At 39.5% G+C, this 72,089-nt stretch overlaps 1 protein-coding gene across 7 annotated transcripts; it reads left to right on the top strand.

Annotated features, from left to right (window-relative positions):
* Window positions 1-23,551: 23,551 nt before the first annotated feature.
* SLITRK4 (SLIT and NTRK like family member 4) lies at window positions 23,552-58,704 on the top strand. 7 transcript variants are annotated; one of them, XM_038123030.1, is made up of 2 exons: window positions 23,552-23,567; window positions 54,191-58,704. In XM_038123030.1, exon 2 carries the CDS (start codon window positions 54,241-54,243, stop codon window positions 56,752-56,754), a length of 2,514 nt encoding a protein of 837 aa, XP_037978958.1. In that variant the 5' UTR covers window positions 23,552-23,567; window positions 54,191-54,240; the 3' UTR covers window positions 56,755-58,704. The 7 variants fall into 7 exon arrangements, with proteins under 7 accessions (XP_037978958.1, XP_037978953.1, XP_037978955.1 ...); XM_038123025.1 differs by lacking the exon at window positions 23,552-23,567 and adding an exon at window positions 50,980-51,488; XM_038123027.1 differs by lacking the exon at window positions 23,552-23,567 and adding an exon at window positions 51,553-51,937.
* The last annotated feature ends 13,385 nt before the right edge of the window (window positions 58,705-72,089 follow it).

Raw genomic sequence — 72,089 nt, 5'->3', positions numbered from 1 at the left:
GAAATTAGAGATACAAATTGATTATTTGGTATCTTGTCACTTTTTATTGTCATGTGAGCATCTCAACATCCTGATACACAGAGATTTTCTTTGTTAGTTCTCCAGCTACAGGGCTCAATTTCATACTTGTAAGCTCAAAATTCTCATTACCTCTATGAAACCTGAAGGCAAGCATTCAGAGCTGTACAGGAAGCCTTTATTCAGGTTCTGTGACACATAAATTATACATTATTACACCAAAATTTTTGAGTTTTGGAGCAAAGCAATTTTTTAATACTCAGTGCAAAAAGGTGAAAGTTTATTCAAGTTCCCAGAATATTAATACATTGGACTCTATTCTTGAATGACCTGAGGATTATCCTGCAATTTTGTCATGACAACACTGATTTTCATGTCCACTATGAGAGCTGAATTTCAGCTGCAATGAAGGATTTTGTATTAGCAAGAAAAGATTCCTGATTCTTAGGGCTGGAATAAGCCTCTACCAATGGAGCAGAGAGGCCTGACTTGGAGGACATTTCAAGGCAAATTTCAGAGTCACTTATGTAAATATTTCTATTGCTGGCATAAACTATTGGGCACTAATAGGCCTTTGTCTGCTTAATGCCTGCCTCAAACATTAATCTTTATATTAACAATGTTAATTCCCTTGTGAGAAGCGTTGCTGAGTAAGAAATTCAAACTTCATCCTGGCATGGATATTACTTGATTATTCTGGCCACAGATTCTGACCAAGTCTCTCTCCCTGCTGTGCTGCACATCACAGTCACTCATGCCCAGAAGTCAGAAGAGTCACCTCACTCCTTGTGCAGGGCAGAACCTGACACTGCAGATTTACAGCACTGACATATTTTGTGCCAGTGGAAGGTGACTGTGTCTGTTGGTTGCTCACATTAGATGGGTTATGACCTTTAAGCTGGCAGGGAAAATATCTTTTGCTGTTGAACTCAATAAGAGGTTTAGTAAAAGCGACAGAACCCACCCCCAAAAAATCAGGATGAAAGGCAGATATTCAAAATTAGATGCCCAGATGCACAGAGTACCCCATCTTTGTGTTTAAGGAACCTAAATAAAAGGCTTAGAACCCCAAAATGCTAAGGTTTCTCAGATTTTAATCAGAGCATCTCAAAATTATAGGTTCCCAGAATTTATGGTAAGAAAAACCCTTTGTTTAGAACCCTTTATCCATGGAAATATTAGATTCCTTTATATATGAAGTGCTAGTAAAATTAGCAAAACTAATTTTAACCACCTGACTTTGAGTATTTCAACCTAAATATAATTAAAAACCATTCCACCAGCACACTTTCTGCTGAAGGGCTTTATTTTTGATAACCGGACAAAAAGAAGTTAAGAACTTTCATTTTGTGCATCTTCCCCTTTCAGTGGTTTCATCTGATTAAGAACTTTTGTCTTTATGATGAGAATAAAATTTAAGAATTTTTTTCAATATATCTATCATCACTACATAAATAAATTCTATTGAACTTCTGTTGTGTGGTTAAAAAAGAACAATTTGTCAAACCTTTTCACTTATAACTATTTAATTAAAAGGACACTTATATGCTCAACATCAAACTAGTACTTATCTCCTTTTTATTTTCCATTTTGTTCCATTCCGTATTTTAAAAAATCCAGAAAAATACTGCTGTGCTGTGCTTCTTCTCTACTCCCCAGTTGGGGGAGGAGGTCCAGCGGCGGCTAGCTCGACACGCACAGCCAGCACCAGGGGGCACTCTCCAGATGCACCGCGGGTCTCTGGAGAGCGCCTGGCTGGAGACTGCGGGAGGCAGCGGCAGGCAAGAGGAAAGAAAAGAGGGACTTTGCTCGGGGGTACGAGCCAGAGTTTATTTAGCTCTAGGGGAGCCAACCCGGCAAAGACAAGAGGGGAGGGGTTACAGGGGATTATATAGGGCAAGCAAGAAAGGGGCGTGGATAGCAAAGTAACCAATCATATAATGTGGGGGGGGGGGGGGGGGGGGGGGTGCAGCTGGAAACTTAACAGACAGCAGGAAGGGACCAATGGGAATTAGTTGTGGGTGGTGCCCCAGCTCCTGAGCCAATCACCCGGCAGTTTGCAGGGAACTTTCTAGAAAAGGGGGAAGGCTGACAGTTGATGAACAGAGGTCTGGGGTGGGGCTAAGGGAATGACAAAGCGAAAATTGGGTGAAACCAACTTGGGAAATAGGGGGGGTAACATAGCAACTGGTGGGAAAAGGGAGCCTAGACAGAACCAACTGTGGGGAGGACATACATAAGTGGGGATATACAAAGAACTAAAACAAACATACCACAACAAATACAATCTGTGAAAAGTAAGGCCAAAGTGTGAATTTACTTCTGTTTGAAAGCTGTGGTATTGATTTCATTATGTGTGTGAATCTAGATGTCTTTGTTCTTTACCTGCACAAGATTATGTTATTGGGTTGAGCTTCTTAGGTAACTGTGTCTAGTTTAAAGAAAAAGAAGCTTCTTCCTGGAAAATGTCAGTGTTAACAAAATGTTCTGCAATGATTCAACCTATATGGAAATTATTAATTATATCAAAATGGTACAGGACACTTTCTAAGTGAATCAAAACAAACGTCTGCTGCATTTTCTTAGCTTATGCATTATGATGGTTGTAGCCTGGGATGACTCTGGGATTTGAGACAGAAGAGAGAGATTATTTTAAACGTATCATAAAAGAGATGGTCTCACTAAAAAGCCTGGCTTATGGAGCACAATGGGATGTCATGCTCCTTATCTGGAAACAGATCAAAGTCTACAAAGGGTATTTTTTTTCCACAGACACCTCTAATGTCAAATTTTCTCTAATTCCAGAGTGAAACCACCTTTTATAAGGTAAGCAGTAGGGGAAAGTTCAAAACTTACTAATTTCTATCCCAGTTAAAATAGAAAAGCTTATGAAAATGAGAGAACATGGGCAGGCACTGTGGGCTGGCTCACCTTTGTGAAACTCACTTCAGAACAGGAAATCTTTCTCAGCTGCCCTCTCCCAGCTCCCATTTTTCCCCTGGTGTGGATTCTGTGTGCAGTTCCCCTTTCTTTACTGCCTTCAGCACTCCTCCCACTGAGGCCACACACTGGGGCATATCACTTCCTACACAGACAAGATGTGGTGGTAATAGATTAATTAAATATTTTTGCAAATATCCTTGACAAAAAAAAAAAAATGTGGTTTCTTCCTCATACCAAAGAAATAACAAGAGGAAAGGGGATGGAGTTCAAAAATGAATACCAATGCCTATTAATGCCTATTATTCCTGAATCCCTGAAACACAAAAAGCAGTCCACAACAAGCAGACAATGTACTAACAGCAGATTTCTGCTTTGACTGTAGACTTTAGACATGGAGTAAGTGTTTATCTGTTATTGTCATTCTTAAGGATAAAAAATTATACTCAATAATTTTGAAACCTAGCTGAAAACTCATACACAGTGTGGTTGAGGATTGTATAAACACTGAGGAAATTACAGCATGGAAGGGGAGGGACTAATCATTAAAGACAGCCCACAAGGTCACAGGAAAGATAAGTCACACTTAAGCAGCCTTTGGGGGCGATCTGAGGAGAAGGTGACCATGTACATTGGATTTTTACATGTAGATTAAGAAGAAGCAAAGCCACAAGGCTCTACACCAACCATATTCTTTGGATTAGGCCCTGGATAATGAGACTGATGTGAAGTGTTGTCAAAACCTCAAACTGTATTAGGGGTAAAATAAATGGGTTAGGAGGTGAACACATACATTTGGCTGCCTACCCTTCTTGGAGCTTTGGGGCAGAAAGTGGGCAGAGATGTTGAGTAAGAGAAATGATGGTGTGATGTTTGCCATGGCAGCACATGCCTGGCTAGAAAGAAGCATTCAGAATTTGAGAGCAGCATGAGACAGATTACCTGTCCCACAACCATCCCACCCCAGGGCATTGAACAAGGGTTTCATTAGCAGTGTTTATGTCCATTTACACCATCATGCCTGCTGATAGCTCATGTCATCATTTGCTGCTGCTCTCTGAACTAGTGGGGTTGCAGAGTTTAGTCCTGTTTCTAGGCTGGGTTTTACTCAACACAGCTGGAGTGACCATCACTTCTTGGTATTGTGGCCTGTGACTTACAAATAGATGCAAATCTTTTTGTTCTACATGTCAGTGAGTGACAAGTCTAGGCAAGATCCCAGGGTGAATCCAGTATATTTAAGAAGAGAAGGTACTTGGATTTCCTTGATTTTGTTTTTCAGGATGATAATGTCTGTTGATTTTTTTCACATCACTTGGTGTTGAGTTGTACTTTAGATATTTACAGAATTTGTGCAAACTCTTACTCAAGCACCCCCAGAAAATGTTGATGTGTTAAGGCCAGTCCAGAGTGCCAGGAAAGTGCATTAACAATGAGACTGCAGATAGGATGTAGAGGGGGAAGAGAGTTGTTGGTCACTACAAAAGCTCTGATCCAGCAGCTCCATGAGGATGCTCCATTTGTGCTGCTCTTCATTGTCTCACATTCTCCACACTGAGCAGAAGCCCACGAGGTTAAGCTGGGCTGCTTCAGCCTGCTCTGTGCAACAGAGCTCTGATTAAATGTCTGAATGAGCAATGGACCTGTGCCCATTGTCAGCCAGCAACCCCCTCTCCAGCAAACACAAACTTGCCCTCTGTAAGATAGTCCCCCTGTGGCCTATCCAACATGTACTGCAAGGGCAGTGTTTTGTAAGAGAGGAGGAGGAGAGTAAAAACAGAGGGAAACAAATGTCAACCAACAAACAGAAGTGGGAACACCTGTTTAGTACTGAGGAACAGCTGTACATATGCAGCTGCTGCTCCCTCTCTCCATAAGCACCACATGCTTGCTGCTTTGCTTAAGGTTGCCCAGGTTCTCAGTGGGTCTGCAGGATTTAGTTGATGCTATTTAGGAAAGGAGGCTTCTTTACCCTGTGGATTTACTCAGCTTTAATCAGAACTTCTATGGTAAATAGCAGACCTGCAAAAGTTGTATCTGTTTTTAAATTTTATTTCTAGAGAAGAGTTTTGAAAGGAAAGTTTTCTTACTACTTATCCCTAAAATAAACTGCAGATGACTTCTAGAGAATGATAGGAGGAGTAGATTCATTTTTTCCTTCTACCTCCAATTACCTTTTAAAAGACCCTACAAGCAATCTCATTTATGGAGGATCTACTTAAAGTGATTGCGCTTGTGGGAATCTAAATATGATCTTCATTTCTAGAATTTTTCTTTTTTCTTTTTTTTTTTTAAGGATTTTTTCTCTTAGAAAATGTAGTTCCATTGTAACCTAAATGCATTCTAGGGTATTTCCATAACCACTTTGATTAAAATAGTTTATTTGAAATTAAGCATACATCTTCCTACATGAAGGAAAGGTCCCATTCCTCAATCATATGTAGGCAATTAATTCCTGCTCGAGAGCATCCAACTTAGAGTATAATTATAAGCAATACCTAAGAACCATCAAACTCTATTGCATTGAAGCATGAAGGATAGAAAGTATGAGAAGAGAACACAGGTTTTGTAGAGATAGAAAAGCTGAAAATAGTTGGCCTGCAAGCTGAGTGCAGATGCCTAAACATGTCATAAACTGTGCAGAGTAGCCCAGTCAAAAAGGAATTAACTGCTGCACTCCAGGCACCACTGCTGATTGTAATAACCAATTCAGAGTCAGCCTGACTGTCCCTGCATTTCTTCTTGTTTCTTTCTTTCTTGTAGAGTAAATTTATTGTATGCCAGCAATAAGTAATTAACTTAAAGATAAGTAAGTTGGTAAAATTCAGACAGTTGAAAACTATCAAAATGAATTAATTTTGCCATAACATGCACAAAGTTATGTAGAAGTTGGGAACATATGGAATAGAACATTAGGGCATTTAGTTCATATGAAATTAAGCACTGATACAATCTTCTCCAGAAAAGGTAAAAAAAAATTAAATGCAGGAAGCATTTAAAAAAAAAATAAAGGTCAATCCTGTATTTACAATGATAAAGAACAGAGTGATCTTTAGTAAAATATATAAACATATTGTTGGCAGTGACTTCTTCCCTTTTTGTTTGCCAAGTCTTATGACAGTGTACATAAAACCAACTGTAAAAAAGTTCATATAATTAGAGTACCCATCGTCTTGCATTAAAAGTTGGTACAAAAAATAAATGCCTTTAGTGGATAGCACTTAACTCCAGCTGACAGTAGGCTCAAGCCCACATGTTTTACTCATAGCTTTAGTGCTGATGACATCAGTGACTTTTGTACAAGGCCAGCAGTGTTTGCCCTGAGTTGTGTTTGTTCAGAGGGAATAGACATAAAAACTCTACCTGTAAGGATTATTACAGTATAATCCAAGTAAAATCTCTGAACTTCCTTTTGAAGAAAGGCATTGTCTTTCCTTGAAGATATCATGTTCAAAGACCTTCTTATATCTCTGTGCTGAAACCGACCCAAGTGTAACCTCCTGTCTTCATTTTACATAGCCTGTGTAAAGCACTCCTGTAATGGAGTTCCTTGGGCTGGCACACCCCCAGGGACGGGCAGGGCTCTGACAGCACCCTCGGCTCAGGAGGAAGCACACTCTGCATTGCACTGCAGTGATTTGTCACAAGAAAATGCCCCTTTCTGAAATCCTGCAACTACTAACTGGGGACAGGGTGTGCTTTTCTGTACGTGGTCACTGCCAAGAAAAACCTACACTGCCCCGTGGTCCCTACTGGGAAATAACCAGAGAAAGGCAGGAAAGGAAAAAAACCCACATGATCTTGCTCTGTCTTACTGACATAACTTGGGAACAGCTCTGTTGAAAGACCCCTTTTGCTGCCCATAGTATATCAAAAAGAAAAAGACCTGCTTGTAGAAACCTCTGCCTTTGCCTGTTAACATGTTTGAATGGGCACCTCAGGGGGGCTACTGAAGTTTGTGAGCTGCAGTTTGCTCTGCCTCACCACACACCTGCAGCTCCCCAGTGCGAGCAGCTCCCGGAGTGGTGCTCAGCCACCTTCCAGCTGGCTGTGTGCCACCCAGCCTTGTGTGCAATGCTGCCTGCCTTAAAATGCTTTGCAGACAGATTTCAGACCCTCTTTCCTTTTTTTACCTTGCTATAAAAGTCAACAGAAGGATCTGCTCTCAGCGTCAAGCATCAGCATCAAGCTTTGCAACAGTTTCTGTTTTGAGAACATGTCTTTATTCACTCCTCCTCTTGATTGTCTCTAATTATTCCAGGCTTACCTTTAAAATACTTTGCATTCAGTAGCATATTTTCAGTGCCACTTATTTACTATTTTTTTTTTACCATTTAAATAAAATCAGGAGAAATAACCATGGCAATTAACAGCAAGTATTGTTTCTCTAAGACAAGCCTTGTAATTAGTATGTTAATTTCCCACAAATATGACCAAAGCTATTTAAGCAACCAGTATTACCATATGCTTCTGGAAAGAAAATAATAATCAAATTGTTTAAGAGTCTCCTGGGAAAGGAGAATAGAAGATCTGATTTAAGACAATATCATGTCTTGAGAAAATTACACTGTGTCCCTATCATATTTTTATCTATTATGGCGCTGTCTGCTGATGCATTTCCATTTGAAGAGTGTTATAATTTATCATGGAAGTAGAGGTCTATTGAATTGAAGCTAGTTAAGTGCCAGGAAACAGAACATCAGAATTTGCTGAATGTGGAACAGAAAGTTGACCCCTAGATAAAGGTGGAGTCAGCCCTATCAGAACTACTTGTGTGTTATTATCAACCCTTGACACAAGTTGTGGAGCTTTTCTCTCTTTTTGGCAAGCAAATTGGGACAGTAATTATTTGATAAGATTTTTTAAAAGCATCACTGCAGTATATTCTTTCTTTACTTTTCTATATTGCAATGCAGCCCAAATTTGCTTGTCATTGCTGCATGTTAAAAAATCCAGGCTCTGTCCAAAGAAAGTCTCATCAGAGTTGGCACAAACATCCTTCTGTAGCCTGGATAATCTTAGATATTTTCTGCTGATTAAGGTTCTCATGATGATAATTTCATCTTTTCTCATCAAGAAAACACACACATTTGTCATCTAATGTATGGAGTGTAAAGACAAGCAGTGCAGTGATGCCATATGCTGAGGAATCAATGTGAAAGGAATCTGGAAGATTGTAGATTGATTTAAAAAGAGGAGGTCCTTTCTAGGCACTTGGGCCCTTCAAAGTCTGGGTATTTCCCATCAAATGGCTGGGCTGGAAAAGGTTAGCCTGCTTGATGGGTACCGGTTTTTCAGATTTCATAGGAATTCTCTGCTGTTCCAAGTTTTTTCAGTTTCTCTGCTTTACTGTTTAGAGCAAGTTGCTCCCTTAGTGGCATTAACATTGTGGCTAAGGAAGCCTAGAGGAACAAGTTAGGCGGATAAATAATAAATCTAAATATAAAAAAATATCCTTTGGCTGTATCAACTTCAGCTCTTCATTTCTTAAAGGTATATAAGACTTTCTTCCAGAGATCAACCAAAGAAACAGCAGGAAATCTACTTTGGAAGAACATAAACTTTTGAGCAAAAGCTCATAAAACCAATCTGCAATCGTGTCCTTTGTGTGGCTACTCAAGCAGAATATTTTCTAGCCTTTTGTTGCTGTGAAACTCCACTACATATGCTGAAAACCTGGAAATTCCCTCTGGATTGGGGTGGGAAATATTCTTTCATATTATTTGATTTTTATGTAGTAAGAATTTAAAAGAAAAACAGAATGTACTGCAGGCCCCCAAGAGTCAAAAAATAAAAAATTCTGTATTAAAGGTGCATAAACATTTTTATGAAAATATCCCTTCACTATAGTAAGATAGAAAAGGTTTATTAATTCTGCTTTATTTTGTGGGATTGTGCACTTTGAACCTTAATGTTCCCCAAAGTTCTGCAAGATCAGGTTTTTCTATTTTCCTAATGAAGCAGTTTGACATTTCACATGAAGTTTAGTATTTGAATGTCTTAAGCAGTAATACTAAAATGTTAAAAATCAAATGAACAAAGTTGTCTCCCAAGCAATGGTTATATCTTAAAAATAATGTACTTGCTGTGATCTTTTTTTTTCCATGAAAATTGTATTTATACAGTTAATTAATTGAATTTATCAGATACACATCTTTCCAAAAATACAAGAGTTTAGTCCATAGACTAAAGGAAACAGATACAAAGATAATGTTATCAGTATTATTAGCAGTTACTTGATTAAAAAAAAAAAAAAAAAAAAAACAGGAAAAAAAAAAGCAGAATTTGGCAGCATTTTCTTGCATTAATATGGTCTAAATATTCAGGTTAAATATTAATTCAACACCCATGTTGATGAAGGTCTGCCATGAGCCACAGCTATTTCTGGACAGTCCCCTATGGTAGCTCATCGCTGAGTCATTTAAGAGTTTTTCATTTGTGTGACACGGGGTTGTGTGTAATTATGTCTTTCTTTTTCACATTTGAGGAGCTTTTGACACTTGTATTTTAAGCCAGTGACATTTCCATGAGCTCCAACTCTCTGATACCGCACTGACTTGAAGTCACTATGGATCAGCTGAGCTGACTGTGGCGAATATGTGAGAAATCATCCCATGAACTTTTTCCAAATCACAGGTTCAGAGCATTGTCTTCTGGGTAAAAGAACATATTGTTAAAGTATTGCTTTTCAAACTCTGGTATTGGTGCTGATTTTAATTGCTAAAACAGCCAATTTTCAGTTTCTCCCCCCAGAAATCTAATATAATAAAATTTCTTTTACTCCATAATAAATATAGAAAGAAAACTCAATTCTCTATAGAGTCCACAAAGAAAGATTGTGAATCTTTTAATTACAAAGTTATTATGGGAGGAAATTCCATTGGATTAAGGCAGTGGCTGTACGATGGTTTGCTTAATTTTACTGATTTGGTGTCATAAAATAATACCCTGCTTTTTGAATTGAAGGGTGATTGTGCTGAAAATACTTTGTAACAAATAAATCAAGCCTAGATTCCCTCTCTGAGAATATGTGGTGGATATGAGCACACGAACAATACAGTCCAAACTTATAACTTGACTCCACAAACTGCTTTTAGATATGAGCAAAGTGTGCAAAACTGGTGTGCCGCATTGTCCTAATCAGTTTAACTTCATTGTGGAAAATGAATTTATGATAATATAGCAGAAAACCATTATGCATTTGACCTTATTAAGCTGGAGTAGAATCAAATTGTATACTATTGACCTTCACCTTGGCTCACTGTATAGATGAATGAAAATAATTGCACTAGTGAAAATAATCAAATGGCTGCACACAGCTTGCAGATTGAATGGACTTTGGCTCAAAGCTATTAGGAATGCTTTAGCCTATAGAAATAGAGCTTTGTAATTAATGAAGAACAAGGACTGGAAAAAAATAGTACTCTACCAGCTGCCTTTAAGCAAAAGTGGACAGCTGCAGTTGGATTAGCAGGTAGTTGTTATAACTACTGAGATTGCTTTTAAAGACTGAAAAAGAAGAAATGCATGGCAGGTTGAAGATGGAAATTATGGCTAGAGACCTAGAATGAGGTGTGTTTGTAACCCAAATTAGACAAGTAACTAAGGAATCCCTAACTCTTGCTCCAATTAAGAAAATTGTACTGAGACGTGCAGCTTATGTGACTTTCATGGAAATTTTTCTCAGGCATTGTAAAAAAGCAAAAAACAAAAATCTGGAAAGATGCCTTTTCTGAAGTCAATGAAAATATCCAATTTTCATTTTGGACAAAAAACATATTTGCAATTGATGCTGCTGGGCAGTGGAACAGTTTGTGGTCACTTAGGTGGAAGGATATGCAGTTCTTGTTCCAGAGCCACTAAACCAGCAGCTCCAAGTCCCAGAAACTCAATTTAAGGAACTAGCATTTAAGTGGCACAGTCTCCTGAGGCCAATTGAGACTTGATTTTAAACTTCTTATTTAACAAAAATATGTTGCATGCTTGTAGGGTTTTTTCCTCCTCCAGTTGATATTTTTTTCTTCAAGAAGGGATAAAGAATTAAGTCCTGTTTTGTCCTATTAATTTAATTAGTATTGGATTGATGTAATTGAGAACAGAATTTGTCCTGTGCTGCTTAAATTAAATGAGAGCTCCATCAGGCTGATTCTTTCATATTACAGTGCATCTTCATTACAACCTCATTTAATTCCCTCAGAGATTTCAACCCTTTATTTCATTTCTCATGCAGAGTATCACTCTGATACCACCAGTCAGGAAGGGCATTTACTCCTAACTTCACAGAATTTGGCTACTCAAAAAAAAAAAAAAAAAACCAAAAAAAAAAAAAACGCCAACCTTGATGGAGATTTCGCATTGTAGTTTTAATATTAATGCTGCAAGATTTCATTGACAAGGTTTCATGACTAACAGAAGCATGCTGGGAATACTTTCTGTGGCAAAGCAGTGCCATTCTGTGTTTACTGCCCAGCTGTTAGCATGAAAGGGGCACACACTGGCTCTACAGCCAAGGCACAGTTGGCCTCCTTTGCTGAAGTGGTTTCATGCCAAACACATGAAGTTTTAATTATAAGCAGTCTGAAATATTTATGCTGTTTGAATTTCCTCATTCTTGTACAGAAACAAGACAAAAGTTATTTTGAAATTTGATGATAGAAAGTGTTTGACACCAACACCGCACAGTGGTGGTGCCTAATTAATTAGTCTGAGTTAGTAATTATGTTGTTGGGTTTTCTATTATTGTATTTTGTGCTTAGTGATACCTTAATCCAAGAAAGGTAATTGCTCAAACAGACATGGAAGCAATAATCCTCCCATGTACCTTCCATAAATCTCTTCTTCAGTTCTGAGAGACAGCTCGGTCCACTGTGGAAATGGGCACCACTGCACATGGGTGCTTCTTGGAAAGAGATCCACAGCTCTGAGTGCATCACTTCAGCATCCCTTCCAGTGCTCCTGGCTGATGATACATTTACAATATGAGATCCTGCTCTGCACTTAAAACACTCACAGTGGAGCTCCTATAGGCTTAGCTAAACTCCCAGCTCTTTTAATATTACAGGGGGCACTGTGATGATGTGGTTACCTTTGTAAAATATTCTTTGTAGTTAGCAGAGACACCCACCAAGAGACAGGACCTGGGGTTATGCCCTGTTGAAGCTCTCCTGTTTGCCAAAACAGCTGAGACTCATTGGCTAGAACTTGTGAAAAGAGAAGATGATACCCTGGAGCTGACCAGGAAACAAGACATGCATTCTACACCAAAACACACTTTGTGATTTGGGGACCTGAGGGCAATATGAAGGTTAGAAACATCTTCTCTAGAAATATTTCCTATTTATAGAGAAATAAATAATCATTTGAGTGATGTGTATGTGTCCATGTGCACATGCATACTTATGTACACATATGTACACATAAATTTTCTTTTCCTGCTTTGCTTTGAATGAGCCACTTGTGAAGCTTCATTCTCTTAAGGGCTGAGGGCTTTAAGTCTGTCTGGATCAGACCCTGCATAGAAACTAAGTGAAAGAAAATCTTAGGTGCACAGATCATAGTAAATTCAGCAGAACTCTTGAGAAGTGTTATTGAAGTTATGCACTCAGCTTCTTTCATGTGTTTGAACTCTTATCTTTACAGTTGCTCTGGTTTTCAGAACAGGGACCACCCGCTGAAAAGTGATTTTTCTTCACTTTTTCCCTCTTATGGCATATTCCTTATCTGAGAGAATGAATCAGTGCTTCCTGATGGAATGCAAAAATATGATGAGTAACAGGAAATTATTGGAAAGAACAGATAAGCTTAGAGATGGAATTTTAAAATAAGAAAGAAAGAAATAAACAAATCCCAAAACACGGATACATGTGTAAACTAACACTGACTTGCCTAATTCTGAACTGCAACTTCTGCCAAATGGGGAATCTGCCACTGTGCAATTAACTAAGTTCAATAACAATTCTATTTTCTGTCCATCTTAAAAGTAACATCAGAGGAAGTGTCTACACTGCAGACTCAAGTGTACTGTAGCCATATCTGGGTTTTAAATGAGCTGCTTTGGATTCTGGGAGTCCTTGCCAAGGGCAGGTTAAATTAATCTTCCTGATCTCCACTTTGTTATGGCTATGCAGCTCTCATTACCCAGACTAGCTCATAGAGTATTAACCTGGTATCTTCTAACTGCACTGTTTTCCACACTGCATATATTTATATATAAAATCAGTGTACTTTTTTCAATCAGCCAAGAACAATCTAGTTGCTCGCAATACAGTCCAGTCAAAATTCCTGTCCTTGCAAGTCCCATAACACCTCTTACCCACCTTAGACCCAAGCTGCATGCAGTAGAAAAAATACCTGCATTTTTATCAGGTCTCCTCAGAAGTTCCTGCCTTATAAACAGAGGTGTGCTCCAGGGTTTTTGTGAGGTTTGTTTGTTTGTTTGTTTTGGGGGGGTTGCTTGTTTTTGCTTGTTTTTTGCTTGTGTTTGTTTGTGGTTGTTTGTTTTTCTGACCACTATTTCAGGACTACCTGCCCCTCACAGCAGAACATCTCCTTCATTACCTTGTATTCCAGGTCTTCTGTATATTGCAGGATTTGATAATCTCCCTCCCATCCTGCCACATGACTTGCACTAGCTCTGAGCTTGGATGTCCTTGGATGTCCAGTGTCACAAACGGAATAGACAGACTGCTTGACAACCATTTGATTAGTGTGGATGTGAGCATTTTAATTTGGAAAGGGAAAGAAGAACAGTGTTTAGAAGTTCACTTCTAGATACTGTTCACTGACTGTCTGAAAGGCTAAGAAATGGAGCAGTGAAATGGTGAAATAAAAAGAGAATATTTCAGTGAGCATGAAACAATAGGAGGAAAATACCAGCAATACCCAGTAAATATGGTTCACCATTAACATGTGTTAAAAAAATATGGTTTTACCCTCATAAGAAACATTGCCAGAGTATCCAACCAACAGCAATGCCTCAATCTAAAGAATCCTTTCTGCACTGTGGCTTTTCTTGCAATAACACTGCCTGTGTAACTATCTGTGCAACGGGGTGATCAAGTCCACCTGTGATTGTTTGATGATCTCTTTGTTTCACAAGGCCTTTATCTCTTTGGCTCTTCCTCCCAACAAAGAAGTGGTTTTTTAGTGCTAATTAAGTAATTTTTTTCTTAATACTGTCAAACATTTCGTTCTTTTTAGTTAAACAGAAATAGCAGCATCATTGGAAAAAGCTTTAAAATTGCCATCATCTCTTCTCCACCAAAGAGATTCAGAGGAACAATTAATGATACACTTCTCTCTAATAAAAAATGTTGATTTTTGTTTCTTAGAAAACATACCCAATCCAAAGCTGTGGAGCCCTATTGACTGGGGGAGGATGGAAATTAATCAGAGGACATGAATAAACATTTATAAGGTCTATAAGTAATGCCATACACCTAAACTTGCATAGGTTGAGCATGTGACTGAAAGAAGCCCTGAACCTCTTGGATGACTAATCAGAATGTTCTTATTTCCTGACACAGATCTAGATGAGACTTTCCTCCTTTTTTTAGTTGGTTTTCTTTAAAATGAGTTCCAATCTTTTTATTTAGCTCCCAAATAATAATTTAGAGCCTTGTGAAGCTTGATAAGTAGGATTCTCTGTGGCTAGAAGTCCATTCTTGATGACTTTGCCTGCAAGTTATGGTCTAGAGTTAGAGCCTTGCAGGTAGGAAGCCCAATTAGAGGGTTTTCTAAAGGGCTTGATGTGCTTGAGTGCCCCACAGTGTGAAAAGTCTGGTCCTTCCTGTGGTGCTAAATCCTTCAGCGTGTTCTTTTCGGGAAGGAAGAGCCACACATCAAGGAAATGATGCTGACCTTCTGCCTTGCAGGCAACCTCAGAGACAACAGGCTTAGTAGGAGAGTGGATCCTCAAGGTGCAGAAACACATCCCTTAACAAGACTGAAGGTATTAAGTGCCCCCTCACAGTCATTATCTATGCCCAGATTTTTCAGCCTCTTTTTAAATTAAAACTCCATTTGCTACATGTAGCTGTTTAAGTCTTGCAGACTGCAATATTTTGTCAAACTCATAGATTTGTAGTACAAAGATATGTTTGATAATGCCTTTCATTCAGTTTTCTTACATTCCATAAGGCTGGCACAATAAGGCACAGTAAAACATGATATATTGCTTGTTCCTGTACATTGTGTGAAAGCAGAATGCAATGAATATAAAAGCCACTGAAAGCAAGATCATTGCAAAAAAGCTCATAATTTATTATAGTTGGTTTTTTTTCTGTAAAGATTCATAGAATTTTCACTTTTAACATCTAAATAACTCAAAGGCTTTTTCTCCCCCCCCCCCCCCCCCACTTTTTGAGAGCTCTTCTGTTTGAACAATACCTAATGATCTGTGCTGGTTCAGCCCTTCAGGCCATCAGCTATGGGTTACACTTTTCCAGAGAGATCACTGGGAGAAATTTTTCACACTTCAATCTGTGCTAGTGCATTAGTAGAGCAGAGATATAGTGCCAGCAAGCAGAAGTTTTTAAATGAACACCCAGTATAAAATACTTTTAGATAATAATGCATTTGGGTCGTGATCTGCAAAGCTGCACTTGATTTGAAATGGTCACCTTCTGATAAAAAAACCTCCTTATCCTGCTCATTATATTTCCACTTGTAATGCAGGGCTGCACAGAATATAACCTCAGGCTGTGCAGTCTTGGAGAGGGCTTATATGATACCTCCTACTTTGCCATCTGCACTTATTCCTTTTTATGGAGGGCAGTGCCACAGAAAGAACCTCTGTGTCTTTTGGGTTGTGGTTTTCTAACAATATTTCAGAACAGTCTTGATTCTGAAACTTATAAATAAAATCTAATATATTATCTTCAATTCAAAATACTGCTTCTTTCTGCTCTCTTCTTGCTCATGGAGATCTGCTTATAGGAAGAAGTGTCTTACCCCTAAAAAAGCCATACTGATTTCAGAAGAAGAACCTGAGGGGTGACATATTCACAGAACAGCTGCAGAGGTCTCCCCATTTTGACTTCATGCAGTACTGACATCTTTCAGATGTAGTAGAGAAACCATTCTATAACAAAACACACTGATCAGTCAAACTCTCAGGAGAAGCAGTGTGGTTATATAAGGATTCATCCATTACCCAAAATCTGGAATGTAGATTTCTATGTTCCTTGGAAGGAAATGTTTTATTTCTAGAAGATAAATTACATACATTTTATGACCCTTATGGTGACTTAGAGGTGTTTAGTTGTTTTGTTTAAACAACAGCCCTCCCCCAATACTAGAAAAATGACACCCTGATTCTCTGTGGTCACACAGGATCAATATTCACCAGGCATTGCATCAGAATTTAGCATATTTTTTCAAATGCTGCATGTAAACTGAATGTGCCAGCAGAATTGATTTAAGGCCACCTATCAACACATAAACAGTTTACTTTTACACTCATGTGTAAGACATATCACACAGTCTTATATCTGATACATCATGAAGTGTGTTGTTTTTCTGTGGCTTGTTTTCTAGTTACAAAGGAGCACAGCTGTCAAACCAACTAAAATTAAACTCTCTCTGGCATTTTAATTTCTCAGCTTTGTAACCTGGCAATTAAGTGTTAACCTGCCTGGCTCAGCATTGTGTTACATCACTCATACAAGATTAGATTTACTCATTTCTACAACCAATTACCAGACATCTCATTCACACACATCTTCTATTCACAGCCATTACATGGCTCATTTCATAGAAGACTGCATTTGTGTTGCTGTGTTTATACTTTATTTTGCCTATGGATAGGGAGAAATGTTGTTCTGCTGAGTGCTTTCTCATCCTGTCCTTAGCAGATTGCATATGCCTCCATAATTTATTTGAAACAAACAAACAAAGGTAACAAAACAAACAAACAAACAAACAAAAGTCCCCAAACCCTGAAACCACAAAATAAAGTTATTGGTGCTTTCAGAATGTCCTACTACCTGTCCTACTACCTGGAATACAGAATTTGGATCTTCTCATCACCACAAGAACACCTTAAAACATCTACCCTGGTCAGGGACCTTCTCTGGAATGATGGCTGTAGCACAGGATCTTCTTTCTGCAAGACCCGGACTTTGTGTGGCAGACTTAGATGGGAGGGAGATACATTTTGTAATTTTTTTTGAGTATTATTAATATTTGGCATACTTAAAAATCCTTCACCATTACCATGTGAGATGACACTCACAAAGACATCTGTACATTTATTATCTCAGCCCTCTGGAGGATGCAGATGATGTAAGGGATGGACCCAAATCAAAGCAGTACTGAGAACAAGATGTGAGTGTTCCCTGTGGAATACCACAGCCAGGACTGAAAAAAGAGTTTAGAGTCTTCATTCTCACAGAATTGGAAGTGTGAAGACTTATATTTCATTTTAGAAATAGTCATGGATGTCTGGTGAGATACTAGGAATAGGAAAGGAATAGGAATAGGATAGGAAAACTTCTGGATGCTTAAGTGGCAAAATGAAGATTTATTGGTCCTAGTGCTGACATTTGACTTTTGAACATCTTAGCAGTTTAGGCTAAGTTTAAAGAATGAATCCTTGACTATTTTGGGTTCACTGCTCCAGATCTCAGTCCTGCATTCCACTGCCAAGCTTCTGCTGAGATCACTGAGATTTTCTTGGGCATAAAGAATGCAAGACCAAGTCCAGAAGAAATGTTTGAACAGAAACACTGTGAGACTTTTATAAAATATTTTTTTCTTTGTTTCAACCTAATGCCTGAATTCTCTACTTCCTTGATCCTCACTACTTATGAAAAATGAATCAGATTCATTTGCAGTGTTGAGCCCTTCCGAGAGATTTTATTACACATTTTTATGTGCAAGGGCCATTTTGAAGAATATGTGTGCGCTCATGTTTAGTGCCCACTTTAGTTTCTCTTCCTGGCAGGTACAACAATTATTTACCATAGTTTTCCAGACTGTGCTAAGAAAAGAGGCAATAAAAACACAGGGTGAAATCCTGACTGCATTAAAATAGAAAAGAACTTTGCTACTGATTTCAGCAAAGCCTCTGTCTTCACAGCACACTTTTCTTTGATTCTTGCTAGAGTCAGGAGTGCTTCATGTGCAGTCAACTCATTCAAAAGCCTAATTCTCTTCTGAGGTCCTCTTCATGAGATGTTATAGGTCCTTAAAAAACAGATTTTAAAAGCAACACAAAGCACACCCCAAAGTATGGCAGAAGAATCTTATTTGTGTTAAACAGCTTTTGAAATACTTTAAATACTGCACTTCTCAAGGTAGCAGGAATTCAATACTCAGTCCTAAGGGAATTTGGCTCATGCAGCCTTGGTAGGACTATTTCTCTGCAAATTCTTTGTGGCTACTCCATTGTCAGGGAAGTTTTTGACTTTGCTGCACATTGTATTAACCTTCATTGTACCTCTAAATCACTGGCATATTTCCATAGGTGTTCCCAAAGAACTGATACAATCCCAGTGGATGTCAGGCCCAAGAGACATCATCAGCACATGCAATCCCTATGAAGTAGCAAACAGCAAAGCATATTCTACATGAGCAGAGAGGAGCCTGGCCCTCAAGAGAATAGGGTTATTAACCCAGATTACAAAATATATGAGAAATTCTGGTACCATGAGGAGGAACAGATCCAGAATTTTTGGTTCAATTCAAGAAATTTAAATATTTTAATTCAAGTTTTTCCAAAATCTCACCCCACTAGTCTTGCTTTTCAAGATGTTCTTAATTAATTTGGTATTTGTAATATTATCAACTTATGAAAATATAGAAAAAACTAGGTTGAAATCCCCACTAAGTCTTAGGACATCAGACTCTGTAAATTGACTCACATGACTTCATAGGTCTAACTAGAAAAGCTCAACTCCCCTGTCTAATTCAGCACAGTCACTCCTTCACTTCTCTGTCTGTGAGGGTTCAGAGGCAGCCTGCTCTCATCAGTGAGATTTCATGTTGCTAAAATTAAGTAACAAACATTAATTACTTTGTATTTTAATGACCTTTTGCTGGCAGAATTATATAGAGATAGTTTCAGACACTCCCCATACAGGATGTGCATTAGATTTCTTGCCTATTCTCAATGATCACCAAGTTGCTGGTAGGCAATAGTTTCAGATAATTCCCATCTAATGGTTTGATATCATATAAAGAACAAAGGAAAGTTGTAATGAATCACAAAAGATATTTTCATTATCCCAGAATAAACTGGATGCAGTTATTGAATGAGACAGTTCAGTGTTATTGTATTCTGGAAAATTTCACTGAATCATAGTTAACAGTATCCTATGCCCACAACAAAGCATGAGTAGGAAAGAGATTTATGAAGTCGAAGCAATAATAAAAACTCTGAACTTGCCAGATTTAAAAAATGCATTAGGATCAACATTGGACTGTGCTGTCTAAAATAATTGCAGCCCTAGTCCATTTGATAGCATCTTATCTCTTATACAGAGGAGAAAAAAGATAGAAATGAGACTAGAACTAACTGTATGGTTTGTTACTGGTGACCAAATATATGATTTCTGTGCTGGCATTAAAAGTGAATCCGGAGCTGTGCCATGTGGATTGCCTGTAATCTAAAAGCACTAACTTTTATAGCTGCAAGCTCATTGTTAAAATTTGGTCTTTTATCATACCTCCCATTTCCATTCCAAAGGGTCATTGATTGTGCTTGTCTGTGGTAGGGACACTCCAAGAAACAATGAGCAAAAAAATGCACTCCTAAAAAAAGAAGTAATCAGCTAGTGCAGTGCAGTGAGATGAATGCTTAAAATGTTAAGACCATCAGTTTTCCAAGCGAGCAATTCTGTAAATATTACTTGGTCACTGAAGTCAACAGTACCATTCTAATGAGTAAAATTTTTGATCAAATCCCAGCTTTGAGCTTCCTATCAAGGAAATTTTCTTCCAGTTACTCAGTAACACTCATTATATTCGTCACATTAATTTACAAGAACACAGATATCAATACTCTCTGCTCAGATGAGCTCATGGTTATTAGATTGAGTGAGGCTTTTTGGTGAGGAAAAAATACTGATTTAGGAGAAACAACAGGGAGAAATTTGGGCAATATTTTTGCTAGGAAAGTGATGTTTTGTATGTTGCTGTTGGCTTTGTTATTACATTTAAACTTCCAAAACCTATACCTCAAGTATTTCACTCAACCCTGATTTCAAAAAAAAATATCCTTTGACCTTATCTGTGCTGCTTTTAACCCTTTCATGGCTGCAAACAGAGGATTCTTCATTGCAGGTACAGGTGGTATGAAAAGGGCCTGTTTCATGGCTCATGTCTGCTTTTCATCTTCCCTTGAGATAACTCCTCCATGAGACCCCACTGGTCATGGAAAACTTGCAGGAAGATGCCATCACATTCCTTCCATCCACACTGCTATAAAGACTTTATATGTGTTTTAAAGGCACATCACACTTCATTCTATTTAAAGGCTTGAATATTATTATCTAGCCAGAGGGAAAAAAAAAATATTCTGATTTTTCTTCTTCTGAAAAGATGAGATGGATCTCAAATACTTTACTGCCTTTTAAGTGCTTATAAAAGCATAACTACAAAATAATATTTTATGATATGCTCAGCATTATTTTCTTTCCCATATACTGCTCTTGCTGACTTGGGAAAAAAGTTATGCAGACCATGAATGGAAATGATCTTTCATATGTGAGAAGAGTGAAGGATTGGTTCTTGCTCTATCATACACCTGGTGTCTCAGGTCAAGTTATCCCCCAAAAGTTATTCAGTTTGTTGTGGTAGGAGTACTCAGACAGTCCTGTTTTAATTTAGTAAGCATGGCCAGAAAGTGTTTACATTGAAGGCATTGTAAAATTATCTCAGAGGCACAACATTGGTATCAGATGGATAACAGGTCTTACCCAGTGTAATAATTTCTTTTTTTCGTTCTTTGCTCTGTTGCACAAAATATCTGAGAAAAAAAAATCAAAAAATCCACAGAGGTCTTTTTATTGACTGATAAAGTGGTATTGATGCAAATGAGACTAATATTACTGAAATGGCTCACCAGTAAATGGGTAACCTAATTGCCAAACCAGTACAGTTTTTAGAAATCACAGCCATACAAAAAAAAGAACAATATCATTCTTGCAAAAAAAGGAGGGAGAAAAATCACTGTACGCAGAGCTGTTTAGCATTACAGGCTGTTGTTTGACATGGAAGGTACTGTGCTTACTATGAAAAAAATATCTTTTTTAATTCATGGCCATCTAGTAGGAAAACTGAAGGGTCTGAAAGAATGTGGTAAAAACTTTATCTCTCTCTTTCTAAAGTCTGTATTGATTTGGATTAGATTCTGTGTATATTGCATGATAAGCAGATTTGTATTTATGCTTTTGTATACTATGCAAAGCATCAGAATACAAAATCAGGTGTGCTTAAGCTTTATGGGTATGGTCTTATAGGAATGCAGCAGCCATGCTAAGCCATTTACTGGAGAGAATTGTTACTGGGGAAGATCCATTACATTTTTATAGAGAGAAATCATAAGCCTGTACTTCACACTTCTCTTCAGGCATTAACAATAAACTAGATAGGAAATCATTCAAAATGACATGAAGGAAAACAATTTTATGATCACTAGAGGACCTTGAAGAGACTGAGAGTTACACTTGTAAAAATTACAATGAGAATACATCCTTTACAAATGTCTTGTAAAAGGAAAAATTTATCATTGTTATATTTTGAGGATCTCATTTTCCTGTGATTTTTAGCAGCTCTGCTCCTAGTGGCAATTCTTTTTTTATTATATTTATTTGATCTTTGACAAAATGATAGATCATTTTCACATTTTTGCCAAAGAGATAGGAATGAATGGGATAACATTGGGAAATTGCTGTTTATTGATAACAAATCTAATATTTACATCCCAATTTCAGTAACCAGTGAAAGAGAGGACATATTTACATAGACAGCTGTCATCCATTCTTTACAAAACTCAACATCTGTTCAGTACTACACAGCTATTGCACTTTTAGTCAGGGCCAGGAAATAAGTGTTTTGATTGGAACTGCCAAATGTCTTTAGTTAATCCAAATATGTATATCTGAGATTTCATATGGCCAGAATTCTAACTTCTTTTTGTGCTAAAAATTAAAAATTATCTTTCACAGCTTCAGCAGGGTAGAACTATGACCCTGTATCTCAGTTGAGATGAAACAGAGCTTTGGGACTGGCTCATGGACAGCTTCCATCTTACTCTTTGACCTGTCATGGTCCTTTTTTAGAAGAAAATTTAGTATCTGCATCTGCAAAGAGCAGGAGTCTTCTCAAGAGGAAAGGAGAACAGTCATCTTTGTACTAGTTTACTTATATGAATATACATCAATATGCTTCTCTATTTGAGTGCATGTTGCCCTTTATTGTCAAAGAGAACTCTATAGGAGAATTTGCCCTTTGCTGTCTATTGTGCTTGTCCAATCACAAACCCAGCATAAACATCAAAACACTTGGGTATAGGATTCTAAGTTCTTTTAATTTTCAATTAGTACTCAGAAAAAATGTTTCTTTTCATGCCTGCATGTCTCTTGCCTACCTAGTTGAGTTATTGTGGGCAAGTTTCAGAGTAGAAATTCTAACTTTGGGGTTGGCTGAGAACTTAGCAGCCTGTGTTTGGAAACATGAAGGGAATTTGCATATGGCAGCCAAAGCTCCTATGAAAATACCTATAGTATCCACTTCGTAGAGGAGTTAATAACAGTAGGATCCAGGGGTTCTGCTCTCTCACAGAATAATAAATCTGCCCTCACTTTAACCTCCCCACACTCTAAACCGGGCCTGCTGAAGTCAATAGCACTAAAGTAAAGAGCTGCAATGAACTGCACTGAGGTCAGCAGCAGTGTGCTTCTGTAAAATTGGCATAGTCTCGAGAAGAATCTGTCCCAGCATCTCTAACTGCCAGCTGTCTCTTTTCTTCTGCCTCCTTCCAGTGACAATGACTATGGGAGACTGGCACTCCAGGGAAAAGTCATCTAACACAGACAGGGAGAAAGGAAACCTCAAGGACAAACTTTATAGTCAGGCTTATAAATCTCTTCTGAGACAGATAAATAAGAAGATGTTCTAGCAGAGAGGTGACCATAAGTGAGTAATGAAACTTCTTTGAGGCTAAGTAGGCAGTGTGTATCAGTTAATTAATGTGTAATGGAATTTCTAGTTGGGGTTTTATAAATATGCAGGGTTCTTCCTTCCACTCCTTATACCAAGATACCCTTTGGAGCAACTTTCTTCTTTAAATTACAGTGATTTGATTCTGAAAAAATAAAAGAACAAAAATACAGCAAATAGGAACACACAAATCTCAAGACAGATTATTATGCAAGCAATATTCTGACAGAATTTATCCATCTTGAGATTTGTACGTGCTTCTCCTTCTCCTCCCCTAACTTTGACATCTTCAACACATTTCTCCAGATATTGGGGATATGCTGGTGCTGTTTTTAAGGGGTGCAAGATTTTTCTTGTGAGGTTTTGATGGTGATCCAGATGATGCTGTGAACAAGCCCCAGTGCTGGGAGATGGATGAAGCCACATTCCCTTCAGTGGAGTCAGAGGTAAGCAGCTGATGGTCTGAGCTTATCTAACAACAAAAGGCACACAAGGATCAAAACCTCTCTGTTATTCTCGACCTTTAATAGACTTTCTCATTACTATACATTGTGAGCATTAGCAATTTTTGTTGTCTATTGCCAAATTATAAATTACAATTAAGAAGGATAGATTTTAACCATGAAAAGTATTAAGAGAAAAATTGCTCTAGTTTTACAATAATTAAAAAAAAGAAGTATGTATGAAAGTAAAGTATGTATAAATGAAAGAAGTATGTATAAATGTAAAAAAAAAAAAAAAAAAGAAGTATGTATGACTTTCAGAAAGTCTATTCTCTGTGTGCAATTAAATTATTTATATGGTGTATAATTAATATGCTTGGTGATTTTGGTAAAGAGGTTTAGCTTTTAATCCTTCTCTAAAGATAAGAGATCACAGGAGTGAAATGCAAATTTGAGGTCTTATTTTATGTTTGTATAATAATATCAGGCACTTTTCACTGTGGATGATTCTCAAGGAAAAAACAAGAAATCCAGAAATCCCCACAGGCTAATGATTACATTATCAATGCAAGCAAATTCCTCAGCACAATGCTGAAAGGCTTAGGCAGACCAGCAGTTCAGTGCTATCTAAACCCACAATGTAGCAGATCAGCTGTCAAAATACCTTCGTTTCCCTTTGGTAATTTGGATATCTAGTAGGTGTACCACTTAAATGCTCTAAATCCATTTCTTTGAGAAAAAAAAAACTTCTTGGTTTCAGAGGCCACAGAGGCCCCAAATACTGCTGAACTGCCAGTTTTGTTACAAGAAGCTGGACAGAGCGGGACAGACAGAAAGACAGACTGCAGATGTCTCATGGCCTTTGTCTTCACAACCTGCAGGCAAAGAAGAAATGCCATGACTGTGATCTGCAAAGATTGTGAAGCTATTGGCCATGCACTCAGAAAAGGGATTAACAAAAGGCAGTGACAGAGCAAACAGTGAGATCACAGGAGATGAGGTCTGAGTGATTCTTGCATTTCCACTGGTGGATGCACTCAAGCTGCAGGGTGGTGTGAAAATGTCCAGCAGTGCTGTACATGCATGTCCCTGTGAGGTACCTGCTGTCACTCACTCTTGTTGCAGCTTACAGTTTGCTTCAGAGAGCAAAACAGTTTAGAAACAGGCAAGCTTCCTAGTGAGCTAACAAAATCTGATTTCTTACTGGTTCACTTACTACTTTCTCTCATCATAATAAAGCAGCTCTCTTCCAGGCTCCCTTTAACCACATTCTTTTCAAGTTTTTTCCCTTGACAAGCACATTCTCTAACCCAAACCTCCCTTCCCACCTTCTCCTGTGCAGGGAGCCTGCTGATCACAGGTCAGGGGCTGCTCAGAGGCTCCCTGCTAACTCCAGGCAGCCTGGGCAGGGGAAAAAAGCTAAAAAAACAAATTATCCTAGCTGAAGAGTGGTCCCGAGTCCTGCTGCTCCTGTGAGCTGCGATGTCCATGCCGGGGTTTAAGGCAGGAGATCTCTGTATCTCTGTCAGATCTAGATGAGGTTGGATGAGGGATGTAAGGTTTGTGTTGTAGGCACAGAATAATATGCAGATGGGCATCTACCCTGCGTAAATCTCACTTCATTAGGAAAAAGATCTTAAAATATCCTCAGGTTTCCACTATCTTTAAAAACAAGTCTAATTCTCCCCATGAAAAGTGTGGTTTAGTCCAGAGCATGAAACAGGAGGAAAGCCATAGGAAAAGTGTCTATTGTGTGAAAATTCCAATGTTCTCCAAACTGAAGACATTTTGTTTGCAGAACCCTGGGTGAACATTGGAACTTCCAACAAATTTGAATGTTGCCCATCTTTGAAATATTTTCTGTAATTAATGAAGGTTACAGACAACAGTCTTTCTATACAAACCCTTCATAGGTTTGAGTTTGTAAATTGTTCATTTTTTCTCATGATAATTCTAATCTGGGGAAGGCTGAGCAAGACACATTGCATATATTTGGTAACTGCAGATCCAAACCAACAGTCCAGGTTTTCCCCTTACCTTCTGCACACACTAAAAACCATTATGTGGCCTATTCTGTATTACTGTGAGAAGGTTCAATATTAGCAAATATGTTTGGTGTAAGTTCCTGGGAAAGAGAGCCAGGCATATTAGCACAGCAGCCAGGTTCTGAATGGCCCTGCTGAGCTTATATCTCATGTGTTAAAATACCCTTCATTTGATTTGACTGTTTCAACCCTTATTCTATCAATCTGTGATTAGTCACTTGGTGGCTGTAAGCCACTAATTAAGACACAGTGGAATAAAGCAAGAAGTTTGATAGCTGGAGGTAGGGCAAACAAGATTCAGCCACATGATAGAAAGTTTACTCAGTTTGAGTAAATATAAATATAAAATATATAAATGCAGTACTAAATGTATCTACATAAAACCAAAAAATCTCAACAAGGCAGCATAAAATTATTGGGAAAAATAAAGGCATGAGTTATATTATATGCAAAGAGTTCACACTAACTACTATCCTATTATCTGAAAATAATCTATATCAAAGAAGAATTATTTTGTTCTACAATACATAGGTGAAAAGTTGCTATAGTTCGTCATTCTAGAAAACACAGTTTCCCTAAGAGCTTGAATGAGGAAAAAAAAAAAAAAAGAGGCAACTGTCCACATTTTGCCAATTTGTCTGAGAGAGGTTGAAATCTTTTTTAGTTTCATATGAAAAGATTTTACATCCCTTGTGTTTACTTTGAGTTTGAGACTCAAAGTTCAGAATACAAAGGAAATCTACATATTGGACTGGAAATATTCATTAATTTCAGACCAAAATATGGTGGATTTTACTCAGGGTCTTTGCTCATGCTTTTTGATATTATTCTTCAGGGTCTAGCAAATGTCATCATTTTCTACAAAATGAATTTCACTCAATTGCTAAAAAGTCTTATTTAATGAGTAACTGCATTAAATCAACTTTGGAGAATGTCTCTGTCATGTCATTTTCATTCATTACTTCTGTCTTTATAAAAAACTCTAGCATCATACTCTGAGAAACTATTGTGAAATTCAAGTTTTGTCAATAATTCTGAAAATCACAGAGACAGAGATTATAAATTCAGCCTTGTCAGTGCCATTACTGTAGTACAGTATATCCTGTTTCAAACACAGTGAGAGATCTTTTTCCAACAAATAATATTTTATTTTGCCCATTCACCTGTTGCAAATAACCCCACATCTTTCACAAATGCACAGCAGTAAATAGCTGCATATTTCTGTTGAATTTCCCCCACTTTTGTAGTACCCTCTCTTTACCTCCCCACTTGGGCAAGGCTGCCAGATTCGTAGCTCAATCCAAGTGGAAGAAAACAAGAATCTGCTGTTTGAGATGACAGTGACTTCTCTCTGGTGCATTATCACATCTCAAAGTGTGATTTCCTTAGGATGCCAGGAGAAAGCCAATCATTATAAGAGCTGTTTTACTGCCGTTGCTTTAGACAGCTGACGTAAGAAACAAGTCTCACTTATGTAAGAGTAATTCTGGACAGCAAAAACCCACAGTAAATTATTGTAAGGAGTTCTTTCTATATGTCGTTCAAATCTTAACACAAAAACCATTTTTAAAATTGATAGCTTTCAAACCAAGTGTGTTGTGATTGCTAGCAGATTTTTAACATAGATTTTTAAATAAATATATGTAGCTGTGGTGTGTAGGGACATGTTTTAGTGATGGACTGAGCAGTGCTGGGTAATGGTTGGATTTGATAAACTTAAAGGCTTTTTCCAGTCTAAACCATTCTATGACACTACAATTTCTTTCTTTGCCTTGTACACTTACAGAATGGTAATTTCACCCAAATACATTTCCTACTATCTGTTTTAAGATATCACTAATGAAAAAAAGGCAGTTTTTATCACTTCTTCCCTCTTATCCACTACACTGCATATTGGTTACAGTGTCAAGAAGCACAAGATTTGTTTAACATAATTAGTTCTTCACATAGCTCAGCTGTTTTTATCACCCAATTATTCCCCAGCTCCTTTGAAATCAATTGTTAAGAAACTAGGCTTCCCAGACAGCAAAGATTTTTAATTTTATTAAGGAAGTTTTACCAGATGCTTATATAAAAGCACATAGGGGGAAATTATGGAAAATGTACACTGCGTTACATGATTCAGCCTTTTGGAAAGATTGTCTCTCTTAAAATTTGCATTATGGAGAACTGCATCACTGTGTACAAAGAACGTTGATAAGACAGTCAGTTGTTGAGGCAATTTAATCTGGATTTTTTTTTTTTTTTTTTTTTTTTAGAACTCCGGTTACATTTGCTTTTAACAGGTGTTAATGCACCAGGCTTTCTGCAAAACAAATTGGAGAGGAAATTTTGTTTCTTTTATGGGATTGCTAAAGACTTTTTTCTCATTTAAGATGTTACATATTTTAGTCAATTAAAATTATCATCCGTTTGCTACAAAACAATTATCGACTGTGATGTCAAGCCAAAGGTTGGGTGAACACATGAGAATTGTATGTGAGGTATTTCCTTAACAAAAAAAACCAAAAACCAACAGACCAATCTGTTCAGCCTTGCTTTCCCAGGACTCTATCTGAAATTCCCATTGAGTTCCCAGGCAGCAGGAGTGGGGCCTCAGTGTGTTAGGGCAGAGAGACAAGTTTCTCATTTAAATTCTAGCAGGGAACACGTTCCTCCCACAACATTTTGATCATTTGCGAATATTCCAGCAGAGATGTCTTCACAATGCTGGCAGCAAGAAACAGACCACAAATAATGGTCAAAATTTCTTAAATATGTAGTAATTTTTTTCTTCTCTCGGTATACATCTTAAAAAAAGGTTTTGCTTACTGCAGGGAAAGTGTTCACCAAGTCCTGCATCTCTTGTCATCTGCGCACTTATTGATGTGCCTCCATTTAGGCTCAAGGACATTTTCACACTGTGTCCAAATGCCTTTCTGGTGGCTGATTACACTGGCATTTTCCTCCTCCATTTCTGGCATGGTTTCAGAGTAGGTTTTGCAAGTATAGGTGAAGTGTCAATGAAGTTAAATGAAAAGAAACACAAGAAATTAATTGTTCAGCTTTGGCTTCATGGTCATCCAGTTAAGCAGTAAGAGGTATATTTTTCCTGGAATATTACAGAACAGCTGAACTAAAGTGATGCAAACAAGTCTTGTGGTTTGTCAGGTACAGCACTGAATTATTTTTATCTTCCGTTTCTAATTTTGCAACAGTTCTACATTTCTTTTATGGCAACCTGAATCATAAACACAAGATGCAGAAAAGGTACAGAAATGAGTTAGAAGAACCTAATTGCTTAAATTATCTTGCCAAGTTAGAATGAACTTATAGACTAAATTCAATTGCCATATCATAATTATTTCATGTGATATTTCTTTGGTTAAATTAAATCTCTTCTCCCTGGTATCCAGTGGAAATGGGAATGGTTCAAAGCTGTGCCAGGGGAGGGTCAGACTGGACGTTGGGGAGCATTTCTGTACAGAGAGGGTGGTGTTTGAACACTGGAACAGCTTCGTAGAGAGGTGGTTGATGCCCCAAGGCTGTCAGTGTTTAAGAGGCATTTGGACAATGCCTTTAACAACATGAATTAGAATTTAGCTGTTGGTCAGCCCCAAACTGGTCAGGCAGCTGAATTAGATGGTTGTTTCAAGTCGCTTCCAACTGTGATAGTCTTTCCTATTCTATTCTAATGACGTTTTTAATTCACTCACAAAATTTCTCAGTTTCTCTATTTAGATAAAAAATTCCAAATCTGGAAATATAGAACAGCCCATCTGTATTTAGGTTTTTGCTCTTGCTAAAAATAGCTGGTTTTGTGTAATGTGGTATTTTTACTCTTTATAATCTCATTTTGCTATTAACACTGAAGACTCCTTTCAAGGGTTCTTCTTAAGAATAGATTTGAACATCCAAATGATGCATCTGATTTTAGGCAAGCAGACCATTATCCCATTTCTTTTGAATCATGACTGACAAAGAGTCAGCCTGTATCAAGCACTAAACTCATATAGTAGTCAACCCATCTATATTCAGACAAATCCTGTGGGTTTTCAAGCACTTTTGAAGAGGATATGAAAATCATTACATTAGAAAAGTGGTAGTTATTGCTGCTACTCTCACTCTGGATTTATGCCTTCATAGCAATTCTGTGCAACTTTTTCATTGTTTAAATCCTAGAGGAAAAGGCTGTTTACATTTCTTTCTCCAACATGAAGATGGACAAAAGATAATGTGCTTTGCTAGTTTTAGCCATAGCAACTGAAGATTCATGGCAGTATACATCAAGCATAAGTACTAAGCTAAAACTACATAAATAAAAGAAAATGGAACATACTTTCCACAGAAATTAAATCCAGCCCCAGAATACATCCACGGCCGAGGGAGAAATAGAAATATGTATTGATATTTTACAATACAAATAATAACAGAAAAGCAGTAACATATTGGGTTTTTTTAAAGTACATTAGAAAGCTGGTTACATGAGAACAAACCTTCTTTGGTTTGTTTTAGTTTAGTTTGGTTTTTTTAATCAAGAATGTTCATAGCTAGGTAACTAAATTCTTGTAAGAGAAATAGAGAAATAGGACATTGTGGCTTGGAAAGGATAGCCAGACAGGAAATCCCTGTTTTGCTCAGTGCCAATGGGTGTGTTTGCTATTCACAACTTTCAGCAACACCTCAGTAGTCCAGCAGTGACCATCATGTAAATGTGGCAAGGTAATGATGGAAGATCGGTGCAGTGTGCCTTAGAGAGCTGTCAGGTCCCTAACAGAGCCAGCAGCCTCAGATTTTCAAACAAGCTTCCATCTGTTTAACTGTAGGTTGGACCCACCATGCACAATGCATTTGTGTGTATACCAAACAATATCACAGGTGGCATTTGTACCAAGCTAACCATTGTATCCAGGCACTGCACTGCTGCACATGTTTTTCCTCCTTCCTCCTTTTCTAATCCATTCCTAATCCATCAGTATGGTTGTCTGCTACCTCACAGTGCAAAGTGAATTTTCTGTAGAGAAGCTCCTGGGTTTTATCTGTGATAGCTGTCTGCACATACCAGCGTTGCCTGTTACATAATTGCTCCAATTGTTGGCATTGTCTTGGAAAAGAGATGTGTTTTTATTTTCTAATGTGAGCTATTTCATGGGGTGATTTTAGCCTAAGCAAGATTACTTGCTTAAAAAAAAATAGTTAGGAAAATATGTGAATACTAGATAAAGAAATTGAAAATATGGGATCAAGCAAGCATTCAAAGTTAAGTCAAATTAACATAGACAGAGCGAGTCTATCAAAGACTGCATGAGGGAATGCCATTAATTTTCACATTTGTGTGAGGTTCTCCATTATTTTCCTATTTTAAAAAGAGTACAGCCATTTTTCCAAATATGAGGAGCCCTATCTGATGGGTCTGGTTCCCTATGAAGGCTGTTTATGCCTTTGTTAGTGTAAAAATTACAACAGGGTAGTAATGCTAAGAAACTCCAGGAACGGGGTGATTAGGAAATATGCGATGTTTCAGCTGTAAAGCCATAATTTACCCTGGACACTGCAAACACCACCTGAAAGCCACCTACTAACTTGTCAAAACAGCAGCATTTGCTCAGGACAGCTGAAGAGGAACGAAATTGTTCATTCTTTCCACATTAAACTACCATTTTTCCTTCCCTCCTGTTGCAACCTGTGGTTGTTCTCAATGGTTCTTTTCATGACACTGGTCTCTAGGGAAATGCTCTGTGGAGAACCTGACAGAGCACAAGTTCAGGGTCAAGGGGAAATAATTGATGCAGCAGCAATTATAAATATTTTAATTATAACTGAGGTTGAGATATGATATCTGACCTACAAGAGTTCTTTAGCAAGATTAATGCTGGGAAAAGACACAAAGGTAAGATGATATGGATACAAGATTTAAGAGAAAAAATACTTCCTAAGCATCCTGGAGAAAGAGGAAATTTTCATCAGGGATTTGAAAAATGGATAATGCTTGCCTTGGATGAGAAATCCTCATGTGGTATACGTGTGTATTCCTCCTCACATTTTGTATTCTACCTTCCCAGCTCAAGGTATCAAAAATCCAGAGCTCCCCCAGGTAAAGACCCCGAGTGCTGCTGCAGTGGGTGGGGCCCAGAGCTCCCAGAGCAGATAAAGTTTGCCTCCCTGTGAAAAGCCCACCCCCCAGGTGGTATTACAAAGAGCTCATCTAAATGGAATAAGGTCACTCAGATGGTCAGGTTGCTCAGGCTACAAATTTAATCCAACAATTTGAAGCCTGTCTCTTCAAGGACCTCAAAAGCATAATGAGTTTCCTTCAGCCTGTGATGTTTTCTTTCAGAATACGAAGAAATAAAAATACATCCAAGATCTACTTTGGGTGCTTTGTTAGCAGAGTTTGTAGCCAGGACTGATGGCAGCCTAGGCCAGGTCACCCTCTGTAGCCACTTTGATCTTGTAACCATAATTCTTCCCTAGGTGGGAACTGGGGTGACAATGTCAGATCAAATAATTCAGGCCTTGTGGATATTGTTAGACAGATCAATGCTCTAGGAAATCTTCACAATTAGCAAGCTCCAAATGCCACATACTAAATAAGAAGAGTCAGATTTAGGCAGGACATGTGTGTAGCTCTGAAATAACTTTCCATTACCGCTCCCGAGTCAGTATTACCTACAAGGTAATTTACTTACTGTCTTGTCTTCCTGTTGATAAAAAAATAATCTCTTCCTCTGAGACACCTAACAGATGATCTGCTGAAATACATGCCTAAATAATTATCTGTCTAGGAGACTCCTCTGTATGGTGAGTCATCACTCACTGTCACTATAAAGGGCTTGTTCTAATTTTGAGACCCTCATTAGAATTAAAACATCAAACAAAGTATATGCCTCTGACAGCTAGTCCACCAGAATTGCAGGAAGAATTCTGTGCAGCAAGAAGCAAACAAGGAGTGTTCTGAAGCCATAAGTCTAGAATATACAACATTTTCACATTTTCACAGAGTGAAGTCAGAGTTCAAGGCATAGAACATTTGAATTCAACCTGCTTGGAGGAATTTTCTCTTACTAATTGTCTGTAAGCAGAAGAGAAAAATGTTGAGAAAAGCAAAGATGCAAAATACTGTACTCTAGTGCAAACTTCCATGGTACCTCCAGGGAAGGAATATAATGTAAGCAACTAGATGTAAAAAAAGCAATATTTTTTTTTATTATTATTATTGTGGAAGGGAGGGTAGGGTTAGGATTGCAGAGGCTTCCGCAGGATACTTTATTTGTTCCTATGCAGACTAGCATGGAAGAAAAAATTTGGAAAAAATCTAGCAAGAATGTTGAGTGATTTCCAGCTCTCAGCTGAAGTCAGGTTCTCATACTCTTTCTTCCAAACACTTTTGTATTTAATTTCTTTTATAAGACACAAATGTAGCAGGCTAAAATTAAAATAATTAAAAAAAAAAAATCCCTTGCCACAAGCTAAAACAGAGCTCAGTGTGACATTGTACTCTAGAAGTCAAAGTTGGAGCAGAGTAGGAGGAATCAAACTACAAAGTCTCAAGGAATTGGTATCTCCACAGAAAAAACTCTGCTCTTTGTGCCTAATCTCAGCCATCAGGGAGCAATGCTTGGTTAGTAGGATTTGTTTAAACCGTACATCAGAACAGTTCTTTGAAAGAAAATTTGACTTTTGACTCAAAAAAAACAACAACCATTGAACTGGAAATGGATGCTGAAAAGCTTTCAGAGCACAAACCTCAGTCTGTGGATGAGAACAGCTGTAATGTAATAGACTTAGACAAGCCAGGGTTTTTCCTCAGAATATTTGGGGGAAATGAAGAGGAAGTTTAGGGTACAACTGAAGGTGTTAAATGTGTGGGTTACCTGCTTTTACAGCAATTGTGAAAAAGGAATTACATCAGCATAATTCAGAAAGTCACTTTATACTAAACACATGTCAGCTGCATAACCCAGTTTATATTTATGCTGCTGCTCCCACTGACTGGGTCAGCCTTACGTGGTACAGCTGCTCCTGCCACAGACAACTGCTGGGACCTCCCTGCCGCTGTGGGGACAAAAACCACTGGTCCTCCTTTTTAGAATGTCTCTCAGCTTTAGGCTCAGCTGTGACTCAGATGACATGGTGGTTATTTTCTTCCCAGCTCCCAGTGTTTAATCTTGGTGTAAGAAACCCTCCTGCTTCACATCCATTGAACCAAATTGGCTGCTACTTGACAGGAGTTTACCCAAATTCCATCACTTGCCAATAGCTGACCAAGAACAAAAGAAAAAGGACAATCCCTAGCCCCAAGATCCTCACACTTATGTTTCTGTCTCATGGGTCTTTACAATGCTTTGATGACAGCCCTTGTTTCAGTGTCCCACCTGAAACTTCCCCTCCACATTATTTCTCTGCATATCTCCATATCCCCTTCCTCAGCTGTAAAAATATCTTCTTTCCATCTCCAGAAAAGGTTCATGTGGATCACTTGCCAGCTAAATAGATTAAGAAGCAATTGAAAAGAGATAATATATACATTGGTTTCTGGAAAATAAAAGTATTTCTGTCTTTATTGTCTTTACACTTGCTCTTAATGTCTCCCTGCTTCCTCTTTCCTTTTAAGCCTCATATGGGTGACCTCCATACACACAGACACCAAAATATCCCTACAAAGAAACAAAAAACCCATATGAACAATCAAAATTAATTCAAGAAGTGTGGGCAACCCATGGATATTTAGCATTGCAGTGAATGCTTGTCTCCTCTATATCATACTGCAGATATTCAAATTGGTCTACCATGGTTCTGCTCAGAGAAAGAACTGTGATATTTAGGGTGCATCCTTTCTGAACTGTGATATTTCGGGTGCGTCCATGTTTTGCACAGCCTGTACCTTCTCCCAGCTCATGCTGAGCAGCAGCAGCACCTTCGATGTTTCTGTTCTGCTGCCTCAACAACAACTCACAGTTTCTGGCATTTTTCTTCCCCTTGAGAAACCTCTCTACTTTGAGCCCAGGTACAGGTAGGCATGTGCCCATCAGTTCAGTGCTGAGCTCTGTAAATGGTGAACTGTGGTACAGAGGGCAGCAGGGCTTGGGCATCCACACAGGGGGCAATGAGCTGGCCCTTTGCTTTGACATCCTGCCTGGGCCAAAGCCTGGAGAGACACCCAGGCAGCTGCTCAGTCAGCAGTGGAGAGGTCAGTGTGCTGGTTTTGGTGTCTCTCTCCATCCCAGTCCTCATCCTTATTCACCCCCCCCACCCCCCCCCTTCCTCTCCAAGCCCTTGCCCCAGAACTGCCATTTCAGAACCCCACCCAGCCCCTCAATACCATCCTGTGGCAGCAGCCACCAGGGCTCCTCATCACTGCCCCCCTGTCCAGCCTGGTCTGTGGGGCTGAGCTGATGAGCCATGGGCAAACTGTGGGCTCTGGGGCTTCCTTCCCACCCCCCAGGCCCAGGCTGCACCATGAGCACCTCTGTGTGAGGCACCTCATCCAGGAATCCTTGATGGGGCAATTTATCCTGGCAACAATTCTTTCCTGGCAGAGCTGGGTTTGATCTGCTCAGGAATCCCTGTGTGCCACTGGAACCTGGCAAGAACACCCCTGGCCTAGGGATCACAGCTTTTTGAGTTTGTGTGGATTTTTTTTTTTTTTTTTTTAATAAGAGCTCTATATCTTTTTCTTTAATCTAGCTCTATAGTGGCTGATCTTTTGTGTCAACTGTCCCAAATGCAGCAGAAAATACTTTCTTTTATACATATACACACATGTATATTGTATTTACCTATTGTATTATAAAGCACTCAGGATTAGATAAATTTTAAAGGGTCTTTTTGTTCCTTGTTGCAAAAATTAGGCTTAAAATTATCAATTAGTATGGTCCATCATATTCTGGGTTACTGCTTTAAAGAAAACTGCTGTAGCAATGGTTCTAAGCCTGTCTTGTGTAGCATTTCATTCAATGGGCACATATTGTCACCAAAGGTTTTGAGTCATTTTATGACATTTCTTTTGCTGGGTCCTGAGGAGACGTCTGTAATATCTATATCTTATATAAAAAATAAGAAATTCCCAAACATTTTTCTTCCAACACAGACTAATGTAGCATCCAGCTACCTCTGATTATTATTCAGCCGTGCAAGTTGCCAGCTCTGCTGAAGGTTTAGTGAAGTTTCATCAACTTTTGAGTTAGCCTGCAACATTTGTGGCTTTATGTGGAAACTGTGCCCAATCAACAATGAATGTGAATGCAGAGCTTTGGGAAAAATGTGGATATGCATATGTATCTGCACTGACACTGAAGAAAAATATCCCTCTTAGTTCCTTTATAAGGTGAGTCTTATACAACTTAAATATAGAGCATAAAAACGATAAGAAATTAGATTTTATTTGAATAAATTAAGAATGAACATAAACAGTTTCCTGTGCTCTCCAGCTGGGTTCATTTTCTCCTGTACTGGTTCAGTCCTGTCTAGCACTGCAGTGGCAAGCAGAGTGCCATCTCGTGGATAAACACCTGTACTCACAATAAAACATGGACCTGTCTTTTCTCCACTGGTTGGAAGAAAATCAATTATGGTCTACAAATATGACCCAGGACAGCAAGCTGCATGTAGAAGCATGCCGTTTTTGACACTTCTCCCCTCCTGATACAGAGCAACAACCCTACTGGGGGTGTGCCAGACAGCACCAGTGGAATCCAAGCATATATTTCCCTGGAGTGTATTATTTTGAATTATGCTGGTGGTAATATGTAGTAGATATTCACTTGGTTGGCTTATTAATAGAGAACAATTTCCCACAGTGGAAAATGAACCATTTTTATCATGGTATGTTAATTATAATATTTCATATGCCAGTAAAGATCAGTCACAACTTATATTTAGAGAAAGTCTGAATGATTAAGAACATTCTTGTAGCTTATGTTTTAATCCAGTTTTGGAATAGAGACAAAACCAGTATTGCCTGCCTATTAATAGATGATAACAATTTTAAGGCATATTTCTGTGCAATCTGTCCATAAATTAGGTTTAAAAAAGAGAGATGAATTGCCATACCACAGCACTCAATACACTCCTACTGCAGTATCACAAGTACACACATGGATTTCTCTGCTCCCTCTAAATGCTGGCTAGCTCCAGTAAATGGCTAAGCCAAAACTGAAATCTGATCCTCTGCTCATATTTTATCTGTGGTTGCATCCATGCCTTAGCCTTCTGCACCCCATTCCTACGCAGCCAGAAAATGTCCCCACACTCTTCCCTGGCTGCTCCTCCTATGCCTGTTTCCACTGCCTGTGCATTTCTTCCTTCCCTTTAGTTTGACCAGCAGTTTCCTACTCAGCCATGTCAGTCTCTTCCTTCCTTGCCTGATTTCTTGTGCCTGGGGATTGAGAGCTCTTGTGCTCTATGGAAAGTGTCCTTAAAAACCTGGAGTAGGGAGAAAATTACTCCTTTTGCAGTCTGCTGGCCCAGCTATGTCATCTAACTGAACTCTGAGATGCCAAACAGACCCAGCGAGTGCATCTTGGCTTCCCTTGGCTTAAACTGTTGTTGAATGGAGGACAAACCCATTGGCCTGTGAGAAATAAGGGCGCTGCAGTTTTAGTCACTGAAATTCTCAGGTTCCTAATGAGACTTATCATATTAATCTCACTACAAAGCAAATTGCAGTGCAAACAAAGCAGAGTAGCCTAATTTGCTGAATTGATCCGGGTGATTTGCTCCTAATTCAGGAGAATTTCAAGTGAAATTCTTGAGTGCTGTGCAACTTTATGTTGTCTGCCTTTTCCATGACTTCAAGCTGTAAAACATTCACCCAATTCACAGAGGACAGAAACAAGGCACTCACCCACAGTCAGGCCAGCTCTTCCCTTGGCCAGCAGCAAAGGGAGCCATGCCAGTCAGCTCATGGGCAGTGCTGTCTTCACACTTATATGGAGGGTGGAATGTTTTCGGTGTTCTCCTATTCCACAGAAAAGACAAGGCCTTGGATTCAAGCAAACCTGCAAAAATTAAAGTCCCTGTGCTGGATCTCCAAGCTCATTCAAGGGCAAATGTCCAGTTCACAGCAAGCACTTTGAGGCCAAGGATTGTTTGGTTTAGGTTGTAGAACCAGAGAGCTCCTTCTTAAAAATTTACTTGAGCCTGCTTGAGCCTTGAAAGCTTTCCCCTGCTGCCTTAGCCACCATTCTCAGTTCTGTCCCTGCACTGGCCTGTTAGTTATCTGCCAAAAGGTCCTTGCAATTTAAAGTCCATTAGCTGCAGGGCCATCAATCTGTGACAGAAGCATGTTGTTTTCTGTCCTAGAGCCCATTTCTTGACTGAAGACACTCTGCAAGATCTGAGCAAATTGAAGATAAGTAGGTTCTTATCAGATGGATCCTCAGAAAGTTACTAAACACTGAATAATATCTAAAGGCTGTACTCTTGAAAAATAGGCCGTTCATTGTGCTCATGAATGAAAAATTACAGATGGAGTAAGTTGCTTTTCTCCCTTACTATTAATAGGGGTAGTTTCTACTTCCATTTACATCATGTGTGCCGCATTGTTTCAGATGATCATTAATTTGTTTTTGCTGAGAGCCTAGTTTTGACATATACTCTTAAATCAAATGAGAAGCTCTTGTGACCATTCCATACAGCAGCACCAGGTACTCCTTAGCAGATTACTGGGTTTTCCAGACCTGCTAACTATTGATTCTATGGAAGGGACAATACTAATAGCTCTTTGGTGGATCTCAGAAACTGAGTATATACAAAATGATAAAGAAGCTTGTGGAACCTCTTAGACATATGCTGTATCTAGTCTCACTGATGCAGTTCTGTGAAAAGCAGTGAAGCAGACAGGATCTGTCAACAATTATTCATCAAATGCCTGATTTGATAAATATTGCATACAGATTGCTTGCAGAATAACAAGACGCCAATTCTGGAACTTGCTTCAGTGTAATTCAGAGTTCCTCCCAAACAGCTATTAACATCTAGACTTTTGAGTATGTCAGACCAAGCTACCAAGCTATTATTTTAATTTCATTGTTGCCTTCTTACAAGTTCACATCTAATTAACTATAATAATGCTTTTTGAAAAGCTCTCAATTTTTAGAGTAGCTTAGAAGCAGTGCTAGCTGTCTCGGCAAATCAGCAATTTGTTTTGGTAACCTGAGTGATTAATACATTGAAATTCCACCACCTTATTCTGGACTCAGAATTGTTGAAACTTAATGCACAATGCATAAAAAAGCTCTTTGGGAAACACTGATGCTTTAAGCATTCCTCGGTTTGCCAGCTCCAGGAAAAGAAACAATGAAAATAGCCAAGGAATGTTCTTCCTTGGTGAATCTACAGAAGGTGGCCCTTTTCAACAATGAATAAATTCCCTTTCCTTGATGAAACAAAGTATGGGTTTGATCCAGCTGCTACTCCATCAGAGAAAATGAAGTGGAGATTTCCACAGTAAATGGTGTATAATTCCTTCATGGGAATTAATGCATGAGTAAAATAGACAATAATCAAATCACTGAGGGTGCATTTTCAAAAGAGGCACTTTTAGGAGTAAAAATCTTGCTTGAGCATTTTGGGTCAGAGGTTAACGCCCATAAACACTTTTCATATATTTATGCAGGCAGCTTATCCTGTTCCTGAACTCCAAACAAGGTTTTAGGACAGATCTGTGATAATTTCTGACTCACTCAGTGTTTGAGGCCAGCTGTCCACAAGTGCTGGCATCTTATTCAAGGCTGTCCAGGAATTGCAGAGCATGGACTGCTGAAAAGGCCTAAGATCTGAAACAGAGGTGGCTGCTAAAAGCAGATTTACTCATGTAATTGTGACATGAGCAAGTTCACTTTCTGACTCCAACCTGAAACGTGAAATTGGAATCTTAAAATGGGAAACAATTTGTGTCCCAAATTCACAACATCTCTTCCAGAGATTTTCCAGACCTTCAAGTCCAGTTTCTGTACAAAGCAGAGAATGATAGCATTAGGCTAATGACAATCAAACCTGGAAGAGCACTGAAGGCTCTTCCGATGGAAAGGACAGATATTTGCATTCACTTCAGTTGACTTCCAGAACAATTCCTCCATTTCTCAGAAGTGACAGGATAAAGTACTTGCAGATAATGCTTTTCCCTGGCCCTTGGCAGTCTGGTATGTTCTGTTCCATTTTTGCAGGCAATGAGAAGGTGTTTACAAACAGCACAGTGTTGCATTAGTTGAACCTGAGATCCGCACTAGTACTGTAGACTCCAATTTTAACCAAAAGATTTTTGGTTTTTGAGACTGGTTCTCATACATACAGTTCTCTTTTCTTCTCTTAAACAAACCCATAAGCAAACAAACAAAAACCCCACATCTGAAAACATAACACCAAGAAGACTTTAAGCAATGATTTAAAGTGGAACTGGGAGGGAGATGGGACATGGGTTTGTTAATATTAAGTACCTCCTGTTGCCAGCAGGAGCTTAAGGAATATTAGAACACAATCCCAGGCAATGTATCTGTGTTGACTGATCCTGCACAAGAATGAAGAGCAAACCCAAGCTGCTGGAAGCAGAGACAGAGCTTTCATTTCCTCAGATCTAAGAGCTCAGTTTGGGTTCTTCTGCCATGGTGTTCGAGGGTCAGGGTAAGGGATTCAGCAGATGTAAAACTGGAACAGCTCTGCCTGTGCCAGGAGCAAAATGTGCCAGGAGCTTCCTCTCCCCATCACCTCCTACCCACCTGGGTGCCCTGCACAGGGACTGTGCACCTTGTTCGAGCTGGCTCTGTACTCTGGCAAGGCACATCCAGTGCTCACTGCCATGTTTGGGTCACAGGGAGTCTCAGGGCCATCCCTGGTGGTGACATACAGACACCCACCCTGGTTTGAAGACAAGTGCAATGCTGTAGGGCATTTTCCAGACTGCTGCAACATTAATTCACTATGAAGTACGAGGGCAGGCTAATTTCTGCAGTGTGAAGAACTTAGCACTTTTAAGGAGCCATTAAGGAAACAATAACTCACCAAAAAAATCACTGCCTGCCCTTTCTCAAACCCTGATTTTGCTACCATCCATTGCAGGGGAAATAATTATGTCAAAGGATGCATAACTAGTCTTGGTGTATATCAACATGGACTTCTGCTGTGCATCCAAATAGATCTCTGCCAGCTTCACTGGGGCTCAGTAATTAGCTTTGATTAACCTAGACATAATGATAGGAAGCTGCAAGATTGTAATGGAGATGAAAATTTCACTTAACAAATGGCCTTGCCAGGTGCTCTTCTGTATATCTGTATTTGCTGCCTCAGTCTTGAGAAACAGGCTGGAGAGAATGTAAGAGAGGCGTTGAAATAAAACCATAGGACATGTGAGCTCAAAGAACTTCAGAGATGCAGTGAACCACAATGTCCTCAAAACCACAGGCTGCTCTCTCTCACTGTGCATGTGTTATGATGGTTCTGATTTACAGATTGTTTGGAAAAAGAAGGATTAAAGTTCCTGTTCTTTGTCATTTGAAACCCTCAAAGTAGTTCACAAGAGAAATTTATGTGATATTTCCTGTCAGGCAGACCAGCACAAAGGCAGACACTGCAGGAACTGTGGCTCAAACAAAGCATTGATAGAAATTTGAGAGCTGAAATCCTTGATCAGATTACACCACTATATCCATGTCTATTTACACATTTAAATAATACACATCTATTTAAATAAGGCAATTAAGGCAAAAAAAACCCATGTAACTTACTTTTTATTACTTGAATAAAAGTCCAGCAACTAGAGACCCTCATAGATCAGTTTGCTCCAAAGACTATTGCATTAAGGAGGCTCTTACTCCTGATTTTAAAAAAATAGACTCATTCTCAGTTCCTCAGTTTTTCCTCCCAACAAGTGATGCGGTGTTAAAAACAGAGAAGTGTGATGATTCATAAAATGTGTAAAAAGGAACATTATTAACTGAGATTAATGTTATATCTTGTGTAATATTTATTATCAGAGCAAGTGGAAATGTTTTCTAAAATTTAACTTCCAGCTATGAACTTTGGCTAACTTTCAAATTTTAATGATTTTTTGCAAATGCATATTCAAAACTGTCAAAGTGTTTTCTGAATTTGGTTTTCTAGCTTGTTCTAACTTATGCTTATCCATTTGCTTTCTCAATTCCTTTTAGATGCAGGAAGTTTTAAAATTTATAAAGCCAGCAAAATGTTAGATTTTCCATTCATATGTGGTAGCTTTGTTGTACCTTAGTCTGAAGAAAGAATCTAAAAACCACATCTTTAGTGTTCTTTTTCAGAGAACTATCTAGTGATGCCACTACAATGTTATAGTCCCAGGATAAATGGGGTAGATTTCCTTACTGTGTTCTCCTGGACTTCATAGCTAACTTTTCAACTTCAGGATTATCAGCTCTGCTTAGCATTAGGTATTGTTGAGAATTAGCTTTTCAAAAATAACAATTCTTTTAAATATAGTTTTTAAATTAAAAATTAAGTCATCGGGGAAATATAACCAAATGATTAAATGTTGGGTAGAGATTTTTCATATAATAGAGATGCCACTTCTTGAAAGAAATCCAGAGGTGACAGAAGTTGACAGAATAAAGGCTATTAAATTCAGCTGTTTGCCTCTATGATGTCCTTGGGGAATACTGATTCTCAACTCTCCCTACAATAATAAAACTGGCTCTGGAAGGTTCAAGAATGTCCCCATTCCAACACTTACTCAGTGAATCTCTAGAACTGTAATATTCTTTTTTCACAATTTTTGAAAACAATCATGAGAACACAAACATGAATAGATGTTAATGAGAGATGGACTCAAGGCATGCACTAAGCAGAACAATAATGTGAGGGACTACTTCCCAAAAATGGATAATAAATAGTCTGACTGAGCAGCATGAGATTGACTTCATTGCTTTATAGACTGGCTCCCAAAACTGCACTTTTGAATGCCCAACCATGTTTAGGTACAGGTAGAGAAATGCTATTAAAATAATAATGGTAAGCAGTTCAAAAACTTTAGATGCTAAACCAGAACCTGACTGGCAAGCCAAATGCCACTGACCACTGACCTCAGCTGAAACCTGGACCATTGGATGCATGTAGCCATATTGGCCTGCCAGCCATAAATCAGATTTAAAGACCCAAAGGGGTACAGATAAAGACCTTTTCAGCTTCTATGATGTGTCACTGTGCACCTGTCAACACTAACAAGTTACAACTTGGGAAGGGAAACAGTGCTTGAATAGCATTTCATGGTGTTAGATAATTGGCTTTTGAACCTGCAGTGTGAGCTAATGCTCATTCCCACATGAAAGGTATTTTTGAAAGACATTACATACTGAAATAATTTTCATACTGAAACAGGAAAACATCAAACCCCTTTATTTTAAAGGAAGGTTAGTCTGACTTGCTTCACTAAAAAGTGCATTACATCTTGACTTTGTCCAAAAATTACTTCACAATCTCAATGAAAACCACAGGGTTACTTGCAGGATTGTTGTCAAGAAAATAAAGTTACATCTACTGAAATGTCAATGAAAGTTTCCTTCAATACAAGCAATGATCTGAGAGATAAACAACACACACACAAAATAAAAAAAAACCAAAAAACCACAAACAAAAAAACCACCTAAAACACATAAGAAAAAGGCACCAAGTCAATACAGCATGTTTTCAGAACAAACTGAAAAGGGAAAAAAAATTAACTGTCTTAGATCCCTTGGCATCTGTAAACATCTAGAAGACATCACACCTGAGCTAATCTCAAGGTAAAGAAGCCTTCTAAAGTAAATCTACAGGCTATCTAAAGGAAATCTATGGGCTTTCTCAGCCTTCTAAGGTATGGAAGATAATAGAAGAATAAGAAGATAAAAGAAAGCCCTCTTTCTTTTTTGTTAAAAAAAGGTTACTTTAAAGTAGGGTGAACTTTTTTTTCCCTCACTTTGTAGGATCTATTTTAAATGACCTATTTAAATGTTCTGCAATTATGGTGCTTTTGTATATTTTCCATGCAAAGCTATCAGAAAGGGAATCCCTTGAAGTCATGGTAATTTAACCAACCAAAGAATAATCTTCTTTTTCTTTCTCACAGAATTCTTCATACAAGGTGTCTTAAAATAGATAAAACAAGTTCATTACCATTGTCATAATTGTCAGCTTCTGTCAGTTCCATTAGTGGATAAAGGTGTCTCTGGATCTTACTCATGCACTCCTAGCCAGCTTCCCAAACTCTGTACAAGCCTCCTAAAACTTTCTGCAGTCCCTCAAACCTGCTCTTCAGATATTTACCATGTTCCCTGCAAGGCTCCCCTTGTTGCAGCATTTCACTTTTTTCCATCTTCTGTACTGCTTCTGGATTACTTTATTGATATGTGAATATTTGAATATCTTTACTGATTTATCAATCACTTTTTAAATAAAATTCATTTTCCCTTATGTTTCAAGGATACTGGTTTCAGATTTGTCTGGGAGGTTGGTAAAACTTCACACCTTGGAGAAAACCTGAAATGTTGTATGTCAGAACAGTACTCAGGTCATGGATCTTGAGATTAGGCAAGACATTTGGTTTTTTATCTTTTTTCTTATGCTCAACGTGTCTACAAGCATATCCTCCTCTTGGCTTAAGAGGATTCCAATAATCTAGAATTTGCCTTTAGACTACAAGGTTTCAATCATTCAGGCTCCAGTTTAGACTTTTCACATTAATCTGTCTATGATTCTTTCACTATTTAGTAAATATGCATAAATGTTTCTTCTGAAAATGGGGTTTCATGGACATGTGGGAAGGAACTCATATTTTTCCTTTTTATATGTTAAAAGGCACAAGTATAAGAAAATACAGACTTTTTTCTGGTGAAGTGAGGAAACTCTATAGAAATAGATTTTTCTTCTTTACTTTTCCATCTAAACTTTGACCAAAATTAAATTTATGTGACTGTGAGCTACAATAGGCATTTTAAAACATTTAACATATGCTATTGCTGTTGTTGAGTCTAGCTCACCCTCTTCTCAGAACTTTTCCCATCTTTCTGTCCCCCCATAAGTGTCTGAGTGCTCACACCACTAACCACATACCAGCTCTAACACATGCTGGAGAACTTTACAAGCCAGCTCAGTTCACTAATTTGAAAATTAGCCAGATCTAGAGAAGTAAAAAGGGGTTATTTGGGCCTGGTGGGCTGGTTGAAAGAGGGTCCAATAAATGCCAGAGATGGCATGAGGCATGAGACTCTTTGGCTTGTCATTTGTAAAATTTAACTGCTCTGAAAAACTATTATACACACCATGAAATCTAGCTTTACATTTTTAAAAATATATTTCTGAGTTTTTTCTGTCTTCCTTCTGACAGTCCACCTCCTGTTCCCTGGTGTGTCCATCCAGCAGAATGCAGCAGAGCTGCCTGCACCAATTCCTGTGCTTAAGCCTTTGCTCAGGTGAGGAACATTTCCTTTTGCCTGCTTTTGGGACAGTCTGGACTGGCTGCTCATGCCTCAGAGACAATTACATGAGGCAGACAGGTAATGGGAGGACATTCCTCCCTTCACCCAGATGGGGCTGGAATTTGTAAAGAGGGTGAGACACCCATCTCAAATACAATCTTTCCTGGGAAGAGAAGATATGTCAGAGAAGATTTAGGTTGGATATTAGGAAAAGGTTCTTCATCCAGAGGGTGTTTGGATATTGGAACAGGCTCCCCAGGGAAGGGGACAGAGCACCAGCCTGCTAGAGCTCAAGAAGCATTTGGAAAACACACGGTGTGATTCTTGGGGCTCTCCTGTGAAGGGCCATGAGTTGGTTTTTGATGATCCTTGTGGGTCCCTTACAATGCAGGATATTTATTATTCCACGATCATTTTGATACAGTGTCAAAATGTTTGTTGTTAAAAGCAAACAACTCTTTTTCAACTACAGGTTCAGCATCCCTTCCCTGAAGGCACTTTACATCAAACCAGCACTGGTCTTCAATCATTAGGTTAAAAAAAAGTCACAACTTGGTTACTGAAGTAGCTGCAGTTTCTTTCTTGAAAGATCATGCTTCTACATTCCCTTGCAATAGTCTAGAGGCAACAGGAAATCCAGTATTGGCCTGCTTTTTTGAAAACAATAATAAAAAATCTGTTAGCTCATGAATCTATGGAGGCCTTAGTTGAAATTAATACAAAATGCAAAAGTAGAGGAAATTAGGAAGCTGCAAAAGAAACCCCAGAAGCAAAAGCAGATTAAAGTAGAGCAATGAGGAAACCCATACAAACACTTAATGTTGCCTCAGATGTTTCCCCCTTGATGTAACTTTTTCCCTAAATCGAGCAACAAGTCTTAAGCACGTGGTTTCTTCTGCAGATGTCTCTGAGTTCTACCCAGTGGTCCTTCAGCTGATGAGCACAGGCACTGCAGTTGCTGGGGAGTGAGTGAATCTCCCAGTGTGCTGAGAGACAGGAGTAGCTGGCAAGCTGCTCTCTGCTTATTCCCCCTTCCACGTGGTCACAGCTTGAAGCTCTTCATTCAGGAGACAGCACCAGCCTAAACTTCAGCAAAAACAGAATCTTTACTTTTCATTCTAAAGATTGGATGACAACTATTTGATTTTCTTTCTTGTAAGCTTTATTCTTCAACTATCCAAGAAATAAAATAAGAGACCTTTCAGCTTGCTCATAGCTTTATGAAGGAGTTATTCCATCAACCTTTACACACGTGAGAAGCCCCATTTAGGTCTGTGGAATTCCAGAAGGTGATAGGAAACAGTCTCATGTATGAGAAAAACATGGAGGAGCGAGGATTTAAATTAGAATGTTCCAATCCATATTCTGTTAATGTCAAGTGATGTCAACCCACCCAATCCTGACTGCAAGCATAGCAGGCATGGTATTCACGGCATAAAAGATTTCCCTTGCTCCGCTGTTGAAGACAAAGTTATTAACAGCAAAGAAAGAAGCAAGTCTTGCAACACAATACATTTTCTCCCCTTCTTATCCTCTAACATCTCCAAACATAGTCAAAGTTCTTTAAATTTTCTCTACTCTTCTTTTATTTGGTTAATAGGCTGTCTGCTCAGGGAGAATGAACTGTTATTTCATGATTTGGTGTATTCAATAATGTCAGAGTTTTCTAGCACAGGATCCTTATTTTAAATATATCTTTCATATTGAGAAATCATTTAGTGAGCAGTTTCCACATGAGGTGGTTAGGAAAAGAGCAGTTGCTTATAGGTTTTGCATTTAACCTTATATCATAAAACCTTACAGAAAAATATTCCCCATAAGTTCTTTACCAGTTATTTTCCTAAATTTTCTCTGCCTCCTGATTTCACAATTTTGGTTGTTCCAGGAGTCAAGAGAATAGGCCAAGCTTGGTTTTAGCCCCTGACAGTGAGCTGGAGGGTGATCAACCCCTGGGTAGATAAGCACAGAGAAAGAAAATAAGTAAGGCATAGGACATCTTGCAACTTAGTGAAATTAAATGCCTGCCCACTTGTGCTCTGACAGTACTGTTATGGAAAGCCGGAAAGCACGGGGTTATGGAGCTGGGCAGCCCCACGGGCTGAGTTTACAAAGAGAACTGGTGAGAAAACCCACTTCCAACATCATGACTACATGATCAAGCATTCAAGACAATGACTCATTGAAAATGAATAGCAACTGATGGAATTAAAACTCCCTGACAGCCCCTGTGGAAGGCATTGCATTGACTCCTCAGGTTTCCTGGATGCAGGTTACTTGTTGCATATTGAGGAGGGGTCCTGGATAAAATGGAGAAAGTGACGTGGAAATAATATAGAGACAGGCAGAGACATATAACTGACAGTTTCTTCCACTTTATTTAGCACAGTGCTCTCTCACAGTGCTTGTGACTTGGGTCTGCTGCAGACTTACACTGTTTCCTCTCCCACTGTGTCTTTAAAAGGATGTCCATGCTGGGACTCACTCCAGTACATACAGAATTTTCAAGGATGCTCTTCCTCCCCTGCTTTTTAACTGACAGTCTGGCAAAATATGGACAAGATGTGGACATTGGGTGGAGTTATTGGTTGATTTTGGGGGGCTTCTCTCCTCCTCCTCAAAAGGCTATGACCTATTAGTTGAAGACTTAGTAGGAGACTGCACAGTCATTTCTGTACTCTGCTGTGCTAGATGTTGTTTGCTGAGTATGGCTGCTGTTACTGATCTATATCAGTAAAAGCAGAAACTTGTTGTAGACCTGTTAAACTGAAATTGCTTAACCACAGAAACCCCAGCAATAGGCAGAGCCCATATAAACCTTTGCTTTCCTATTCAAAGAATTGTTAACCAGCTTCCCACATGTTCAAAAAAACCCAGTTTATTTTTTACCTGGGCACTGTGTGAAGAACCAAAATATTAACTCTTCGGCTATTTTTGCCATTCTTTGGGAAAAGGAAGGTTAACATGTAGTGTTAACATAAGATTAGAGTCTGATCCAAGTGGATTTGCATTAATTTCTGGAAATCTTTTATAAAAATTTATAGTCCTGGTGTGAATCTTTTTAAACAGAACAACCCAAATACATATGTGTGTGTGCACACTGCTTCTCTCCCAGTTGTGTTTTTCCATCTGGATACACAAGGCTTGCTCACTGCTGGCCAGTAGAGATGTTGGCACATGACCAAGGAAAGAGCTTTCCCCTGCTGATCACAGCAATTGCAATTTCTTGTCTTGGCCTTCTGATTTCAAGATCCAGGGGAGTGTGGGTCATAGGCATCTTTGGTTAGTTCTCCCTGATGAGGACTAATTGTTATTTGATTTTCAGGACGACAACAGACAAACTAGAGAGAAAGCAGAAAAGTGAAAGGCAGTGCCTGTGGAGAAAGTGTTTAGGATGCACACAAATCCATAGGCAGCATAAGGGTAGAATGATGGCAGATGTATGGATGACACCTCTTCTCTGCCACTTACAGGCACACATATAGCCTGACTGCAGGTACTGCATCTTAAACTGTACTTCCAAGTGCTCAGGAATTGAGTAGGATGTTTAGTTCCTGTTTTCCTGTCAGCTCATTTCTCACTCAGAAAATGACTGTGGATGAGAAAACAAAGCAAGTTATGGATGAGAAAACAAAGCAACTGCCCTTGCCTTCAACTGCAGCCCATGTGCATGTTTGCCAAGTGGCTTGAGGAAAATGCTCTCCAAGGTTTCCTGCTGTGAGCAGTAGACTCAGCATCTCAACTGGCCTCTGCATTTTGATGACTCTGTTACAGGAAGCTTTTTCTCCTGACAGACTTTGAACTCACACAAAGCTCAGTTTCAGTCTCAAGTTCTTGCATCAGCCAAGAATTAAATTGGGAGAGGTAGGCGACGAAGCGTGTCTGTGTGTTTCAAGGAAAAGTATTGCTTAGAAGATCTCACAAAAATGTGAAAGGAAACAAAAATATAAACAGGCTTCTGTAATTTCTGAGTAGATTTAATGATGAATGCCAGTAGCCAGGCGTAAAAAAGTACCTTTCTCTCCCAGGACCTTGTACCTAGGCATTATTAACAAGCTAATTGTTGATATGGTACTGAATGCTACCCTGTGTGTCTGTTTGGGTGGGAAGTAGTATATGTCACATTTCTACCTTTTCTTCATCTACTTCTCTCTGCAGAAAATCCTGTTATGAATCTGTCTGCCTGTTAGCTTTTGCTCTCCTATTGCTACGCTGAAGAAGGAAAAAAATACATGCTGCTGTGGCAAACAACAGACGGGGGAAAAAATCAGAGTAGATGAATGAGGTTCCATCACTGTAGGAAATTTAAGAAAAGGTTAGAGATGACATTAAATGGGCATGGTGTGTAGCCTGAAGTAATCTTGTAAACTTCAGGGAACCAGGCCAGGTACTGCAACTTGCCCTGTCTGGCTCTGCTGTCTTCCACTTACTATCTGCCATCAGTCTATACAGAAAATGTCTCCTGATTGTGATAGAACATCAAGCTGGATCTCAGAAAATGGGTGCAACCAAGTGATTCTAGGATGTAACCCTTTAAAGTGCTTTGTTCCTGAAGCACATAATCATCTAGGATCCCATTCTTGACCTTAGCTTGTGCTTATGTTATACTTTAAAATTCCCCTCAATTTGGATTGTGGTCCTGACATGGAAGCCTAAATATTTGTGAGTTTGACATGATGTAGGCTAGGGCAAGTAGCTTAGAAATCACTTAAGATTTGGAGGAGCAGTTATTTTTAGTGACTGTAAATTAGAAAGAGAAATACATGGAATACTGAAATCCTAATGATGAAATTGTGCTGCATAACTAAGTTTCCTTCTCAGATAAGTTCTACAACACCATAAAGATACACCATTGATAACAGACACTTATAACAGAAACAGCAAGAATTTTTTACTTAGAGTGCAATTTCAGTTCTCAAATACTTATTCATTTCACAGTTTACTTGGCTAAAATACAATATTTTATTATGCTTCTTGTTTGATGTTTAATTCAATCTCTGAGTAGTTGTTTGAATGTGGTGGGAGCAGTGATCTCTTTGAAACTGCCAATATGCTCTTTCACCTACTAAATAAGCAGGGAATTAGCTTAACATCCAGATAATGCTGCTGATTAAACAAAACTGGCATCTTGATCTTTACGCCTGCATTTCTATACCTGCTGCTAAAATAGTTATAAACCAGCTATCTTCCTAAATTAATTTTATTCTAGACCTTTGCTCTCTAATTCATTAGTTATTTAAAAAGTGTTTGAAAAATTCAGCTTAAACAATATGCAAATCCTTCTAAACTGGGCCCTTTAAAAACACACATCCCCTTTTATGTGAACAGTACTTCGTTAATGGCTCAATAATTAAGAGAGTTTATATTTTAAAGACTTCAGTTTTTAATTGGCTGAATATTAATCACAGATCACTTCCAGTTCTGTTGTGATATGCAAATGATTGATGTCTCAGCTGCATTTGTTTTCAGGTATCGGTCTAACCGCATAATGCAAAATAACATTCTGCAATTATTTCAATTAGATGCAGTCAGCCTTTGGAGCAAGCTATTTATTTCATTTCAGTAAATGAAGAAAGCAGTTGCTGTTTTCCATTCCCTGGCGTTTATTGCCCAGAACTAGCACTTACAACTGGTATGTGTAGAGCACATAAACAGTTTTCTAACTGGATCACGTTAGCATTCGTGGAAAAGGACAAGCAGTTGAACTCCCCTTTCAAGATTTCATTTGGTTAACTGACTCTTCTGCTTCGGAATGCAATGTCACCTTGTTTGAGGGTATTCATTACCATTTTAAAGTGCATTATGAAAGCTAGAGCCAATAGGAGTTGTTAATTAGCAGAATCTGTTTAGCACCAGTGCATAACATTTGAGGATTTTTTCCATCAGACTGCAGCTGTTACCTACGCAGAGAAGGAATTTCACCTAACCACAAAGAATGAGATAGACAAATAGCTGCGTTGTCGTAAGAACGGGTTGGGTATGTCTCCTCGCAGCGATTTCACTCCATAATTGCAATTCATATTAAATGCAGCAAATGTTACTATCCTGCCCACTCAGTTTCCACCTCTACTTTTCTTTCAAGCCGGGAGGGGAGATTACCAGAAAAGAGAGGGGGGAGTCCTTTCTTGCCTTCTCTGTCCTTCCCCCGCTCGGCTCTCGCAGCCGCGCTGCCCTGCGGCTCCTCGGGCGCGGGGGCCGCGATGGCCCCGTCCCGGCCGCGGGCTGCACTTGTGGCTGCCTCAGCCGCCCATGGCAGCCCCGCAGCTCCCGCCGCGGCTCCGCCGCTCCCGCCGCCCCGAGGGGCTCCTCCCGCCCCGTACGCCCCGCCTGGGCTCCGCGGGGGCGCAGGGCGACGGTTCCCCGGGAAAGGTACCGGCGGCACGGCGCCTCCGGGCTGCGGGAGAGGCTCCGGCCGTGGCGATGCGCCGGGATTGCTCCCCCGGAGCGGCGTCTCCCTCCCCGCCGAAGGAGCGCCCGGGCGCTCGGTGCGTGCGTGCATGAGTGTGCGTGTGTGTGTGTGCGCGGGTGTGCGTGTGGCGAGGGGAGGGGGCTCGCTGCGTGCAGGGGGTGGGCGAGAGCAGTGCGATGGGAGCGGGTGCCCGTGTGCAGAGGGATCCTCTCCCCGCATGTGTGCGGGGGACCGCGGCGGCGGGGCAGGGCTCAGCCGGGCGGCTGCTGCATGCGGCGGAGCCCGCGGGGTTCCGCAGCGCCGGGCTTGCCCTCGCTCCGCGCGGCCGGGGGTGCTCGCCCCGCCGGCCGCCCGGCTGCCCCCGCCGCCCGCTGCGGAGCCGCTGGAGCCCGGACCACGCGGGGAGAGCGGCGGAGCGCAGCCGAGCGGAGCCGCGGCGACCCCGGGCTCCGAGGTATGGACGGTGCCGGGCTGGCCGCGGAGAGCCGGGAGCATCACCGAGGGCGGCGGGCGCCCGCCGGGCGTGTGAGTGCGGGCGGGGGTGGGGGCACGGCGGGGCCGCCCGTACGTTGGCGTTTTAATTTATTTTAATTATTCCGAAGGTTTTATTTTCATTGCTATAATAATTACTGGTGCTGTTTTAAAGACGGCGAGGGGTGGGGTGGGGGAAGGCGGGGGTGCACACGACGAGGCGACAGTGGCTTCCTGCCGGAGCCTCTCTGCCATCTCGCTCGCCTCTCCCCGCAGCCGGCCGCCTCCCGGAGCCCTGGCCAGCGGCACCAGGCACAGCGCTGCTCTCTCCCATCCTTCCCGGGAGAGCGGAGGCACCGGGGCCGGGCGGCCCGGAAAAGACCGTGGAGGTGTGGGAGGGACGAGGGGGCAGGATCTGCGCAGTGGGGCTGGGGAAGGGGGTGTGTGGATCTGCTGCGGGCTGGACTTCGCAAAGGTACCGGGCCGGGAGGGGGGGGGGGGGGGGGGGGGGGTTGGTACGTTCAGCGGCCGGGAGCACGGTCGTGCCTTGTTGCGAAGGGACGGCGGAGGGGATGCGGCGCTGCTCCGCCGCGCTCTGCCCGCTCCCGGCCGGGATGTGCGAGCGCGCCCTTGCCCCTGCCGCCCTCCCCCGCCGGGAGCCAGAGGGCGACGGGGCGCCCACGGCAGAGGGGAGCCGGCACCAGCCGAGCCGGATGCGGCAAAAATTTGCGGTAGTGCCGGCACTGCTGGCCGGGCTCGTCGTCCCGCCGCCAGCCCCGCACAGAGCCCGCAGCCTGCCCGCTCGGCACCGGCCGGGGCCCCAGGGCTGAGGAAGAAGAGGGGACTCGAGCGTGGGCGAGGCAGGGATACGGGAGGACGGCGCCTACCGGGGGGAGGGAGACGGAGCGGCGGGGGCACGGGGACACCGGTCCGCCCCTGGGGGCGCGCTCGCCGCGGCCGGGGTCGGGAGCCTGCGGCCATCGGCAGCCGCTGCTCCGCTTCCCCCTTCTCCCGACAAGCGGCCTCCTTGACCCCTTCAGCCACCCGTTCCTCTCATCCTTCCTTCTCTCCTCCGTGCTTCTCTTTCTCTTGTCCTTCTGTCCTGCGGTCTTTCCTCATCCCTCCTCTCCCCTCCCTTCCAGGACCCCCAGCACATCCTCCCCTTGTGTCTCCCTTCAGCCCGGTTCTCCTCCCTCCAGCTGGCTCCTGCTTTCTCCACTTTTCATTCTGGCTCTCTCCTGCCAATTCAGTGGCTTCCTACAGCAGGAAATGAAAGGGACAAGTTGGGAAATGGGGGTAATGGGAAGATGGAATGTGTGTGTGTGCAATGTATTGATTATTGACTGATTTATTTTAAAAAGGGGGGGAAAAAAACCCTACCTTATAACTCAGAGGAAATGCTGTGGCTCGAGTTCTGCATAAAAAATGGCAGTTCAGCTGGCTGGACTGTATGCAAAGGGTTCTTATCAATGCAGGAATAAGAGCAAATTACATAATGTTTTAGGGGGAAAAAATAGTTCTCAGATTTCAGTAGTGTCAGACTGACTAATTGTGACTTTGTTTTTCCCTGCAAGTCAGTGTGTTATTATTCCTGGGGATGGGGCTGTATGCTTGTGCATGCTTCTTCCATGTCTGAGTGCTTCCACTGGCCACCCAGAGCTGATCTTGTTTTCTGAATAGTTGTATTTCTGCAGTCAGTTTACCACGTACTTATTTAAACTAGGTATCAGAAGTGACAGAAACAATGTGTGTGCATGCCCTTGAGTTGAATATCTTTATCATAGTGATATATCTGTATGTGTTACTGCTTTATATACATATACTGAGCATTGGCATTACTTTTTGTGTCAGCATCTCTGTCCTTTCTATATTGTGCTATCCCATCCCAGATGTTTGGGCATGCATAACATCAGCATTTGTGTTTAATATCCCTGAAATGCACAGCAACATATGAGCAGTGCACAATTGAGGGGAGTAAATATGCATAAAATTGGAATCTCCCTTTGGTTATTTTTCTTTATATGTTATGCATGCTTGGCATGTACAAGAGAGAGAAATAAATTTGACAGACCTAAGAGTTATTTGTGTTTCTCTACAGAAATTTACATTCCGTGTTTGAAATCATCCCAGCTCCTGTGCATTTGTTTGGTTGTTAAAAGTCTTTCATGTTATTTTAAATTCAGTTCTTGTAGTTTGTCTATAATACTTGGCAGGTGCAGTAGCTCAGTGGTATACAATTTCTGACCCAAGTGATGTTTTGGAACAATGTCAACTGAAAAACATTTTCTTTCCTTCTTTCTTCCTTAGATTCTTTATCTTTGTTCAGGAGCCTAAGGTTGCTTGCTGATCATAAGAAGATGATTCTGTGGCTCTTTCTGGTTCTGTCATCTCCAGTTTCCTCTACAACTGCAGATGCTGATATATCTGTGGAAATTTGCAATGTTTGCTCCTGTGTGTCAGTTGAGAATGTACTCTATGTCAACTGTGAGAAGGTTGCAGTCTACAGACCAAATCAGCTTAAACCACCATGGTCTAATTTTTACCACCTCAACTTTCAAAACAACCTGCTAATTATTCTATATCCAAATTCCTTTCTTAATTTTACACATGCAGTGTCCTTGCAACTGGGTAATAATAAGTTACAGAACATTGAGGGAGGGGCCTTTATGGGTCTTAGTGCATTAAAACAGTTGCACTTGAACAACAACGAATTAAAGATTCTCCGGGCTGACACTTTCCTTGGCATAGAGAACTTGGAGTATCTCCAAGCTGACTACAATTTAATCAAGTTTATTGAACGGGGAGCCTTCAATAAGCTTCACAAGCTGAAAGTCCTGATACTTAATGACAATCTGATTTCATTCCTTCCCGATAATATTTTTCGATTTGCTTCTCTAACCCATCTGGATATACGGGGGAATCGAATACAGAAGCTTCCATACATTGGAGTTCTGGAACACATCGGGCGAATTGTTGAATTGCAGCTGGAAGACAACCCCTGGAATTGTACTTGTGATTTGTTGCCTTTGAAAGCGTGGCTGGAGAACATGCCCTATAACATCTACATTGGAGAGGCTATCTGTGAAACACCCAGTGACTTGTATGGAAGGCTGCTGAAAGAGACCAATAAGCAGGAGCTGTGCTCCATGGGGACAGGGAGTGATTTTGACGTGCGCATCCTGCCTCCCTCACAGCTGGAGCCCAGCTACAGCACGCCCAACGGCCACACCACTCAAACATCAGTGCACAGATTAGTCACAAAGCCACCAAAGACTACAAATCCTTCGAAGATCTCGGGGATAGTAGCAGGCAAAGCACTGTCCAGTCGCAATCTCAGTCAGATCATATCTTACCAGACCAGGGTGCCTCCTTTAACTCCTTGTCCGGTCCCTTGTGTTTGCAAAACTCATCCTTCAGACTTGGGATTAAGCGTAAATTGCCAAGAAAGAAATATAGAATCAATGGCTGAACTTGTACCAAAGCCTTTAAATGCCAAGAAACTGCATGTAAATGGCAATTATATTAAGGATGTGGATACTGCGGATTTTGCTGAGTTTGAGGGGCTGGATTTGCTACATTTAGGCAGCAATCGGATTTCAGCAATCAAAGGAGATGTTTTCCGCAACCTTACAAATTTACGGAGATTGTACCTCAATGGCAATCAGATAGAGCGTCTGAGCCCAGAGATGTTTGCTGGCCTCCACAATTTGCAATATCTGTATTTGGAATACAATGTTATCAAAGAAATCCTAGCAGGCACCTTTGACTTAATGCCAAATTTGCAGTTGCTCTACCTGAACAACAATCTTCTGCGAAGCTTGCCAGCTTATATTTTTGCTGGTGCACCACTTGCTAGACTGAATCTGAGGAATAATCACTTCATGTATTTACCTGTAAGTGGTGTTCTTGATCAGCTAAAGTCTCTTACACAAATAGATTTGGAAGGTAATCCATGGGACTGCACTTGTGATTTAGTTGCTTTAAAACTGTGGCTTGAAAAGCTAAATGATGGTATTGTGGTGAAGGAATTGAAATGTGAGACACCTGTGCAGTTTGCTAACATAGAACTTAAGTCTCTGAAAAATGAGATTCTCTGTCCTAAACTTTTAAACAAGCCATCTGCTCTGTTCACTAGTCCCATGCCTGCTGTTATTTTTACAACACCCCCGGGACCAGTCCGGAGTCCTCCTGGTGGCCCAGTTCCATTGTCCATCCTAATCCTAAGCATATTGGTTGTGCTGATTTTAACAGTGTTTGTTGCTTTTTGTCTTCTTGTTTTTGTGCTTCGGCGCAACAAAAAACCAACCATAAAGCATGAAGGGATTGGAAACCAAGAGTGCAGTTCTATGCAACTGCAGCTAAGAAAGCACGATCACAAGTCAAACAAAAAAGATGGACTGGGTGCAGAGGCCTTCATTCCTCAAACCATTGAGCAGATGAGCAAAAGTCATACCTGTGGCTTGAAAGAGTCTGAAACAGGCTTCACGTTTGCTGACCCACCAGGGCAAAAAGTCATTCTGAGAAATATGAATGACAAGGAGAAAGATTTGTTGCATGTGGATTCCAGAAAAAGACTTAGCACAATCGATGAACTGGATGAGTTATTCCCTGGAAGGGATTCCAATGTATTTATTCAAAATTTTCTTGAAAGTAAAAAGGAATACAACAGCATAGGGGTCAGTGGCTTTGAAATACGTTACCCAGAGAAACTGCAAGACAAAAAAGCCAAGAAATCTCTAATAGGTGGTAATCATAGTAAAATTGTAGTAGAACAAAGAAAAAGTGAATATTTTGAACTAAAAGCTAAACTTCAAGGTTCACCTGACTACCTACAAGTCCTTGAAGAACAAACAGCTTTGAATAAAATATAGGTCATACAATCTTATTGCCTACAGAGGACATTTATTTAATGATGAAAGTGCCTTTTGTTGACTTTTAACTTCCAAATACTATATTATATTGATAGGCATAGAGGCAGGTGTATCCAAGGGTGTGTGATTAACTGTAGCTGTGTATTATTTGTCAAGTAGAGGAGAATTTCCTTAATAGATTTTACTCCATAAAGCTCATGCCCTGTGGAATCCTGTAGGGATACTGCAAACTCTATTGCCAAAGGGATGCTTTATACACGTTACACTGAATTTAACCTCAAGAGGCATATATGTTTTGTATCTTAAATGCAAACCATCATCTCCTTGTGATTTGTTAGAACAAACACAAGAAACCTGGTACTGATATTTGTACTTCAGCTGGGTCCTTCATCCTGCACGTGGATTTAAGTTGGTGGAACTGGAGTAATCCTTTGATCTGTGGTGTTCTAATGGCACTGTTTAAAGCTTATCTGGAAAGTAACAAGCATGCAAAGAGAGAACATTCAATAGTACGTGTAAATTGGTTACATTTATGGGCTGCATCTTGAAACCACTGGAATTATAATGTTAAATCGTGTTTAAAATATACCATGCATTACATACCTATGAAATAAATCTGACCTCTTGAAACATACATGTCTATACAGAAAATTAAAAAAAAAAAGAAGGAAAGAAAGAAAGAAAATAGTTCAACCTGACTTCTGCAGTATTCATGACATCTGAAGAAAATCTTTGATATTTATGCAGAATCCGTTCTAAGACTTGTCTCCAATTAAAACTAGAATTCCTTCTCAGTTATGTTAAACTCTTGCAACCCCAACAGGGTGTCCAAAATTGTCAAAGTGCTTACTGTGTGAGCGTAGCAGAAATTATTTTTGTAATATAATTCATATTTATGAAATACTTTGTATACTACATAGGAAAAAATATGTACTCCTTAATATGTATTTAATATGCCTGACTTGTTTTCCTGATCACAATGCATTAATCATTCAGTATAAATAAAACCAGAACAATATACCAAACAGCAACCGGGGATGTAATGTATAGCATCATCCAGAATTAAGTGATCAGATATAATAATAATAATGATAATGATAATAATAATAAAATTGTTCTGTACTATTCTTGTGAAATTAGCATATTACCTTATTTCAGATCTGTTACCAATGGTGCATTTTAAAATAGATTGATTAGTTTTTTAGTATTGTGTCCCAGGCTGTTACATGCCATCAGTTTTCTTGTTTTTCAGGTCTCTACAGCTTAATCTGAATACTTTTCACAAGCATTTACAGGAACTCATGCTAAGGGGAATATTTTTATTGTACATGCAGAAGTTTTCTGTTCTTATCTCTCTGGCTGCTTTTAGTCAGCAAAACATGATCAGAGCAGTGAACAATATGGCCAGTCCTGTTCAAAACCAGAGTGCATAATGGATATAGTGGCCGCAGTTCAGAGGACTGTGTAGCTCATAACTAGAGAGTAAAAGCTTGCCTTTGTGAAAGCTGAATCTGAATTGCCAGGAAAAAGGTAGGAGAATGGAGAATCTCCATTGTATCTCACTGATAGATGGTACTTTGACATGAGAATGGAGATACATTGGTAAAGCATCCTAGAGCAAATCTATGTGTTGAGATTAACAAAATTTCTTTGACTCTATGAGCTTTGGATAAGACCCTCTTACTTCCTTTGCTTTCAGAACCTTTACCCCTTCTTACCTTTTATAATCAATACATTAGTCAATTAAGATACTGGGATATAAACATGAATGTTTTTCATGAATTTGAAGCTAGCAAAAATTAGAGCAAGACTCAATACTGTGAAGAAGACTGTGTCAGCTATTTCCAATATAAACCTCTAATTTCAGGGCCTTGAGACATTGAGTTGAAATTTTTATTCTGGAATTATACTTGGCAAACAACCTGCAGTATGTTTTTATCAAAATAGACCCAAAAATTTTTAAAAAGCACTGCTTCTTTATTTAAGAGAAAGTAAACAAAACGTTTCTCTACTTTCAGACATTTGTTTGTGCTCTTTTGGCTTAGAAAGAGGCTGGTTTTATTATTTTTCTCCCTACTGCATAGTATATACGTGACTTCAGATAATAAAATTGCGAGAGATGAATTAATGGCTGAGTTTCTTTCAAAAAGCTGCATTTATCCATGCACAATAATTAACTTAACTCAGAATGTCATGGGGATTTTGAGGACATGGATACTGCGTGCACATGCAGCTCTGGCATGAAAAGCTCCTGATTGACCAATGATGCAATGCATGGCTAAGGTTTGGATGAGAACATGTGAGTTTATTTATTGTCTGTGGATTAAGGAGTGTCCATGATGCACTGGCCAAGTGGACTCTGCTGGCTCCTTCAGTAGGCTGATGGTGACAGGTCCCTGGTCTGCTCTGCACAGAGCTGTGTGGCCTCAAGGATGGGTCCAAGTTCACTAGCGTTGGCCAAAGCAGAAGGTGTCTGACACAGTGCGTTGTCACTGGCTTGTCCTGTATGATCCTCCTGAGAGCAATGTGCTAAAAATATTAAAAATTTCAACTAAGGAAATACTTCTAAGTGATGGTAAAACTGATGTGCTGATGACTTGTGCTGCCCTGAGTGAAAAGAACAGAGATAAATGATCATACTTTCCCAAGCTAAAAAAAGTGAGCGGTTTTTTGTTTCATTTTGTGTTGTGAGGTTTTCTCGGGTTGTTCTTCTGGGTTTTGGTTTGGTTTGGTATTTTTTTAATTTGTTTGAGTTTGTTTGAGGTTTTTTTTTGGTTTTTGGAGTGGTGTCTTTTGTTTGCTGATCAAAAGAACTGAACCATTATGCTGTACCATAACACTGGGTCAGAGCTTTCTGATCACTGAGGCCCCAATTCCAGTAAAGCATTTCACCTCAACCTAAATCATGTGCAGAGGTACTATTCATGAGATAATAATTAGATACCTGCCCAAGAGTGGGGCTTAGCTAGAGTTTTGTCATTGACTTCAAAGCAAGCCAGCTCAGAACCATTGTATATAATCCATAGAACCCAGAGACTCGTCTGGGGTTATGCGGTTGAGTGTAGGTTCACCAGCATCAGTAAAGGTTGCACAATCTGGACCTTCCTGTAGAAATTGTCCCTAAGTGTTTTACAATGTATGGTGCAATATGTAGGCATAATAGTGACTGAAGAATGCAGAAGCTGGCAAAACACTATTTTTCTGTGAAATTGTTACTTTGAATGGCAACCTTAGTGTCAGTTTATTTTCTCCATGTTTGGAAACGGTGTATGTGTCTGCACAGCAGTTTTAGTGTGATGTCCATTCAAATCTCTGGTCAGTCTTTCTGAGAAGGTGACTCTTGGGTGTGGCTTAACGGGTCTGTCTGTTTATTATATTGGTTTGAGTGGCCATGCTTGTAAAATGGCTGTTAAGACCCATAGACATAAACTAAATCAGTGAAGGTGTTGGCATAATCTGTTGTCTCCATTGTATTATAAAGAAATTTCCATTTTTAAATGAAATCAATAAAGTGTAATTGTTTCCTTGAAAAAGAAAAAAATTGTGCAATTTTATCAGAAAGCAAATACCGCGGTGCAAGAACACAAGAACAGGTGATTTATGTTTTGCATTTAGTGTTCAAGATTGACAATAATGCAACAATCTAGTATAAATATATTTTTAAATGCTTTTTTTTAAAGCCATAATGATGATATAAATTATAAAGGCATGGCCTTGTGAATAATGTTAACAAATGTTTCAGAATCAAGAAAAAACATCCAGAACTTGATGGTGGTATAATATCTATAATATCTTTTGCATGATTTGTATGTTGATATTGTATGAAATGAGCACAGTGAGACTTTTTTTTTTGGTTGCATCCAAAGAGTTAGGAAGGAAATATAACAAGAATGTATTTATAATCACTCTATTTTGAAATAAAGTAAAGAAAACAAAATGTATTGGCTTTACCCTGTTTTGATCATTACTATTTAGGTTAGTTTATAGTTTAGGCAGTTTCTTACGACATCCAGTCCAATGTAAAATACAGAAACCTATTGTTTATTAATTTTGTTTGCCTTCATCAATATCAAAATACTAGTCAGTGTTGATTTCAAAATTTGTATGAAATATTAATAAAATTGTTTGGTACTATTGTATTTCTGAAACTAGACTTTGTTAAGTGCCTGTGATATTCTCTTTTGGATTGTTTGTATTTTAATTTGTCCTTAGAAGAAGCAAAATCACTAATCCATCTACCATTTCATTTGGCTATGTTAGTTTTATAACTGAAAGTTGCAAAGACAACTTTAGGTAGTTTAACTTCCAAATTTATATTTTGTAGTTAAAATGGTTTACAAAGCCTCATAAAAATCTTCATGGCAAGGGAGAAGAGCAGGAACAGAATTACATTTAGATTAAACAGTCCCTGTTGTGCGGGGTTTAACATGCATTATAATGGCAGTGAATATGAGTCAGAATGGGATATGGAGTGGAAAATCAGGACTTGATACAGATTTTTTCACTTCTAGTTGAAATGTAACATTAGGAACAAACCCACAGCATTAGTTGAGAAAGGCCTACATATAATATTCCATATAATTTCTTTCTAAAGAAAAACTCAAGAACCAAGAATTAATTATTCATGTTTTGATAATAAGTTCCTCTGCTTTTCTTAATGCAGAGGAACTTGAGAGTTTTTTGTTAATATGTTTTGTCATTATTAGTCTTTATTTCCAATTTCAATTCACTCATCCTTATGTATTATGGTTGATACGGTGTTGGAAAACAAAAATAAGAATATTGTTGCTCAGGGACAAACTCTTCTCAGAAATTTACCAATGTAAATCCAGCCTGACTGAACAGACTTCAATGGAGTCAAATACTCTGTTACCCTAGTGAACAATAAAAAAAAAAAAAGCAGAAAGTACAAGATCTATCCATCATTGAAATAAAAATAAGTAATTTTTGACTTGAAATGTAATATAATCTTGCTTTATACTCTGTTGATTGTGACTATTTTCAAACGACTGTAGGGAGAGCACAGACCAAGAGCAGTTCTGTGTCTGTTTGATGTCAGTGGAACTCTACAGCGATTCAAGAGCTGTGGGCATCCCAGAGCTGTACTATGGGTACAAAACTATATAAATTTGCTGGTTTATACATACACTTGGGGTAGATCTCACATAAAATAGAAATGCTTTCTTAACAATTCAATTTACTTTCTCCCTGTAATGGAGCAAAGTTACTCTGCTCTTGTTTTTCATTAAGTAGGGAGTTCAATGCAAATATCTTTGTTTCACTGCTAATTTTGTTTGTATTCACTAGCAATACTTGAGATAATTAATTCATTGTCTGAAAGCAGTGCATTTCAGTCTGTTATTTTTAAAATACTGGTCACTGGTAACAGACAGATACTGAGTTATATTGAATTTCCATTTTTTATGTAATAATTCCATAAGTAATTCCTCAAAAGCACAAATAAAGATTGGATAAGAAAAAAAACATTCTAGCTGTTACTAAATCTGAATTTTTTGTATGCCTGTATATGAAGGCTTAACACAGTATAGTACAACTCTGATGGGTAACAAGTGGCGCCTCACTTCTCTTTTGTTTTTGTTTAACCAGAAAACAGAAAGTGATCTCTAAATGGTTTAGTCGTCATTTTGTAACAGCAGAGTAACAAAAAATATTCATAAATTCCCCTCATCCATGAGGACTTCATTTCTTGGTTTAATTTCATGTAATTTCCTGGAAATGTATGCACTATGAGCTTCCAGAGCATCCTCCCACTCCATGCTCTCATTTCTCTTTCAGCGAGCCAGTCCTTTACAGCTGAAGGTTTTTCTAGGCTTGGGTTGATGGCAGTTTCCAAAGAGGCAGGAGAGTGGGATTTCTCAGTTCCTAGACAATGGCTAAAAAAGGCAAACTAAGAGCCTGTCCTGGATGGTTTCTGAGTCACGTTAGATGGTGTATGATCCAAAACAGAAATGTAGGAAATGGTTTAAGCTTCTGTAGGGAAGTTTTGTGCTGAGCTTTTGAAGTTGGACAATTGTGGCTTTCCATGACTTTAAGTTGTGCCGTGTAAAGGAAATGTGGTTTAGTCAATTGAATTCTGACAGACTGTGGCTAAATTCCTGCAGGCATCTGCACCCACTTACCTGAGCCAGGCTTTGGTGTCACTGTTCACTGAAAAGTCTTGCACAAATTACTCAGGTTAAACCAGTTGTGATACAGATTTCTCAGGGATGTTTTTAACTAGGATGTGGATACATTTTTATGCACACTGGGAGCTGTTTGGGTGTGGGGGTCAGTCTGTGCCCAGTGTTTGCTGAGCAGTGGCTTTGGTACGGGCTATCTTCTTGTGCTACATTAGTGCTCACATCTGAATATGAGACACTGTACAGGATGTACATCTCACTGAGCAGAGTCACAAAGGGCAGCGTGTTTTGACAGATTTTGAGCTCTTCACTGCAAGAAACTGCAGGAAAGGATATACCAGACAGCAGATTTTCTTGCTCTCTGGCAGGATTTCATAGACCCTGTGAGTCCTTCTCAGCAGGGTATTCTTGTCTATACACTGCAAATAAGGCTCCAGGTCACCAGTCTCATGTATGTGCAGTCTGTGTTTGCTTATACCCAAAAATAGTTTCATGGAGAAGGGTAGGGGAATAACTTACTCCTTTTTTTCTTTATCTTTCCTTTTTTCTTTTTTCTTTTCTTTTTTTTTTTTTCCTCTGAAAAACAAAATGGGCTGAATTTGAAGTTTTCCAGATTGAAAAAGAAAAATTGAGGTATTTTAAAGAATGGTCACATTGTTGGTTAATATCAGTACTAATAAAGTATTTTACTAAGAGATAGAGGAAGAAAGCAATTGTGTTTATATTTTTAGCATGCAACTTTTCAGCTTCCATTCTTGGGTTAGAATATGCCCCTGGGTGCCAAGGCACTTAGATATGCAGCTCAGGGCACAATGCAAGGATTCATCCTCAATGTCTTTCTGCCTTTTGTATGGTAGAAATGAAATGCAAGATTTTGAATGTTCCCTCTCTGTTTGCTTTAATGGAAGTTACATCAGCAGGCATTCCTCAGGACCAGACTTCCAGCTCCTGTTGAGTTGTGCCTGCAGTTTGATGAGGACGGTTAGCACAAGAGTACAAACGTCATACAAAGGGTGATCTTTTGGATGGGGCTAACACTTTGAAGTAATTTGGGTTCATATGGCTTCTTTCTTAAATATCACCATATCATTGCACTCTTTTATACTTATGAAGATCTTTACTTCTATGATCAGTTCAATAAATCAATGGTTTTACAAATTTGATCAGGAAATTGGGTCCAAATGTCTAGAAAAAAAAGGTTTGCTTTTAATTCTCTTTTTTTTTTAAGAAAAGAAAGAGTAAAAACATCGTAAATAACTTAGACTTAAGATTTCTTTTTGTTCAATGAAAACTACTTTTGCCTTAATGAAGTGAAATATTCAGAAAGTACAAGTGAAATATTTAGGAATTAATTTGGGAAAATTTGGTTTGTGCCAACTAACAAGGCCCCTAATTTGTAATCCTTTCTCAAGACTATAAGCTGTGGATGCCAGAAGAGGTTTTATCTTTTTAGTAGCTTCCCATAGAATCTGGAGTTTCATTCAGCTGTTGGAGCTATGCCATGAGCATGATTTTATGATTTTGCTGTATTGGTCAACAAAACAATGTGACACATTTTCTCTGTGTAGCTTTGTCAAATAATTTATACCACTTATGGCAGTAAAGATAGTAAGGATTATAAATTTTAAAGTGTGTTGGTAAGGATTCCTATACATTTGTAATGTGCTTTCAAAATGAAAGCAGCATGCAAATGATGAGTATTATCAGCATACAGTCCATTTCAAAAGGGAAGTAGCACTGCACAGAGCTCTATTGTTCAGATTGAGAAATATCATTGAGAGTGGATAAACTGTGTTTTCTTCTTTGTAGACTTATCTTCTTCAGCTATTAAATAGACCTGTTTACTCTGTACAGAGCAATACAACTCTGAGCCATCTGCAAGAAAACACGTAAGCCTAAAAAAGACAAGCAAATACATTCCCTCCCAAAATAACATCTGCATTATAGTAATAAAATCACTCATATTATCCAGTGTCATTGCCACCTTTGGCCATTTTTGCTACTCTGACAAACTGTGGGACTGAAATGTGGAATTGATCTCAGCTCCTGTTTCCTTTCTCCACACAAGAATTCCCTTTGATGTCATTCCTTTCTCCACACAACAATTCCCTTTGATGTCATTCCTTTCTCCACAGAAGAATTCTCTTTGATGTCATACATGGCCAAAGTCAGTTTGCCCAAGTGCCTTCCAGTACTTATGGGGCTGAGGCAACAACATGAATTCACACCCACTCTGCAGGCATTTGCAATGAGCTAGAACTAGAGTTATCATGGGCTAGATAGACTCAGAGACAGCAGAAGCATGGCAGTGACCTTTGCCAAAATGCCTTCTCCTTTACCCTCTGGAGCACACCTGTGCTATGGCCCGCAGCATCCTTGGGCCAAGAAACAAGGCTGTAGCAGGGCTCAGTAACATCCTTCTTTTAGCATTGCAGGGAGGAAGAGTAACACAAGAGCTCTGTAATCAAGAATGCAAGACTCTCCTTCGCTGTCTGCTATTCAATATGTGGGCTAGTTCCTCTTGCAAGAGGAGAAGTAATCTTCACTGCTGGGTCCAGTCTAAACTCTGGGGACCGGGTAGGAAGAACTTGTTTGACCAAATGAGATTTTCTTCACAGTACAGCTGGCCCAGGTTCTCTGTTGTGTGAAGACACAAGTTTTTCTCTGTCTGTAAATAGTATACACTCAAACTTGTATTAACAGTTCTAATAGTTTGGTAATGTGCTACACATAATGCATGTGCACATGCAAAACTGCATTTCCATGTGGTATTGCTGAGTGTCACTGGCAGTAAATGAGCACGACCATTTTCTACCTCAAAACCTATTGTGGTGGCCAGATTCAGATTGTTTTGCCAAATTACATATGCTTCTTGTATAATAGTTTATTTTCTTAATAACAACACTCTCTTTTTAACTAAGAGAGAAGGCTTTCACCTTTTCCTTTTTTTTTCATTCCTCTGCAGTTGGAGTTCTATTAATCCATTTCCAACCCATAAAGAACAAAGAAAAAATCCTCTACAGGAAAACTCCACTTTATGTAATGCACTGAAGATGGCACTGTAGTAACAACTTCATACTGTGAATGATGTGTTTGTGTTTGTTACTGGGAAATTGTGAATTTTTTTTTATTTATTTAGCACAGATAATATAAAGTCAAAAGTCAGTTTAATGCAGCACCCCCCAACACTGCTACTATAATTAAGAGTGAAGAAGGGTTTCTGTTACTTGGACTTATCACAAGGAGACTCCAACTCAACCCAAACTATGTGAAATAGTTTATAGTTTATCTTCATAATAAGAAGGGAGGTTTTTGTTTAAAAAGAAAAAATCCAGGAAAGGAAAAATTAAAACAAAGAAAATCCTTTCTGTAAAGGATATCGCCCCATGTCTGTAACTCTTACAGGCCGTGTTAAGGCACATTAACACCACAGCAGGTCTCTAAAGACCCAGTGAACCTTGGGGCCTTCATGGTTTTAGTTGCACTACTCAAATCTTCCAAAACTCAGTTTCCTATAGAGATTGGAGGCTTTAATTCATCTGAAACAGGAGCTTCAAGTTAAAAGAAAAACAATCAACTACACACTAAGAACACCAGTCACAGCTAACAGCCGCATTTAGGTTAATGATAATTTGTAGTAAGAATAAAGAAAACCGAATTTATACTGACACATATAGGTCTGAAATGATGCTTCTATCTGTTTCATAACCCACACCTTTTAAGCCCTTCACTCATAGCAGGTGGGAGTTTTGGGTTGTTTTGAAGTATGTGAGTAATTGGGCCACTGTGCAGCAATTACCTCTCACAGCTACTTCAATCATACATGTCTGAGCTATTTTGAAGGGGATTAAAAAGGGAAACTTTATATCCTTTTTGCTTTGTCTTGCTCAAGAGTGGAAGAATTTGTGTGAGCTGCCACAATGGGGATCTTTTTCAGGTGTTGAGAAAAAAATTGCAGGATTTAAAGCCCCACTGATTTCCATGAGAGACAGCATCTGTCCCAGACGACCTAATGCTCTTTGTAAGCAAACTAATTTTGGGAAGAAAAATTTTGACTTTTTCCAAACTCCCAAGCTGCCAAAGTACTTCTCCAGCTGTCTGGTATTGTAAGTGTGCAGCTTTTCAAAGATATGGGAGTTAAATAAGTTTAGAGCCTTGATCTTGGAATAGATCTGGTAGGAGCTCCCAGCAGGATGCTCTGCAGGATGCTCTGCTCTTTACACAGCCCCTTCCAGCTGCGTGAGCAGCCTCCTCAGCCTCCCCTCCTTTGCCAGCTCAAAACTTCCCACAGAACCTCTGCAGATTCCCCAGCAGAGGAAAGCTGGGTTTGTTCTTGAGTAAATGAAAGCAAGGGTAAATTATTTCTATTTGTGCCACCACGACCTCCAACAGTAAAAATTCAGTGTGGGTAATGGAGACAGACATAGGCAAGCCAAGAAACGTAGAAGCCCATGGTGAGGTAGGGGTATATTTAAGGGATGCAGGAGGAGGAACTGAAAAAACTTGAGTTTGAACTTCTGGAGCTGGAATTTTTGCTTAGAGGTGATTTTGGGGCCATGGGATTGCTAAGAGGCTTATGAAGCAGTTAGCAGGCAAGATAGGTGGGAACAGACTGAGCTGCTACAAAAATAAGCACTAACTTATATACTCATGTAAACATTTGGAGATGTCTGTGATGCATTGGCCATTAATATTTAATTTATCATCAGTTAAATATTTTATATTGCATAGTTCTTTACTGGAAAGGTGATGGATTTTGTCATTCACAAGGACCTATATATAAAGATCTGGCAGATTTCTCAATCTTTTGAAAAATAATTACATTTAAAAGCAGTTTGCAGGAGTTAAAATGCATTATGAAGAGATTAGTCATGTGCAAATGTGTTGTCTCATTTTAGTTTGTAGAAAGGCAGGAGTAAACACCTGCAGGCAGTATTTGTATTGCAAAGGGAGAGTTACTTTGAACCTGCAGAGAATCTGCCATGTGGATCTTCACTGCCCCAATCATCACAGAAAATTGGAGCTGTTTGCTTCTACCTCCTTTGGCTGAGGGAGCACAGAGCAGTGTGAGGGGTTGAGGTGATAGCACAGGGCACTGCCCCTATGCTTGGGCCCCCGGCACCTATGGGCAGCACAGCTGTCTCTGCACACCCGGGAATTCAGGTCTTTGCCTCTGTGCCTCCCTGGCACTTGTGCCGCTCCCTCATCTGGAGTGTGAGATACCCCAAGACACAAGCCAGTAGATCTTTAACACTGTCAAAAAGCAGTTCTGTGCAATTCCTTTTTTTTTTTTTTTTTTTTTTTTTTTTTTTTTTTTTTTTTTTTTGTCATAAACATGGCACGTGAAAGCTCCATGCTAAAATCCGTGTCCTGTTCTGTGGTCACACATGGCCACCATCTCCACTGACTGTCCCATCCTCACACACACAGATCTTGGCAAACCCTGAAAGCAGTTCCTTCTCTCTGTTGTCAGGCTTCTGACTGTGCTGCAGACAAGGAACATCTCCTTCATTTTTCAGTAGTTCCTGTTCTTAATCCAGGAAAGCATTTCCTTAGGTCCTTAATAGCGAGCTGAAGGTTAGGCATTTATCTAAGCACTTTGCTAAACTGTCTTGCTGAATGCCTGCCAGATGAAAACAGATGGGCTAATTTACCCTGGTGTTCTTCCATGACTTCAGGAGAGCTGTAAGAGCAGGAATCCTGATGAAAGGTGGACTCTAAAGCAAGTGAGGGGCAGAGTTAGATGCTTCCTGGCCACAAGATGTTTCTGAGTTTCCTGGAAATCTGTAGATTTGGAGACTGACCAGGGGAGAGTACAAGCCTCTCTGCAGGGAGCATCACTCCAACTATTCATCCCTGGTGCTATCTCAGTTACCTACAAGGAATAGAACTGAGGAGTATCAGCTTTTCCCCATTTGTCACCAAAAAAAAAGCTGTGCCTGGGTTGTGTGCAGTAAGCAGGGCTCTTTTCCTAGCTTATCACCCAGTCTGTGCTGTAGCGCTTTTGAAACAGAAGTGTGCTCCTCTTTTGATGGCATTTCTGATGAGCCAATGGAGACACAAACTGTTCATGGGTCCTTAAAACCACTCCCCTTTATTAAAGAGCAGCCAGACATGCTGTGGGATTGAAAAATTCCAAAAACTCTTGGTAATATGTTAGAATTTGGTATAAAATTATGACCACTGTCACACATGAAACATCTCAGGTCTATGACTTAATGTAATATGGTCTTAAGGAAAAAGAGTGAGAGAGCATGAAATTAAAAGCTTTACATATTTCAAGAGTATGCTGAATCAATACTTTCTTGGCAGTATTTATTGTTCCAGTGTTATATTTAGGGAGTTTTTTCTGTGTGTGGTTTTGCTTCTCCAACTGATGATACTCCTGCTATCCACAGGCAGTCTAGCTTGTTACCAAAATGTGCCTGTTTATAATAGCTTTACTGCCAAAAGAAAAAGTAAGAATAGGAAAGGAAGGGTGGAATTTGGATTTTAAAATGTCTTTCTCATGAATTCTTAATATTATTTATTTCACAAGATCAAATGCTGGTTTTGAAAATTAGTATGACAGGGCGTGCACAAGACATTTCAGGGGTTGAATATGAGCAACAAACCTTTTCTAGGAGAGAAAAACAATAAAACCATCTCCAAACCTCAAGCAGAAAGCTTGCCTAAGAAATATCAAAGATCAGTGTTGTGGGACTGTAAAACACAGACCTGAATCTATCATTTTATTTTTACAGCAAGGCGTCATCAAGCTCTTCTCTGATCCAAGACTAAACAGCAATTTTCGAACTGTGGTGCCAGAGCACAAGATCACCTTCATTTTTCGAGCAACATAGCTTGGAATGAGCCACTGCATGTATTAACCTCTGTAAAAACTGGGAATTTCAGCTTCTTGAACAGCACTTTATTCTCTTTCGGTAATTAACTCTGGTATGTGAATGGGGAAGTTCCTTTATTTAACCCATAGAGCAGAGATGGGAATCCATGGAATGCCAGTCTCACCCTCCTTCTTTCTTTATACCCACTTAAAGGGCACCAGTGGACATCTTCCTGAATTTCGTTGGATGTGTATTGGGGAATGTTGCAATAATAAGCAGACAGGACTCAATTTCTTCAGTCAGGAAAAGCCAATCTTTAATGTTACAGCCCATTTTTATACAGTTTTCAAGACCTCATGTATAACTCTAATTGGTTTGTAGCTTTCTTGCTATTTGATTCATTTGTTAGTAAATGGCATTATGCATGTCCATGAAATCTTTCTATTCCTGGATAGTTTACATGTTTTTCTCACAGATTCCCATTGGACAGATTTCTTGTTTTTCACAGGTGCAAACAGTTCTCTTACCAGAATAGTTTGTTGTGCTAACTGCTTTCGTTCTTATGATTTTCACATGGGAAGTTACAAGTTAACTGTTTGCTTAGCTAGACTAGAAGAACCTAAACCATATTTTATAAGGCCTTTCTTTTATAATATGTATGCAACAGGGGAATGCCCCCTGGCAAAGAAGCTGAGGATGTTCCTAGCCCTGCTTCACTGTGGGGATGGCAAAGGCAAGCTTGGAATGGAGACTCTCTGATAGCCTCTTCTGCATCTGGTGGGGCCAGCAGAGCTCCACTGACCTGTGTAGCCCCAGGATGACTATTACAGTGGGTCCAGGCTCTGCAGTGTCACTGGTGTCCATGGAAGTGCAATGTGCTGGAAGAACAAGTAACACGTTTTTCCAATTGATACTATGGAAAGATGATGTGGGCTTGGAAAATTCTTTGTAGTCTCTAATGCCTTCTTCTCTTCTCTTTCCTTGCTCCCTCTGCATATAAATTAGGACCAACTGGGGTTGTAGCAGCTGACTAATTTATTCAGGTATTCAGATTTGTATTTAATGTCCTCTCCTTGTCAGCCTTGGTAGACTCTGGTTCAGACCCACGGTTTTTGCTCCTGCAGCAACCCTCAGAGGCATAGAGGCTGGAAAATAAGTAGGATGGAATTCAAGAGCTCTTTACATCTGTGTAACCATGGATACCTAAGTGATGCATATGACATACGTTTACAAAGTAAAGTGCATTGTTTCCAGAAATGGGAAGCACAGACTGTGACTTCTCCCTGGGACATATGTGGAGGAGGTAAAAAGTAAAAGTAATGCTCTTCCACCTTTATGAGATAGTGCTCAGTAGTAAGTTCTACTTTCAGTTGTTGTGACTATAGTAGAGGTGGATGGCTGTGAGTTTGTTGCTTGGATGGCCCATGGTAGACTTTGGCCCAACTTCATATTTAAAGTCAGGTGTGAGGGGGGCAGCAAATTGCTGACAGAAGCTTGTCTTCATAGAGAATATTTTTTGAGTTAATGAGTTAATTGCTTTTAAAAAAATCATAATATTTGTACTAAATGTCCTGGGTTTCCTTATTGTAAGTGTAAATAGTAAACTGTCCTGCAGAAATGTGATTTTTAAAGCAAAAGTTAATGTGTACATATCATACCTTTTATCTTTTATTTGTATTGTATCTCCTTATTGATAGTATCTCTTAACACAATTGCCTACATAAGGCAGTTTCCTAAAGGTTTCTTTCATTTAGCACTAATTTGTTACGATTTTGTTCTTCTCAGACACAATGAGGAGTTCTAGGACTCTACTGGCATCTATTTCTTTCCCTACTGCATCAGAGTACTCTGCCTCAGTTTCTACTTCCTGTGTTAAAGTCCTATTCATTCATACATTCATTCATTCATTCATTCACTCATTCATTTTAACCATTCAATTTCAAGAAAGGTATTAGAAATTCTGACCAGCTAACACTATAAAATATCTCAGCAATAAATAAAGATGTACAAACAAAAAAGCCCAGGTCTCTCATGAAAAAAGTCACACTAGACAACTTTCATTTTCCTGATGATTTCCCAAAAAGCACATTGGTATCATCATGACCTGTTGGCTTTTTTCTAGAACTGGAGAGCCATACTATGGGGGCAGGGAAAAAATAATGTAGTTTTCAGGAAGAAAGTGTTCTTCAGACTGCACTAAGTTTTAAAGTGTTTTGCTTTGTAATAAGCTTAAAATAATTCCTACGTGTTTATTGCTAAACCACTGGGAAGAATATCATTTTTCAGTGCTGGAAAACAGATAATCTGTTTCAGGTTGATATGTATGTAAAAGCCTGTAGGGAAAATTTTTATGAAATTGAAGATTGCCCAC

The sequence above is a fragment of the Motacilla alba genome, chromosome 4A (genome assembly GCF_015832195.1).
Source record: "Motacilla alba alba isolate MOTALB_02 chromosome 4A, Motacilla_alba_V1.0_pri, whole genome shotgun sequence".
NCBI lineage: Eukaryota > Metazoa > Chordata > Aves > Passeriformes > Motacillidae > Motacilla > Motacilla alba.
Note: the sequence above shows the minus strand (reverse complement) of the source record. Positions and strands in the feature narration are given on the sequence as shown.

Excerpts from the sequence above, each read along its gene's own strand:
- SLITRK4 (XM_038123025.1), top strand. The coding sequence starts at position 51,029 with ATGCAGCAAATGTTACTATCCTGCCCACTCAGTTTCCACCTCTACTTT. Across the intron at positions 51,489-54,190 it reads AAGGAGCGCCCGGGCGCTCG|ATTCTTTATCTTTGTTCAGG; the intron begins GTGCGTGCGTGC and ends TTTCTTCCTTAG.